Below are 72,089 nucleotides of genomic sequence, written 5' to 3'. Positions count from 1 at the left end.
CTCCTACTAAGTACTTTCTCACACTGGTCACTGAGCTCCACCTAACCTATATAAAATTACACAGTGTATCCAATCCATTGTCATTCATGATTTACCCTGTATTCCATTAATCATTGGTCAGTTTCTCTCCACAGGACCAGTGTTGACCAGGTATTATTTGAGTGGTGCACAGAGTGTGTGATGCTAATACTGGTGTATGTGTGTTTCTGGGGTTTTTACACACATCAGTCTTGCCACTAGGTTGGTCCACCACCCCAAAAAATCCAACCAGGAATGTCTCTGTGGTCAGAAGCCTACCATTGATAAAAGGCTAAAGAGTAGAGAATTAGTGCAACAATAGATGGACTGAAGCTTCTAACTGTACACCAGCATGATTAAGCAACCTGTTCCATTCATCACTATCTGAACTTTAGCAGGTCAGTCTACAAAAAGTGGACAGTTTGAAATTGTCAGCTATTATTTTCCCTATTGGTTGGCATTAGGGCTGATGGTAATAGGGTTGAGATCTGCAGCTTAAATCAGCCATATGGTGCCCATGTGGTCATGAACAAAGAATATTCTATCATAGTGCACAAATTAATGCTTCATCCATGCCTTCCTTTTAAGTTTGGCATTCAATGCAAGGCCTTTGCTATGACATTTAAAGCACTTAATGGCCTAGCTCACACATATTTTAATGATGTTGAAATGTTTAGCCTGTCCAGACTACTTTGCTGAGCTGAGGCAGGCTTACTGCAAACTAGGATCTCTCACTGCTCAGTTTGTGGAGGCTGATTTTCTTAATGGCACTTAAACTCTGAAATCGCAATTCATTTTAAAGTGCAGATTACAAACATACAGCCAGAACTGTAACTATTTGAGCAGTTACTGTTATTTTAGCTGTCTACCACAGCATAATGAAGATGAGGTTCTGGAACAGCATCTTTTGAACCTTTAAAAAAAAAAACATCGGCTCATATCAGAATGATGGGTTCAGAAGAGCACGGAGAAGGGAAAAAACTCTCTTCTTTCAAGCATTCTGGAGGTAGTGTTAAGATGTGGGCATGTATATCTGCCAATAGAACTGTTTTCCTTGTATTTGAAGATAATGACAAAGGTCAGCAGAATGAATTGTGAAGTATGTAGGGCCATCATATCTGCTTAGATTCAGCCAAATTCTTCAAAACTCTGGACAGCACTTCACAGTGCAGATGGACAATGAACCAATGCATACTGCAAACTTTCTTTAGGGCAAAAAAATGGACATTCTGCAGTTGTCACTTGACCTCAATCCAATCAAACTGAAGGCAAAACACCCCAAGAACAAGGATGAGATGAAGACAGTTGCAGTAAGGGGCTGGCACAGCATCACTAAGGAAGCGTCTGGTGATGTCTATGGGTTCCACATGTAGCGCCCTCTAGGGGTGGTTACACTAATAGTTTCTTTTTTTTTAAAAAAGGAACTAGAGAAAATTATGGACCAGATAGGTTCGAGAAGGAGCAGTAAAATTGAGAGACACAAGACCAAGTGTAAAAGAATTCTGTTGTATTAACAAATTTAACTCTGATTCCACAGTAGAAAATAATAAAAGGAATAATGTAGACAAAAATGCAAAATATCCAAGCAAAAGGTTTTCCCCCAAAATAACAGTAAATAAAACAACTAAAACAACCAGCAAAATACACAAAAAAAACAGTGACAGGTAAGTATCTTTTGGGTTTTCTTTTCTTTAGTATTCCTTATTCGGTATTAGTAATTATTATTTTATGTTTGATCTATTTTTTTCAGTCCTCAGATAAGTATCTTTATTTAGTATGTATCTATTTTAATAACTATCTTTTTCAGGTTTCATCAGGATTTAAGTGAGTATTTAGGTAAGTATAACAATAATAATAATATTGATAATAATAATAGGTGGATATTACTAGGGGTTGGAGAGTTCAAGTATTACTTAGTTTATCTTACCCGGACAATATTACCCTTCAGAATATAAATAACTACTAACAGTAAACAGAATAACCCAGTATGTCAGTTGTACCGAAATACAAAAGTATAGAATAAGCCCAAAACAAAAATAGCAAATCAATTAATATTAAATACAGTAGAAACGAGTGAAACCAACCATTAAACAACTTTTCAGTAACTCAAATGAAGAATTTAAAGATTAAAGGAGTATTTAAAGTGTCTCTGAGTTCAAATAACTGTTGCTGTAACAGCTACAGTTCTTGCGAGTTCTTGGGAGTGCAGTGGAATTCCCTTGCGGTAAAAGAAACAGTCCACGCGAATAAAATGAGGAATACTCAAGGTTTAAGGCTCATGAAGAGTTCCGTTGGACCATGGCTCGCCATCCCATCTTTGGCGCGACTGGGGTTCTGGTAACCACGCGGCAGATCTCTATCAGAATTTTTCATCCCCTCAAAAACTGGCCAACTCCAATCTGGGTGTTCAACACTCGCCAATCTGGCAACCGCGGCAGCAACTCGGCTATCGTGTGCGGCAGTCACGAAAGTTCCTCCTGCGATCCTCCCTTTGGGTGGTTTGGTGGCTAAACTAGTGTATTTAAAACTTTTAAGCTTTAATAAAGCTAGAAGCAGCGCCTTGCTAGTGATACTCACTCGCAAACTCTCAAATTTATAGTGTTTAGCTCCGTTTCTCAGCACCTAGCTGGAGAGATATCCTGCACGTTCAGCCACCAACCGGAGAATGAGATCCCCTAGCATAGGAAAGCTTAGAGCTCCGCCTATCTTGACTGCTAATTTGTTAAGATTTGGTGCAGTGGCTGGTCCCAGGGAATCCTATGAGGTAAGCTGTTAATTGGTTAATATTTTACGCAGTGGGCGGTCTTAGTACCCGCACTCAGTTTAAATACTATTAATGTTATATATTAATATTGAAATGCTAAACCTTATACATGTTCCCATTTTCTTTTATTATTAATAATTTATTAATTTATAATTTATAATTAAATGAATTTATAGACATGTAATTTCTGTTAATTTCTTACTAACACTGCTTCTATGTATTATTTAATAATACATTCTAATTAATAAGCTATTCTGAAACCTGGGTTACACCCTCCCGCTTTAAACTGTATGCACGTCCCTGTGCATGCAAAGGGCATGTCTAGCAGGTGAGCATGAATTTGTATAGGGGGCATCCATGAGGGATTCAGTAAGGGCAGTGCTTAAACCTTGGAATAGAGATTGCACTATGGAAACAAGGGGATTTCCTAGTTCAGGGTATGTTAGTCTTTTAGCCTTTTCTCTGTGCCTTGTTGAATGCCTTACTGGGATTTCAGCTTCACTGTCTTCAGATGGATAGTTGGACTGTTCTTGAATCTCTGCATTGTCTTCTACACTTTCTACAGACTCTAGTGTAGCCTGTTTGGCAGTTTGGTTGACTACAGGTTCTGCAGGTAGGTAGGTAGCATCTTGGGATCTTCCAGGTAAACTCTTCTTTACAGGTGATTCATCAGAGAAGATATCAGGAGTTGTCTCAGGTAAGCTTTCAGCAGGTTTCTCAGGTAAGTTCTCAGGAGTTTTCTCAGGTAAGCTTTCGGCAGGTTTCTCAGGCAAGTTCTCAGGAGTTTTCTCAGGTAAGTTCTCAGGAGTTTTCTCAGGAGTTTTCTTAGGTAAGCTTTCGGCAGGTTTCTCAGGTAAGTTCTCAGGAGTTTTCTCAGGTAAGTTCTCAGGAGTTTTCTCAGGAGTTTTCTTAGGTAAGCTATCATCAATCGGCTGACTGGGTACCAGTTCAGACTGGAGTTCAGGAGTAGGTAGGGTTACCAGATTCTTGCTTTCATGGAAGCGAATGATTTCCACTGGTTCAGACCTCAAGGGACCTGTGTAGTAGGGGACAGGATAGTCGTCCAGATCCGAACAGGGTTCTGAGTCACTCCTGTGCAAAACAGAGCGTGTTCTAGGCCTCTTTGCTTTAGCCTTAGGGGGGTCTTCATCAGGTATTGACAGAAAGTTGCAGGGGCGAAGTAAATCTCGATGTAGTGTACGTACTGGCCCTTCTTGATTTTCCGGCCTGACCTTGTACACAGGAAGTTCTCCAATACGCTCCACAACAACATAGACAGTGGACTCCCATCTGTCCGCCAATTTGTGCTTGCCCCTCAACTTTACATTTCTGACCAGTACTCGATCATTTTTTTCTAGGATAGATTCAGTTACCCTTCGGTCAAACCTGGTCTTGTTCTTTTCTGCCAGTTTAGCTGCATTTTCCATAGCCAACTTATAGCTTTCTTCTAGCTGGGTCTTTAAATGTTGTACATACTGAGAGTGGGATATCCCCTCTTGGTGATCTAAAGTAACATCAAAAGCGAGGTCAATTGGCAATCGAGGCTTCCTTCCAAACATGAGCTCATAGGGAGTAAATCCTGTGCTTTCATGCTTTGTGCAGTTATAGGCGTGCACTAAAGGTTTCACAAAGTCATGCCAATGTGACTTCTGTTCCTCTTTCAGAGTCCCAATCATACTCAGCAAAGTCCTATTGAAGCGTTCCACCGGGTTTCCCCTTGGATGATACGGTGTGGTACGAACTTTCCGTGTGCCGATTACTTCACAAAGCTCTTTGATTGTCTTCGATTCGAAGTCAGGGCCTTGATCACTGTGAAGTCTTTCTGGGATGCCATAATAAACTATAAAGTTCTCCCATAAGCATTTAGCAACGGTTCTAGCTTTCTGGTTGGGAGTGGGTACAGCTACTGCATACTTAGTGAAGAAATCAGTGATGACCAAGACATCTTTAGTGTTACTTCGATCAGGTTCAATTGAAAGGAAATCCATGCATACCAACTCTAAAGGTCTGGTGGCTCGAATGTTTACTAAGGGAGCTGCTCTCTCCAACGGTGCTTTGCGGAGGACACAGCGGCGACAGGTTCGGATCTTGTTTCCGATGTCAGTTGCCATTCTTGGCCAATAGAACCGTGACCTTACTAGATCAAGGGTGCGTTCTACACCTAAGTGGCCCATGTCATCGTGTAGACTTGTCATGACCATTTCTCTCCATTCTTCTGGAAGAACTAGCTGGTACTGTACCTCTCGTCCGTCTTGCCGTTTTCTGTACAATATTCCGTTTCTCAGTAGTAACCTGTTCCATTCTCTGCACATGAGATGCAATTGTGGAATCTCCTTCTTTGCAGAAGGAGAGGGCACCCCTCCCCCCTCTAGAGAGGAGATCACTTCCCGGATAACAGAATCAGATTTCTGTTTTTCACATACTTCTGCCTCAGACAACTTTGAAATGATTGGGAATCCTTTGAAATGTTCTCCTTGTACAAAACCATCGGGCAGGGAATCTGGATGTGACGCCAGAGATTCCACCAATGGAATACTGGAGCTTTCAGAGGCAGAGCCAGAGGGCTGACGCACAAGCCGGGCTTCACAAATAGCTTGCACTACTTCAGGGCCAACTCTGATGTCATGATAGAACTCAGGTAAGTGCTGCAATGTAAATTGGCGGATCCTGTCTTGCTCTTTTTGTGAGGTAGGATCATCAATACCAGTGTTATGAGGAAGACGTGAAAGAGCATCTGCATCAAGGTTGTGCTTTCCTGGGCGGTACTGGAGTTTGAACGAAAAGGTGGATAAAGCGGATAACCACCTATAACTCGTGGCATCTAGTTTTGCTGAGGTAAGGATATATGTTAGGGGATTGCTGTCAGTGATGACTGTAAAGGAATTACCATAAAGATAATCGCTGAACTTTTCAGTTACAGCCCATTTAAGGGCTAAAAATTCAAGTTTATGGGCAGGATAACGGGATTCGCTACAGGAAAGTCCTCGGCTGGCAAAAGCGATTGCTCTTATCTGACCATCCTGCTCTTGATAAAGTGCAGCTCCAAGACCTGTGGTGCTGGCATCAGTGTGCAAAATGTATGGGAGTTTAGGATTAGCATAGGCCAAGACAGGGGCTGAAGTGAGCTTGTTGATGATTGTGTCAAATGCTTCTTTGCAGCTTTCGGTCCAGCGGCTTCCAAATGGCTCTTTAGGCTTGTAATAAAGAGTATCCCTATTGCCCACCTTGCACTTCTTCCTGACAGGGCCATACCCAGCAGTTAGGTCATTCAAAGGCTTCACAATCTTTGAGAAGTCTTGTATAAATCTTCTATAGTATCCTGCAAATCCTAAAAATGAACGGAGCTCTTTAAGATTCTTTGGATTTGGCCAGTTTTTCAGGGCTTCAATTTTTTCTGGGTCAGTTTCAACACCATTCCTTGAGACTATATGTCCAAGATATCTGACGGACGTCTGGAAGAATTTGCATTTCTCTGGGGACAGCTTCAACCCGTATTCTTTCAATCGTTGGAGGACTATAAGTAGGCGATGTTCATGCTCTTCCAGTGTTGCAGAGAATACTATGAGATCATCCAGAAAGACAATGACTTCCTTTAGATTCAGGTCAGACATGCACTTTTCCATGAGTCTTTGGAATGTGCTAGGGGCATTTGTAATCCCCTGTGGGAGCCTATTAAATTCCCAGAATCCTAAAGGACACACAAAGGCAGTCTTGTGTTTGTCTGCTTCATTTAGTTCTATTTGGTAATAACCGGATTTTAGGTCAAGTACTGAGAACCACTGGGAGCCAGTAAGTACTGAGAATGTTTCTTCTAAGTTAGGTAAGGCATATGCATCCTTTACTGTTTGTAAGTTCAGCTTGCGGTAGTCAACACAAAGCCTAACGTCGCCATTCTTCTTTCGGACCACAACAATGGGTGATGAGAAGGAAGACTCTGACTCCCTAATCACCCCAGCTTCGAGCAATTCTTCCAAGTGCCGGCGCACAGCATTTATGTCCTGTGGGTGTATAGGGCGGGCTCTTTGTTTGAAAGGAGTCTCGTCACTCAGTCTAATGTGGTGCCTCACTTTGCTGGAATGACCAAAATCAAGGTCGTGCTGGGCAAACACCTCTGGAATTGCATTAAGTTTACAGGTTACCCTTTCCTTCCATTCTTCAGGAATAGGAGAGTCAGCGAAATCGAATTGCACTCCTGAATTTGGAACTGGTGACGGTGGATTTGGGACTGAACTTCCAGTGGAAGGAGCACTGGGAAGTACCTGCTGCACGGCATGCAGTTCAGCGATGACTCTCTTAGGTGTGAGAATTATGTCACGATTTGATTCATTTTTTAGCATTACTGGTAACTTAGTTTGGGGTTTGTTTGGTAAAGTGAGCAGACTGCTGGTCACTATAAGACCTCCAGGGAGGGATGTTGTGGGTTGCTGTAAAACGAATTGCTTCTCGGGGCCCCTTGTGGTCACAGAGCCGTCCAACACCAAGCTTTGATGTGCTGGGATGACTTGTGGTTCCTCACTGCAAAGCCTTACATCGCTCACCTTACTGTCTTCGGTCTGCTTGTGTCTGACTTCAAGGGTTTTCAGCACCATCTTGTATCCATGATGTTGTGATTGGTAATTTGCTGAACACTCTTCGCAATATTTCTCATAGAGAGCATCTAATGTGTTGGTGCCTATTAACAAGGGGGACTGAGCTGATCCACACTTGTCAGGAACCACTAGGGCTAAAGTAGGGACTTCAATAGAGGTGCCAAGGAAACTTTCAGGGAAGGTTATGTTCAGCTCAATGTAACCGGAATACGGCACAAGTTGTCCATTCGCAGCTTCTACCTCCAGTAGATCGTTAAGAGGTTTACACTCGGCATGAGGCAAGTAGGTCTCATAAAATGACTGAGGGATTGTGGTCACCTGGGAGCCTGTGTCCAAAAGACAATTGTAGCTCCGGCCATTGATAGTCACATTAGAGGTACATTTTGTTCCCACTAATCTACTTGGCAGCTGCTTATGGTATGTAGCACGGGCAGCTTTGCTGTCTACTAAACTCCTGTTAGGGTAGGGACGTCTCCTTTGTACAGTCTCTGTTTGTCCCTCAACAGAGACTGAGGTCAGTTTAAATGAAGTTTGGAGAAATGCTCAAGTTCCCAAGCTTGCTGCTTTTCCCTTAGTTGTTTCCTTTTAACAGCCACCAGGGATGGGTTTGGATCAGCATTGCATAAAGTAGCAATATGCCCATCTTCACCACAACAAAAGCAGTACCAGGGCCTTGGCTTTCCACAAAGTGGTTTAGAAGCACCAGCTTGAGTTTCATGTGACACAGCTTTGGCAACTCGTTTGGTCTTTTCCCCAGAGTGCTCCACTTTTGATTTTTGTGAATTTGAAGCTTGCAGACGAGTGATCTGGCTTTGAAGCTGAACAATTTGGGTTTTCAAATCAGAGGTATCCCCTGGTGAATCGGAAGTCCTTTGGGGCTTTAAGGCCTTGATTTGTCCTTGAAGTTCGCCCATTTGTTTCTTTAACCCTTTCACCATAGCTGTCAATGGGTCTTCTTTTACCTCTGCATCACAATTTTCAGCCTGAATGACATGAGAACTAACGCGATGCCTGACATTACCTAGGTGCTTCTTCATCCGTTGTTCTTTGGCTGTGTGCTTTTCTTCTTCAATGCGAAGTAGAAGTAGAAATTCTGAGAATGTTGGGGGTCTGTTTTTCTTTTGCTCTAACTGAAGATCAGCTATCAAGCCGTTGTCCCAACAACCTCGACAGAATTGACGCAGCAGATGCTTATCAGCCTCAGTAGCAGGTATTACTCCTTGTTTAGTGACTCTACTCATCACAGCATGCAGCCTCTGCAAGTACTCAGAGGGCCTCTCGCTAGCATCTTGTAAGGTGTTTAGAAACTTAGCAAAAAGTTCATCACCTTCCTCAACTGTAGCAAAAGCGGAATCCAGCAGGTCAAGGTAGGCTTTTGGAGTAGCCAAAGGGCCTAAGTGTTTTACCAGGTTGGCAGCTGGGGGCAGGAGACTGTCAAGGATCTTGCGAGATCTATGCAAATCTGACAGAGAGGGATCATTTAGCAAAAGCTCAACATTGTTGCACCAAGAGTCATAATCTACCTCACTATTGGGGTGTGGAGTCTTTCCTGAGAAGGTTCTAAGCCTTGCTGCTACATTTGTGTGTGATGCTGCTTCTTCACTTCTGACAATGTGCTCAACTACGACACGTTGCACTGCAGGTGGGTTTACGTCACCCAATGCGATGACGGGATCAGTTGTGGCGAACCTTCTGGAGTCAGTCATTGTGGGATTTCGGTAAGTCTGAGGTGGGCATGTCTGATTGATTACTGGAACATCACCCTCACATTCGGTCTCAACATCTTCCTTACCGGTGTGGTCTCTTGCTTCGTCGGCAAGAATAGACTCATGGCACAAGGAAAGATGTTCCTGCAGGAGCTCAGAGAATGACTTGTTGCTTTGAGCCGCAAGTTTTCGTAGTTCATCCAGGAAACAATGTGTGGCACGTCCGGCAGCTGGGGGCACATATACTCTTGCTAAGGCCTTCAAGTGATAAGCAACATCTTTACTTGGGCTGGGGTAAGTATATGGAAGCAGCGGTCTAAGCGTGTCCATTGCGGAGGAACACTTGAATTCCACTATTGCGTGTTTGTGGAATGTTGAAGTGGGCTCATCGATACGGAGAACCCTGCTAATAGGACCATACTGCTCTAGGTAGCTAGACAGATCTGAATCTGCTTCAGTTTCAGTTAGGCCGTTAACGAGGACTGAGTTAGCTACGTTAACTGTTTCACGCTCTACTATTTCCATATTGACAGTTTTGAATTTTATCTTGTATTTTGACAAAGCGCTCTAATTTAGCTTGTTGAAGTTAGTGTTTGCTTCCCAAACACCTGGCCTCTGTGTCTCGGCTTTCTCTGCTCCTGGCTGGCTCGCCAAGAATTTGTAGCGCCCTCTAGGGGTGGTTACACTAATAGTTTCTTTTTTTTTAAAAAAGGAACTAGAGAAAATTATGGACCAGATAGGTTCGAGAAGGAGCAGTAAAATTGAGAGACACAAGACCAAGTGTAAAAGAATTCTGTTGTATTAACAAATTTAACTCTGATTCCACAGTAGAAAATAATAAAAGGAATAATGTAGACAAAAATGCAAAATATCCAAGCAAAAGGTTTTCCCCCAAAATAACAGTAAATAAAACAACTAAAACAACCAGCAAAATACACAAAAAAAACAGTGACAGGTAAGTATCTTTTGGGTTTTCTTTTCTTTAGTATTCCTTATTCGGTATTAGTAGTTATTATTTTATGTTTGATCTATTTTTTTCAGTCCTCAGATAAGTATCTTTATTTAGTATGTATCTATTTTAATAACTATCTTTTTCAGGTTTCATCAGGATTTAAGTGAGTATTTAGGTAAGTATAACAATAATAATAATATTGATAATAATAATAGGTGGATATTACTAGGGGTTGGAGAGTTCAAGTATTACTTAGTTTATCTTACCCGGACAATATTACCCTTCAGAATATAAATAACTACTAACAGTAAACAGAATAACCCAGTATGTCAGTTGTACCGAAATACAAAAGTATAGAATAAGCCCAAAACAAAAATAGCAAATCAATTAATATTAAATACAGTAGAAACGAGTGAAACCAACCATTAAACAACTTTTCAGTAACTCAAATGAAGAATTTAAAGATTAAAGGAGTATTTAGAGTGTCTCTGAGTTCAAATAACTGTTGCTGTAACAGCTACAGTTCTTGCGAGTTCTTGGGAGTGCAGTGGAATTCCCTTGCGGTAAAAGAAACAGTCCACGCGAATAAAATGAGGAATACTCAAGGTTTAAGGCTCATGAAGAGTTCCGTTGGACCATGGCTCGCCATCCCATCTTTGGCGCGACTGGGGTTCTGGTAACCACGCGGCAGATCTCTATCAGAATTTTTCATCCCCTCAAAAACTGGCCAACTCCAATCTGGGTGTTCAACACTCGCCAATCTGGCAACCGCGGCAGCAACTCGGCTATCGTGTGCGGCAGTCACGAAAGTTCCTCCTGCGATCCTCCCTTTGGGTGGTTTGGTGGCTAAACTAGCGTATTTAAAACTTTTAAGCTTTAATAAAGCTAGAAGCAGCGCCTTGCTAGTGATACTCACTCGCAAACTCTCAAATTTATAGTGTTTAGCTCCGTTTCTCAGCACCTAGCTGGAGAGATATCCTGCACGTTCAGCCACCAACCGGAGAATGAGATCCCCTAGCATAGGAAAGCTTAGAGCTCCGCCTATCTTGACTGCTAATTTGTTAAGATTTGGTGCAGTGGCTGGTCCCAGGGAATCCTATGAGGTAAGCTGTTAATTGGTTAATATTTTACGCAGTGGGCGGTCTTAGTACCCGCACTCAGTTTAAATACTATTAATGTTATATATTAATATTGAAATGCTAAACCTTATACATGTTCCCATTTTCTTTTATTATTAATAATTTATTAATTTATAATTTATAATTAAATGAATTTATAGACATGTAATTTCTGTTAATTTCTTACTAACACTGCTTCTATGTATTATTTAATAATACATTCTAATTAATAAGCTATTCTGAAACCTGGGTTACACCCTCCCGCTTTAAACTGTATGCACGTCCCTGTGCATGCAAAGGGCATGTCTAGCAGGTGAGCATGAATTTGTATAGGGGGCATCCATGAGGGATTCAGTAAGGGCAGTGCTTAAACCTTGGAATAGAGATTGCACTATGGAAACAAGGGGATTTCCTAGTTCAGGGTATGTTAGTCTTTTAGCCTTTTCTCTGTGCCTTGTTGAATGCCTTACTGGGATTTCAGCTTCACTGTCTTCAGATGGATAGTTGGACTGTTCTTGAATCTCTGCATTGTCTTCTACACTTTCTACAGACTCTAGTGTAGCCTGTTTGGCAGTTTGGTTGACTACAGGTTCTGCAGGTAGGTAGGTAGCATCTTGGGATCTTCCAGGTAAACTCTTCTTTACAGGTGATTCATCAGAGAAGATATCAGGAGTTGTCTCAGGTAAGCTTTCAGCAGGTTTCTCAGGTAAGTTCTCAGGAGTTTTCTCAGGTAAGCTTTCGGCAGGTTTCTCAGGCAAGTTCTCAGGAGTTTTCTCAGGTAAGTTCTCAGGAGTTTTCTCAGGAGTTTTCTTAGGTAAGCTTTCGGCAGGTTTCTCAGGTAAGTTCTCAGGAGTTTTCTCAGGTAAGTTCTCAGGAGTTTTCTCAGGAGTTTTCTTAGGTAAGCTATCATCAATCGGCTGACTGGGTACCAGTTCAGACTGGAGTTCAGGAGTAGGTAGGGTTACCAGATTCTTGCTTTCATGGAAGCGAATGATTTCCACTGGTTCAGACCTCAAGGGACCTGTGTAGTAGGGGACAGGATAGTCGTCCAGATCCGAACAGGGTTCTGAGTCACTCCTGTGCAAAACAGAGCGTGTTCTAGGCCTCTTTGCTTTAGCCTTAGGGGGGTCTTCATCAGGTATTGACAGAAAGTTGCAGGGGCGAAGTAAATCTCGATGTAGTGTACGTACTGGCCCTTCTTGATTTTCCGGCCTGACCTTGTACACAGGAAGTTCTCCAATACGCTCCACAACAACATAGACAGTGGACTCCCATCTGTCCGCCAATTTGTGCTTGCCCCTCAACTTTACATTTCTGACCAGTACTCGATCATTTTTTTCTAGGATAGATTCAGTTACCCTTCGGTCAAACCTGGTCTTGTTCTTTTCTGCCAGTTTAGCTGCATTTTCCATAGCCAACTTATAGCTTTCTTCTAGCTGGGTCTTTAAATGTTGTACATACTGAGAGTGGGATATCCCCTCTTGGTGATCTAAAGTAACATCAAAAGCGAGGTCAATTGGCAATCGAGGCTTCCTTCCAAACATGAGCTCATAGGGAGTAAATCCTGTGCTTTCATGCTTTGTGCAGTTATAGGCGTGCACTAAAGGTTTCACAAAGTCATGCCAATGTGACTTCTGTTCCTCTTTCAGAGTCCCAATCATACTCAGCAAAGTCCTATTGAAGCGTTCCACCGGGTTTCCCCTTGGATGATACGGTGTGGTACGAACTTTCCGTGTGCCGATTACTTCACAAAGCTCTTTGATTGTCTTCGATTCGAAGTCAGGGCCTTGATCACTGTGAAGTCTTTCTGGGATGCCATAATAAACTATAAAGTTCTCCCATAAGCATTTAGCAACGGTTCTAGCTTTCTGGTTGGGAGTGGGTACAGCTACTGCATACTTAGTGAAGAAATCAGTGATGACCAAGACATCTTTAGTGTTACTTCGATCAGGTTCAATTGAAAGGAAATCCATGCATACCAACTCTAAAGGTCTGGTGGCTCGAATGTTTACTAAGGGAGCTGCTCTCTCCAACGGTGCTTTGCGGAGGACACAGCGGCGACAGGTTCGGATCTTGTTTCCGATGTCAGTTGCCATTCTTGGCCAATAGAACCGTGACCTTACTAGATCAAGGGTGCGTTCTACACCTAAGTGGCCCATGTCATCGTGTAGACTTGTCATGACCATTTCTCTCCATTCTTCTGGAAGAACTAGCTGGTACTGTACCTCTCGTCCGTCTTGCCGTTTTCTGTACAATATTCCGTTTCTCAGTAGTAACCTGTTCCATTCTCTGCACATGAGATGCAATTGTGGAATCTCCTTCTTTGCAGAAGGAGAGGGCACCCCTCCCCCCTCTAGAGAGGAGATCACTTCCCGGATAACAGAATCAGATTTCTGTTTTTCACATACTTCTGCCTCAGACAACTTTGAAATGATTGGGAATCCTTTGAAATGTTCTCCTTGTACAAAACCATCGGGCAGGGAATCTGGATGTGACGCCAGAGATTCCACCAATGGAATACTGGAGCTTTCAGAGGCAGAGCCAGAGGGCTGACGCACAAGCCGGGCTTCACAAATAGCTTGCACTACTTCAGGGCCAACTCTGATGTCATGATAGAACTCAGGTAAGTGCTGCAATGTAAATTGGCGGATCCTGTCTTGCTCTTTTTGTGAGGTAGGATCATCAATACCAGTGTTATGAGGAAGACGTGAAAGAGCATCTGCATCAAGGTTGTGCTTTCCTGGGCGGTACTGGAGTTTGAACGAAAAGGTGGATAAAGCGGATAACCACCTATAACTCGTGGCATCTAGTTTTGCTGAGGTAAGGATATATGTTAGGGGATTGCTGTCAGTGATGACTGTAAAGGAATTACCATAAAGATAATCGCTGAACTTTTCAGTTACAGCCCATTTAAGGGCTAAAAATTCAAGTTTATGGGCAGGATAACGGGATTCGCTACAGGAAAGTCCTCGGCTGGCAAAAGCGATTGCTCTTATCTGACCATCCTGCTCTTGATAAAGTGCAGCTCCAAGACCTGTGGTGCTGGCATCAGTGTGCAAAATGTATGGGAGTTTAGGATTAGCATAGGCCAAGACAGGGGCTGAAGTGAGCTTGTTGATGATTGTGTCAAATGCTTCTTTGCAGCTTTCGGTCCAGCGGCTTCCAAATGGCTCTTTAGGCTTGTAATAAAGAGTATCCCTATTGCCCACCTTGCACTTCTTCCTGACAGGGCCATACCCAGCAGTTAGGTCATTCAAAGGCTTCACAATCTTTGAGAAGTCTTGTATAAATCTTCTATAGTATCCTGCAAATCCTAAAAATGAACGGAGCTCTTTAAGATTCTTTGGATTTGGCCAGTTTTTCAGGGCTTCAATTTTTTCTGGGTCAGTTTCAACACCATTCCTTGAGACTATATGTCCAAGATATCTGACGGACGTCTGGAAGAATTTGCATTTCTCTGGGGACAGCTTCAACCCGTATTCTTTCAATCGTTGGAGGACTATAAGTAGGCGATGTTCATGCTCTTCCAGTGTTGCAGAGAATACTATGAGATCATCCAGAAAGACAATGACTTCCTTTAGATTCAGGTCAGACATGCACTTTTCCATGAGTCTTTGGAATGTGCTAGGGGCATTTGTAATCCCCTGTGGGAGCCTATTAAATTCCCAGAATCCTAAAGGACACACAAAGGCAGTCTTGTGTTTGTCTGCTTCATTTAGTTCTATTTGGTAATAACCGGATTTTAGGTCAAGTACTGAGAACCACTGGGAGCCAGTAAGTACTGAGAATGTTTCTTCTAAGTTAGGTAAGGCATATGCATCCTTTACTGTTTGTAAGTTCAGCTTGCGGTAGTCAACACAAAGCCTAACGTCGCCATTCTTCTTTCGGACCACAACAATGGGTGATGAGAAGGAAGACTCTGACTCCCTAATCACCCCAGCTTCGAGCAATTCTTCCAAGTGCCGGCGCACAGCATTTATGTCCTGTGGGTGTATAGGGCGGGCTCTTTGTTTGAAAGGAGTCTCGTCACTCAGTCTAATGTGGTGCCTCACTTTGCTGGAATGACCAAAATCAAGGTCGTGCTGGGCAAACACCTCTGGAATTGCATTAAGTTTACAGGTTACCCTTTCCTTCCATTCTTCAGGAATAGGAGAGTCAGCGAAATCGAATTGCACTCCTGAATTTGGAACTGGTGACGGTGGATTTGGGACTGAACTTCCAGTGGAAGGAGCACTGGGAAGTACCTGCTGCACGGCATGCAGTTCAGCGATGACTCTCTTAGGTGTGAGAATTATGTCACGATTTGATTCATTTTTTAGCATTACTGGTAACTTAGTTTGGGGTTTGTTTGGTAAAGTGAGCAGACTGCTGGTCACTATAAGACCTCCAGGGAGGGATGTTGTGGGTTGCTGTAAAACGAATTGCTTCTCGGGGCCCCTTGTGGTCACAGAGCCGTCCAACACCAAGCTTTGATGTGCTGGGATGACTTGTGGTTCCTCACTGCAAAGCCTTACATCGCTCACCTTACTGTCTTCGGTCTGCTTGTGTCTGACTTCAAGGGTTTTCAGCACCATCTTGTATCCATGATGTTGTGATTGGTAATTTGCTGAACACTCTTCGCAATATTTCTCATAGAGAGCATCTAATGTGTTGGTGCCTATTAACAAGGGGGACTGAGCTGATCCACACTTGTCAGGAACCACTAGGGCTAAAGTAGGGACTTCAATAGAGGTGCCAAGGAAACTTTCAGGGAAGGTTATGTTCAGCTCAATGTAACCGGAATACGGCACAAGTTGTCCATTCGCAGCTTCTACCTCCAGTAGATCGTTAAGAGGTTTACACTCGGCATGAGGCAAGTAGGTCTCATAAAATGACTGAGGGATTGTGGTCACCTGGGAGCCTGTGTCCAAAAGACAATTGTAGCTCCGGCCATTGATAGTCACATTAGAGGTACATTTTGTTCCCACTAATCTACTTGGCAGCTGCTTATGGTATGTAGCACGGGCAGCTTTGCTGTCTACTAAACTCCTGTTAGGGTAGGGACGTCTCCTTTGTACAGTCTCTGTTTGTCCCTCAACAGAGACTGAGGTCAGTTTAAATGAAGTTTGGAGAAATGCTCAAGTTCCCAAGCTTGCTGCTTTTCCCTTAGTTGTTTCCTTTTAACAGCCACCAGGGATGGGTTTGGATCAGCATTGCATAAAGTAGCAATATGCCCATCTTCACCACAACAAAAGCAGTACCAGGGCCTTGGCTTTCCACAAAGTGGTTTAGAAGCACCAGCTTGAGTTTCATGTGACACAGCTTTGGCAACTCGTTTGGTCTTTTCCCCAGAGTGCTCCACTTTTGATTTTTGTGAATTTGAAGCTTGCAGACGAGTGATCTGGCTTTGAAGCTGAACAATTTGGGTTTTCAAATCAGAGGTATCCCCTGGTGAATCGGAAGTCCTTTGGGGCTTTAAGGCCTTGATTTGTCCTTGAAGTTCGCCCATTTGTTTCTTTAACCCTTTCACCATAGCTGTCAATGGGTCTTCTTTTACCTCTGCATCACAATTTTCAGCCTGAATGACATGAGAACTAACGCGATGCCTGACATTACCTAGGTGCTTCTTCATCCGTTGTTCTTTGGCTGTGTGCTTTTCTTCTTCAATGCGAAGTAGAAGTAGAAATTCTGAGAATGTTGGGGGTCTGTTTTTCTTTTGCTCTAACTGAAGATCAGCTATCAAGCCGTTGTCCCAACAACCTCGACAGAATTGACGCAGCAGATGCTTATCAGCCTCAGTAGCAGGTATTACTCCTTGTTTAGTGACTCTACTCATCACAGCATGCAGCCTCTGCAAGTACTCAGAGGGCCTCTCGCTAGCATCTTGTAAGGTGTTTAGAAACTTAGCAAAAAGTTCATCACCTTCCTCAACTGTAGCAAAAGCGGAATCCAGCAGGTCAAGGTAGGCTTTTGGAGTAGCCAAAGGGCCTAAGTGTTTTACCAGGTTGGCAGCTGGGGGCAGGAGACTGTCAAGGATCTTGCGAGATCTATGCAAATCTGACAGAGAGGGATCATTTAGCAAAAGCTCAACATTGTTGCGCCAAGAGTCATAATCTACCTCACTATTGGGGTGTGGAGTCTTTCCTGAGAAGGTTCTAAGCCTTGCTGCTACATTTGTGTGTGATGCTGCTTCTTCACTTCTGACAATGTGCTCAACTACGACACGTTGCACTGCAGGTGGGTTTACGTCACCCAATGCGATGACGGGATCAGTTGTGGCGAACCTTCTGGAGTCAGTCATTGTGGGATTTCGGTAAGTCTGAGGTGGGCATGTCTGATTGATTACTGGAACATCACCCTCACATTCGGTCTCAACATCTTCCTTACCGGTGTGGTCTCTTGCTTCGTCGGCAAGAATAGACTCATGGCACAAGGAAAGATGTTCCTGCAGGAGCTCAGAGAATGACTTGTTGCTTTGAGCCGCAAGTTTTCGTAGTTCATCCAGGAAACAATGTGTGGCACGTCCGGCAGCTGGGGGCACATATACTCTTGCTAAGGCCTTCAAGTGATAAGCAACATCTTTACTTGGGCTGGGGTAAGTATATGGAAGCAGCGGTCTAAGCGTGTCCATTGCGGAGGAACACTTGAATTCCACTATTGCGTGTTTGTGGAATGTTGAAGTGGGCTCATCGATACGGAGAACCCTGCTAATAGGACCATACTGCTCTAGGTAGCTAGACAGATCTGAATCTGCTTCAGTTTCAGTTAGGCCGTTAACGAGGACTGAGTTAGCTACGTTAACTGTTTCACGCTCTACTATTTCCATATTGACAGTTTTGAATTTTATCTTGTATTTTGACAAAGCGCTCTAATTTAGCTTGTTGAAGTTAGTGTTTGCTTCCCAAACACCTGGCCTCTGTGTCTCGGCTTTCTCTGCTCCTGGCTGGCTCGCCAAGAATTTGTAGCGCCCTCTAGGGGTGGTTACACTAATAGTTTCTTTTTTTTTAAAAAAGGAACTAGAGAAAATTATGGACCAGATAGGTTCGAGAAGGAGCAGTAAAATTGAGAGACACAAGACCAAGTGTAAAAGAATTCTGTTGTATTAACAAATTTAACTCTGATTCCACAGTAGAAAATAATAAAAGGAATAATGTAGACAAAAATGCAAAATATCCAAGCAAAAGGTTTTCCCCCAAAATAACAGTAAATAAAACAACTAAAACAACCAGCAAAATACACAAAAAAAACAGTGACAGGTAAGTATCTTTTGGGTTTTCTTTTCTTTAGTATTCCTTATTCGGTATTAGTAGTTATTATTTTATGTTTGATCTATTTTTTTTTTCAGTCCTCGGATAAGTATCTTTATTTAGTATGTATCTATTTTAATAACTATCTTTTTCAGGTTTCATCAGGATTCAAGTGAGTATTTAGGTAAGTATAACAATAATAATAATATTGATAATAATAATAGGTGGATATTACTAGGGGTTGGAGAGTTCAAGTATTACTTAGTTTATCTTACCCGGACAATATTACCCTTCAGAATATAAATAACTACTAACAGTAAACAGAATAACCCAGTATGTCAGTTGTACCGAAATACAAAAGTATAAAATAAGCCCAAAATAAAAATAGCAAATCAATTAATATTAAATACAGTAGAAACAAGTGAAACCAACCATTAAACAACTTTTCAGTAGCTCAAATGAAGAATTTAAAGATTAAAGGAGTATTTAGAGTGTCTCTGAGTTCAAATAACTGTTGCTGTAACAGCTACAGTTCTTGCGAGTTCTTGGGAGTGCAGTGGAATTCCCTTGCGGTAAAAGAAAACAGTCCACGCGAATAAAATGAGGAATACTCAAGGTTTAAGGCTCATGAAGAGTTCCGTTGGACCATGGCTCGCCATCCCATCTTTGGCGCGACTGGGGTTCAACTCCAATCTGGGTGTTCAACACTCGCCAATCTGGCAACCGCGGCAGCAACTCGGCTATCGTGTGCGGCAGTCACGAAAGTTCCTCCTGCGATCCTCCCTTTGGGTGGTTTGGTGGCTAAACTAGCGTATTTAAAACTTTTAAGCTTTAATAAAGCTAGAAGCAGCGCCTTGCTAGTGATACTCACTCGCAAACTCTCAAATTTATAGTGTTTAGCTCCGTTTCTCAGCACCTAGCTGGAGAGATATCCTGCACGTTCAGCCACCAACCGGAGAATGAGATCCCCTAGCATAGGAAAGCTTAGAGCTCCGCCTATCTTGACTGCTAATTTGTTAAGATTTGGTGCAGTGGCTGGTCCCAGGGAATCCTATGAGGTAAGCTGTTAATTGGTTAATATTTTACGCAGTGGGCGGTCTTAGTACCCGCACTCAGTTTAAATACTATTAATGTTATATATTAATATTGAAATGCTAAACCTTATACATGTTCCCATTTTCTTTTATTATTAATAATTTATTAATTTATAATTTATAATTAAATGAATTTATAGACATGTAATTTCTGTTAATTTCTTACTAACACTGCTTCTATGTATTATTTAATAATACATTCTAATTAATAAGCTATTCTGAAACCTGGGTTACACACACTTTAACGGCAAAAGACTTGCAAATATATACTAAAAATGACTTTTCAATTTACAATTGTTAGCTGTCCAGTTACTTCTGAGCCCCTAAAATTGGGATGATATATTATTTTTTATATCAACAAAGGTTTATTAAAGCAACAGGGTTCCAGTTTTATGGACAGCCCTATCCACTATAAGGGAAAAAATGAAAATGGGCCAAAAATCTTTGTACAGCTTATATCACATCCTACCATGTTCATTATCAGATCAAACACTGTTGTTTCCTATGAGTCAACCTAATTTTGTGAATGCTAGATATTATAAATATACCAACATACTTACTGTATCAGGACTGACCTAGGGTCAGGGGATGCAAAGAATCCCAATTTTACAAATATACAAAATTTACTCAGTTATTACTGTTGAGTTCAACTTTTCAAGACAAGGAGACTTTAATGCACTTAAACAGCGCAGCTTTGATTTCGAAAAATTTTCAACAGTGGCATAAACGAACCTAAGGGGCAAAACAATGAGTGCATTTACATGCACTTAATAATCTGATAACTGTAGAAAATGAGATTTCTTCATTAATTCCATCAGTGTGTTTACATGCACTGGAATAATCAGGTGATGTGAAACTCGAGGTGTACACGAGTCAGGCAGTAATCGTTTTCTGCTTTGCAACCAGCCAATAAACTCAGAGAAAAAGAATAATGCTGTGACTTTTTTTTAACATTGAGTCACATTAGCTGAAAATATGAAAATACATCATATAGAAGATGAAGACTATCAACATCCTTCATTTTGTCAAGTATGTATTTGGTTTCAGCTCTGCGCCAAAAGTATTTTACTGAATCTTGCGGCAACACTGTTGGCTTATTTTTAGTACCACCATCTGTTTACACACATGCACAGACTGAGAAATCCAAAACAAACCAGAGTAACAGTTTACATGCACTCAGAAATATGATTACTGAGCTAAAATCCAGCTCTTCTTATTGGATTTCTTAGTTGGATTTCTAGACCTTATTCCAATCTAAGAAATCAGAATGTGCTGTTTACATGACCATGTGATTAATCAGATAACTGCAGAAATCTGATTATGATCAGATTATTGAGTGCCTGCAAACACACTCACTGATCCCTAAATGCATTTGTAAAGAAAAGGTTTCTCAGATTGGTAATGCTTTTACTATTTAAAATAAATGCGAGGGATGCAAATTGTTCTATTTCCATAGAATGATTGTAGTGGGTTTTTTTTTTTAATCCTTCAATCAATGCCTAATGCAGGTCAGTGTGACACTGGACAGCTCCTTGGTCAGTGGATTGCAGAGTTCAGCCATGCTGGACAATGCTTGCAGCCAGGACAGTTTCCAGCACAGTGATGAAACGGTGGACATCGGTGAAGGAGTTGTAGAGAGGAACGGGAGCTACACGAATCACGTTGGGCTCCCTCATATCACACTGCAACAGGCAACAGATAAGCAATTTCATTTCAGCATTTCAGTACAGATATAGTGTTAGTTTGGTTTAGTCTGATTCTAACTATACATTTTGTTTCAAATAACAGCTGATTACTGTCCTTCACGATAACTTACATGTCATTTCATGATGCCCGAATTGCTATGCAATCCTGACAGTCATGTATAATCACAAGAAACACTGTGCAAGTATTTGTTAATGTAAGTGTTTGCGACTGACAGTCAGACATAGATTTTGCAGTAAAAGCACTCACAGCGACTCCTCTCTTCTCCAGCTCCTTAAAGATGGCTCGGATGGGCAGGGAGAAGGAGAGCGACAGCTGGCAGCCTCTCTCAGCTGGGTTACTGGGAGTGATGATATGGACATAAGGCTTATGAGGCTCCGACTCATCCCTGCTGTAGTAGTGCTTGATAAGGTATTCCAGATAGCCAGTCAATAGGATGGACTTCTTCCTCAGATCCTTCATGGAGGTCTGGTTAAAGATCTAGTGAGGTAAAAGCGTGATGTATGAGAGGCCATTCAGTGTAAAATTCTAAATAACCTCTCACCTAACCTAACTAACCTACTGTAAAACCTCTCACACTCACCATCAAACCCTCTTACATTCACCATCAAACGCTATTACACTCAACATCAAACACTCTTAGACTCACCATCAAACGCTCTTACACTCACCATCAAACGCTCTTACACTCACCATCAAATGCTGTTACACTCACCATCAAACCCTCTTACACTCACCATCAAATGCTCTTACACTCACCATCAAACCCTCTTACATTCACCATCAAACCCTCTTACACTCACCATCAAACGCTGTTACACTCACCATCAAACCCTCTTACACTCACCATCAAATGCTCTTACACTCACCATCAAACCCTCTTACATTCACCATCAAACCCCCTTACACTCACCATCAAACCCTCTTACACTCACCATCAAACGCTGTTACACTCACCATCAAACCCTCTTACACTCGCCATCAAATGCTCTTACACTCACCATCAAACCCTCTTACATTCACCATCAAACCCTCTTACACTCACCATCAAACCCTCTTACACTCACCATCAAACCCTCTTACATTCATCATCAAACGCTCTTACTCTGACCATCAAACCATCTTACACTCACCATCCAATGCTCTTACACTCACCATCAAACCCTCTTACATTCACCATCAAACCCTCTTACACTCACCATCAAACGCTCTTACACTCACCATCAAATGCTCTTACACTCACCATCAAACCCTCTTACATTCACCATCAAACGCTCTTACACTCACCATCAAACCCTCTTACACTCACCATCAAATGCTCTTACACTCACCATCAAACCCTCTTACATTCACCATCAAACGCTATTACACTCAACATCAAACCCTCTTAGACTCACCATCAAACGCTCTTACACTCACCATCAAGCCCTCTTACACTAATCATCAAACGATCTTACACTCACCATCAAACGCTGTTACACTCAACTTCAAACCCTCTTAGACTCACCATCAAACACTCTTACACTCACCATCAAACCCTCTTACACTCACCATCACACCCTCTTACACTCACCATCAAACCCTCTTACACTCACCATCAAATGCTCTTACACTCACCATCAAACCCTCTTACATTCACCATCAAACGCTCTTACACTCACCATCAAACCCTCTTACACTCACCATCAAACCCTCTTACATTCACCATCAAACGCTCTTATACTGACCATCAAACCCTCTTACACTCACCATCAAACGCTGTTACACTCACCATCAAACCCTCTTACACTCACCATCAAATGCTCTTACACTCACCATCAAGCCCTCTTACATTCACCATCAAACCCTCTTACACTCACCATCAAACGCTCTTACACTCACCATCAAACGCTGTTACACTCACCATCAAACCCTCTTACACTCACCATCAAATGCTCTTACACTCACCATCAAACCCTCTTACATTCACCATCAAACCCTCTTACACTCACCATCAAACGCTGTTACACTCACCATCAAACCCTCTTACACTCACCATCAAATGCTCTTACACTCACCATCAAACCCTCTTACATTCACCATCAAACCCCCTTACACTCACCATCAAACCCTCTTACACTCACCATCAAACGCTGTTACACTCACCATCAAACCCTCTTACACTCGCCATCAAATGCTCTTACACTCACCATCAAACCCTCTTACATTCACCATCAAACCCTCTTACACTCACCATCAAACCCTCTTACACTCACCATCAAACCCTCTTACATTCATCATCAAACGCTCTTACTCTGACCATCAAACCATCTTACACTCACCATCCAATGCTCTTACACTCACCATCAAACCCTCTTACATTCACCATCAAACCCTCTTACACTCACCATCAAACGCTCTTACACTCACCATCAAATGCTCTTACACTCACCATCAAACCCTCTTACATTCACCATCAAACGCTATTACACTCACCATCAAACCCTCTTACACTCACCATCAAATGCTCTTACACTCACCATCAAACCCTCTTACATTCACCATCAAACGCTATTACACTCAACATCAAACCCTCTTAGACTCACCATCAAACGCTCTTACACTCACCATCAAGCCCTCTTACACTAATCATCAAACGATCTTACACTCACCATCAAACGCTGTTACACTCACCATCAAACCCTCTTAGACTCACCATCAAACACTCTTACACTCACCATCAAACCCTCTTACACTCACCATCACACCCTCTTACACTCACCATCAAACCCTCTTACACTCACCATCAAATGCTCTTACACTCACCATCAAACCCTCTTACACTCACCATCAAACGCTCTTACACTCACCATCAAACCCTCTTACACTCACCATCAAACCCTCTTACACTCACCATCAAACGCTCTTATACTGACCATCAAACCCTCTTACACTCACCATCAAACGCTGTTACACTCACCATCAAACCCTCTTACACTCACCATCAAATGCTCTTACACTCACCATCAAGCCCTCTTACATTCACCATCAAACCCTCTTACACTCACCATCAAACCCTCTTACACTCACCATCAAATGCTATTACACTCACCATCAAACCCTCTTACACTCACCATCAAATGCTCTTACACTCACCATCAAACCCTCTTACATTCACCATCAAACGCTCTTACACTCACCATCAAACCCTCTTAGACTCACCATCAAACGCTCTTACACTCACCATCAAGCCCTCTTACACTAATCATCAAACGATCTTACACTCACCATCAAACCCTCTTACACTCACCATCAAACCCTCTTACATTCACCATCAAATGCTCTTACACTCACCATCAAACCCTCTTACACTCACCATCAATCCCTCTTACACTCACCATCACACCCTCTTACACTCACCATCAAATGCTCTTACACTCACCATCAAACCCTCTTACATTCACCATCAAACCCTCTTACACTCACCATCAAATGCTCTTACACTCACCATCAAATGCTCTTACACTCACCATCAAACCCTCTTACATTCACCATCAAACCCTCTTACACTCACCATCAAACGCTGTTACACTCACCATCAAACCCTCTTACACTCACCATCAAATGCTCTTACACTCACCATCAAACCCTCTTACATTCACCATCAAACCCCCTTACACTCACCATCAAACCCTCTTACACTCACCATCAAACGCTGTTACACTCACCATCAAACCCTCTTACACTCGCCATCAAATGCTCTTACACTCACCATCAAACCCTCTTACATTCACCATCAAACCCTCTTACACTCACCATCAAACCCTCTTACACTCACCATCAAACCCTCTTACATTCATCATCAAACACTCTTACTCTGACCATCAAACCATCTTACACTCACCATCCAATGCTCTTACACTCACCATCAAACCCTCTTACATTCACCATCAAACCCTCTTACACTCACCATCAAACGCTCTTACACTCACCATCAAATGCTCTTACACTCACCATCAAACCCTCTTACATTCACCATCAAACGCTATTACACTCACCATCAAACCCTCTTACACTCACCATCAAATGCTCTTACACTCACCATCAAACCCTCTTACATTCACCATCAAACGCTATTACACTCAACATCAAACCCTCTTAGACTCACCATCAAACGCTCTTACACTCACCATCAAGCCCTCTTACACTAATCATCAAACGATCTTACACTCACCATCAAACGCTGTTACACTCAACTTCAAACCCTCTTAGACTCACCATCAAACACTCTTACACTCACCATCAAACCCTCTTACACTCACCATCAAACCCTCTTACACTCACCATCAAACCCTCTTACACTCACCATCAAATGCTCTTACACTCACCATCAAACCCTCTTACATTCACCATCAAACGCTCTTACACTCACCATCAAACCCTCTTACACTCACCATCAAACCCTCTTACATTCACCATCAAACGCTCTTATACTGACCATCAAACCCTCTTACACTCACCATCAAACGCTGTTACACTCACCATCAAACCCTCTTACACTCACCATCAAATGCTCTTACACTCACCATCAAGCCCTCTTACATTCACCATCAAACCCTCTTACACTCACCATCAAACCCTCTTACACTCACCATCAAATGCTATTACACTCACCATCAAACCCTCTTACACTCACCATCAAATGCTCTTACACTCACCATCAAACCCTCTTACATTCACCATCAAACGCTCTTACACTCACCATCAAACCCTCTTAGACTCACCATCAAACGCTCTTACACTCACCATCAAGCCCTCTTACACTAATCATCAAACGATCTTACACTCACCATCAAACCCTCTTACACTCACCATCAAACCCTCTTACATTCACCATCAAATGCTCTTACACTCACCATCAAACCCTCTTACACTCACCATCAATCCCTCTTACACTCACCATCACACCCTCTTACACTCACCATCAAATGCTCTTACACTCACCATCAAACGCTATTACACTCAACATCAAACCCTCTTAGACTCACCATCAAACACTCTTACACTCACCATCAAACCCTCTTACACTCACCATCAAACCCTCTTACACTCACCATCAAACCCTCTTACACTCAAGATCAAACCCTCTTAGACTCACCATCAAACGCTCTTACATTCACCATCAAACGCTCTTACACTCACCATCAAACCCTCTTACATTCACCATCAAATGCTCTTACACTCACCATCAAACCCTCTTACACTCACCATCAATCCCTCTTAGACTCACCATCAAACCCTCTTACACTCACCATCAAACCCTCTTAGACTCACCATCAAATGCTCTTACATTCACCATCAAACGCTCTTACACTCACCATCACACCCTCTTACACTCACCATCACACCCTCTTACATTCACCATCAAACCCTCTTACACTCACCATCAAACCCTCTTACACTCACCATCAATCCCTCTTAGACTCACCATCAAACCCTCTTAGACTCACCATCAAACCCTCTTAGACTCACCATCAAATGCTCTTACATTCACCATCAAACGCTCTTACACTCACCATCACACCCTCTTACACTCACCATCAAACCCTCTTACATTCACCATCAAACCCTCTTACACTCACCATCAAACGCTATTACACTCAACATCAAACCCTCTTAGACTCACCATCAAACCCTCTTACATTCACCATCAAACCCTCTTACATTCACCATCAAACGCTCTTACACTCACCATCAAGCCCTCTTACACTCACCATCAAACGCTATTACACTCAACATCAAACCCTCTTAGACTCACCATCACACCCTCTTACATTCACCATCAAACCCTCTTACACTCACCATCAAACGCTCTTACACTCACCATCAAGCCCTCTTACACTCACCATCAAACCCTCTTAGACTCACCATCAAACGCTCTTACACTCACCATCAAACCCTCTTACACTCATCATCACACCCTCTTACACTCACCATCACACCCTCTTACATTCACCATCAAACCCTCTTACATTCACCATCAAACCCTCTTACACTCACCATCAAACCCTCTCATACTCATAATTTGGATACATAATTTATGACCCTTTATTCTGTTGATGTCTGCTTTTTAATTTTATGCTTAATTTGTGAATCTGTGAAACAAAGCTTTTTCATGTTTTTTCCACTGACATTAACAGAATAAAAGACGAGAAAGGGTTTGATAGTGAGTGTGAGAGAGATTGATAGTGAGTGTGATAGAGTTTCATGGTGAGTGTGAGAGGGTTTGATGCTAGGTATGAGAGGTTTGATGGTGAGTGTGAGAGGGTTACTACTATGTAATATGTACTACTATGTTCTCGTCTTTTATTCTGATATTATCAGTGGAAAAATCACGAAATAGCTTCTTAGATTCACAAACATAAACATAAAATAAAAAAATAAAAAAAACAAACATCAATGGAATAAAGGGTCATAAATTACTTATCCAAATAAAAAAGATCTATTACCTTAACCTAAAGTAGATGTGCAGAGGACATGCTTGGTCATAGAAACTCAGAAATCACTGAAATAAGGCTTTTTTTGGGTTGTGCGGAATCCTGATCCCCCCCTTCACTTGCACTCGCCTTTCACAGGGGTTTGATGGCAAGTGTGAGAGGGTTTGATGACGAGTGTGAGAGGGTTATTACTATATACCATGTGCTTGTACATAGTACTATGGTGAATGTGAGAGGGTTTTATGGTGAGTGTGAGAGGGTTTGATGACGAGTGTGAGAGGGTTACTACTATATACCATGTGCTTGTACATAGTACTATGGTGAATGTGAGAGGGTTTGATGGTGAGTGTGAGAGGGTTTGACGACGAGTGTGAGAGGGTTTGATGGTGAGTGTGAGAGGGTTACTACTATATACCATGTGCTAGTACATAGTACTATGGTGAATGTGAGAGGGTTTGATGGTGAGTGTGAGAGGGTTTGATGACGAGTGTGAGAGGGTTTGATGACGAGTGTGAGAGGGTTACTACTATATACTATGTGCTAGTACATAGTACTATGGTGAGTGTGAGAGGGTTTGAAGATGAGCGTGGGAGGGTTTGATGGTGAGTGTCAGAGGTTTGGTAGTGAGCCTGAGATTATACAGCAATCCATAGGAATTTCATAGGAATGACATAGAAACCCCCTCATATACCATAGCAGTGGCCTAGCAACACCTTGGCAACCACCTCGGATACCATAGCAATGACCTAGCAACACCTTAGCAACAGCCTGGGATTCCATAGTAATAGCCTAGCAACACATTAGCAACCACTGGGGATATCATAGGAATGACCTAGCAATACCTTAGCAATCACCTCAGATATCGTAGCAGTGGCCAAGCAACGCCTTGGCGACCACCTTAGATACCATAACAATAGCCTAGCAACACCTGAGCAACAGAGTGGGGTTCCTTAGCAAAGGCCTGGCAACACTTTAGCAACCACCTCAGATACCATAGTAATGACCTAGCAACACCTTAGCAACAGCCTGGGATTCCATAGAAATGGACTAGCAGCACTTTAACAACCACCTGGGATTCCACTGGAATGACCTAGAAACACCTTAGCAACCACCTCAGATACTGTAATAATAATATGTAATAATAATAATGATGATAAAAACAAGAATAATAATAAGAAGAATTGTAACAAATACTACAGCTGTTAAAAAATCAATGTATTGTCCGTCTTATTAATCTTATTCATCTATGGTTCGGTAAATATATTGAGTAATGTGTAACAGAGGTTAACATGTATTATATAATTTCCTCACCTCAAGACTGGCCTGTAGGGGGCACACCAGTAAAACTGGTTGATTAGAAAGTCTGTATCCATTCACTCCAGGCTGCAGGTCCATCTCTGTAGAAACACAGGCCATCACAGCCCGCATCAGCAAGGCACTAAGCCGATTGAAGAATATTACTTTGTAATACCACATTTAACCACAAGAGGCCAGCACTACACAAGTTATGTTCTCTATTGCTATGGAGTCTCAACAGACACTGCCATGAAAACTCATTAAGAAGCTACTCTTGTTATTCAAACTCTATGAAATAAGATTTTGTCCAGTAAGCAGCAGAATGCAGAAACATGGAGGTGAACAGAGATGGCGTGTGCGTGTTGTTGTACCATTGGTCATTTGGAATCTAGTGCTCAGTTTGTGACCCCACCAACCCAACAGCCTGAAAGACAGATAGAGAGAGAGAGATTGAGCAATTTGACTCTTTTACACAATGTAGAGCCTTTCAACCATAAGCAGTCTATGAACCTGGCTGTGGTCATCACTCACGCGGGTTTGACCGTGTCCGCATGTTTCTCGTGTACAAACGCTCCAGCCAAACCACCAGCTCCAGAGTTCACATACTGACCACAACACAGAGAAATGACCATACTGAACAGGGATATTAAATGAACTGCAGGCAAAACAGCATTGAAAACAGTAATAAGACATAATCATACTGAAGACATTATGATCTATGCATGCTCCCACATAGGCATTCTTGTTAATGTTATGATGTGATGCAGGACAAGATTTACAGAATGTTGGAAGAAATCTCTTAATGAAAATAACATAATGAAAAATTATAGTACACAATTCACTGTTTAGTTAAAACAACGGCATGTAAATCAGGATCGATTTCAAATGATACGCAGTGTGTATGTATGTGAGCTGCATTGATTGGTAGTCTTATCATTTGTTTAATGTTCTGTATGGCTTGTCCAACCGCTACAGTTGACAGAGTGGGAGGAACATCCTAAGCGTAGCTAGTGTACTGACCTTATATGTGCACCAGCATGCAAAGTCTACTCCCCAGTCATGCAGTCGCAGTTCAGCATTACCCACTGCATGAGCACAATCAAATCCCACATAACAGCCCTAAACACACTCACACACACCCACCCACACACACACACACACACACATACACACACACATGTTAAGGAGTAGAAAACACAGAGGAAATAAAACACTTCTTCAAAATCTTGTTTCCTTTGGATTTTTTGTAGTATTAATGACACTGATGCCAGCTCAGCCACTAGAGGGAAACACTTAAAGGGGAAGTCCATGGATTTTTCAAAATCTCTGTACAATTAGCTGCTTGAGAGGTAAACGGTCATTCATAGTGAATGGGTGTAAATGATTCACTGTAGAGGAACTTTAACCACTCCGATTTCTTTACAGTGGTGATGAATGTGACCTGGAGTCATGATGTCTACAATGAAAATATAAGTTAAGTGATACTTTTTTAATCCCACAACCGGGGAAATTCCACCTCCGCATTTAACCCATCCGTGAAGTGAAACACCACATACACACACACACTAGTGAATACACACACACTAGGGGCCAGTGAGCACACTTGCCCGGAGCGGTGGGCAGCCCTATCCACGGCACCCAGGGAACAATTGGGGGTTAGGTGTCTTGCTCAAGGACACCTCAGTCATGGACTGTCGGTGCTGGGGATCGAAGCGGCAACCTTCTGGCCACAGGGCCAGCTCCCTAACCTCCAGCCCACTACTGCCCCCAGTAAGTAAAATAGCCATTTTATTTATTATCCAAAACAATCAGTGACCTGTAGTTTTATAAATCATGTTAATAATAGTGAAAAAGTGGTAAAACTGGAAAAAGAAACGTTTTCTTTGAGGATGTATGTACATTAAATTAGGACGTAAGTCATTAAACTCTTCAGATGTCTGGTTCCCATCACCACCACTGTGAACAATTCTGACTTGGTACATTTCTCTATAATGAAGCATCTCAGACCAAACCATTCTGAATGGCGCCTAGAATTTAACCATTTAATTGTGCAGAAATAAAAAAAAAAACCCAAATAACAGGTGGAGCTTCCCTGTCATTAACTTCATAATCATAGTTAAGATAGTATCTCACTATTAGATCAATTAGTATTAGCTACATTCAGTCAATTAGGAAAGTTACTCAGTTCCATTTCGATCCTTCACGTTTAGTTACTGGATCCTTTCTTAAGGTTTAGTTTCATTCTGATCTGTAGGTCCAGCTCCTGGCTTTCTGATCTTTCCTTCACTTCCGTCACTTTGGAGCTTTAGCTTTTTATTTTAGACCAAAACGATCCCAAAAAGAGAGAAAACAAACTTCCTGATGCCGACAGATGCTGTATGTGCTACGAAGTTCGTCTTCAGTTCTGTAAGGAGTTTTGTTTTTTACTCAGGTTGTTTCTTGGTCATGACCTTTACTTTAACTTCAATCATTACTGAGGTAACAACACTTAAACCCCACCCCCACCCCCCAGCTGCATATTTATTGTCTGACTTGTTAATCTCATTCATCTATGTTGAGTAAATACATGTGTATGGTCTAACCTGGGCCTGGCCTGCTTTGGTGATGGCCTCCATATTGAAGAGCTGCCCAGTATAGTACTGGACTCCGCTGAGCATCACTACAGCAATCGAGTGTCCTTCACGCTCTATTGTAGATACAATGTCCTCTGTCCTTAAGGTGTCCTCTCCCTAATGTGGGAGACCATAACATATCTCAGTGCAGCATAACAATGTAACACAGTGTAAGAGAGAGAGAGAGAGTGGGAAACATCTGTCGTTTTCATCCAGAAACCTGGTGCATTTACTTTAAATGTATACATTTATACATTTATTTATACTTTTTCTGCTATGACTATGGAAATATTGTCAGTTGTATAGTTATGAGAGTGAGAAACTGAAGTATGGTGTCACGATTGGCCCCTCCCAGTCCTGTCCATGTGCGTTTGTTTTGGTTTAGCCCCAATTGTCTCCACCTCCGCCCCGATTGTCTCCACCTGTTTCCCCTTGTGTTTGCTGGTCTTTGTGCTGGTCTTTGTTTGTTGTTTGGTGATTAGGATTTGTTTGTGTTTCTCGTCATGTCTAACTCTTTACAGTCTTTGTTGGTTCAATGACCCTGGACTATCTCGACGCTGATTTTGGATTTGCCCTTAATAAATCTCGCTTATCTCAGGACGTACGTCCACCTCCTCACTCCACGTTACATGTGGCCCCATAAACAGGGCCCTTTGAGTTCCAGTGGTTAAAAATAAAGGTATAAAAACTACATATGTTTTCTAAAATGAAACTGAAGAAGCCGGTGTTTGTAAGATGGTGAAGAGTTACCTCTCTGGGTTTAAGGAGGAGCATGCTTGTGCTGGGGTCAAACCCCCGTAGCCGTATCTGAGATTCCACAGCATACTGTAAAACACAAAGATGCACGTACTTATTATATTGAAGGGAACATTTTTCGTTAAGGGCTTCTTGGCAGCTGCAGATCCTTTAAGGCCCAATCCCATTTCACTTCTCGCACCTACCACTCAGCCCTTAGCCCTCTTTTTTCGCCCATTCAGGTCTAGGGTTAGGGTGTCCTGAGTTTTGTAGAGGGGTAGGACGAAGTGTTAGGGCTTCATGGCCCTCCAAACGGAGGTTTTTCAGAGGTTCACTCCAAACAGAGTATCATGGGGAGCGACCAAACTTAAAAACTGACAATAATGATTGTATCATCTTAGTTTAAAGCTGTTTCAGTGTATTGTGGTCCTTTTCTTCATAAGAAGCAGAAAAATCACCCGCGGTATGCTAATGTCTTGGTAACTAGCTATCTAATTTTTCCATTTCACCTTAAATAATCCTGCAGTACTCATGCTTGAGGCGCATGAGGAGAATGTAACTGATGCTCCGCTTAAGATGGAGCAGAACAATTCAAAGAAGAAGCTGGTGAAAATGTATTTTAGCTTCATATTACTGAAGAATTAGGGGTTAATGATAATAAATAATATCACCCCCCCCCACATGACATAAAGTCACAATAGACCAGCAGTGAGGAGCTGAACTTTACCCTCCTCTGCTGTCAATGCAGACTGGCAGGGTCGCCCACAGAGCAGCACTAGTAGCCTGTTAATGAAGTAATGCTCTTTATTTGAAAGTTGTCCCATTTCATATAGTGGAAGATTTCAACTCAGTTCCAAGGGGCAAAGTGACACTTGAAAACAAAGTCTAGGGGTATAAATAAGAAAATTTGGATTGGGCCTTAGGGCTGAGTTGTCATCTCACTCTGGAAAAATGGAGATAAACACCTGTGGATTTTTTCAGATCATGTTTCATATCGTTTTTATGTAAGTGGATTATTATTGATTGCGCATTGCTGAAAAATAAGAAAAAGAAAAATGTGTTTTCTGAATAAAATGCAGTGATTGCGCAGCTTACGCTTACTAAGATGTTGCTATGGCATCCCAAGTGGTTGCTAGGGTGTTGTTAAGTGGTTGCTATAGTGTCCCAGGTAGTTGCTAAATGTTCCTAGGGGGTTGCTATGGTGCCCCAGATGATTGTCTGAGTGCTGCTAGTGGAATAATATACTCAGTGGTCATATTGATAGAACGTTAATTAAACGAAGGCCAGTTTCTCACTTTTGCACAGTCCTGAAAATACATGGTGCATTTACACACTGTTCAATGAGGCCCGTGGTCCAGTGTCCTATGTAACATGTGGGTAGATTGTGTCCGACTTGTATCTGAAACTGGTACAGAAGTCTTAGCGCACTGGTCTCACAGTCTTTAACATGTTACTAAACCAGTCCCTGAAATACCAGCATAGGTTTTACTTTACAGCAAGCTTGCCAGCTGAGCTCTGGGCAGCATTTACCACCTAAAAAACAACCATATTTAACTAGGACATTTGGAGTGCTGGTAGTTGAGACAAAATGAGAGTTCACAATTCCACCTACATGGTCAGATGGAAAGGCTTTGTCCTCCAGAAGGATTTTGTGGCGTTTTGCGGTCGGCTGGTAAAAAGCAAGCTGTGGAAGAAAAAAAAAACAGATATTCATAAGTACATGCCTGACAGCATGTTTTACAGACTTACATCTGTAATCCAAGCAAATTTTTACCATCAGAAGATGTAGATTAACTGTCAGGCCATTCATCAAAGCAACTTCCTCTGCTTTAGCACCTTTACATACATACACACAGAGAGACACGTCTGTAAATCATAATGACACTGCATTGCTGTGGGCAGTAATACTGAGTAAAGACTTAAGGTCCACTGGCATTTCTACTGAATTTCCCTATAATTCATTAACATTTTGTTCAAGACCTTTTACGAAGAAGAGAAGACGTGATGCCAATGTACAATACCACAATGTCAGCTATTACCTACAAGTTTTGCCATGAGATCCTCTAGATTGTTCTCAGCCCAGGCCCAAGGTTGTGACCCCATTGTATGGCCATGGGCTCCTCTGTAAACAACCAAGCATTTCAGTTTTAGTTGAAAGGTCCAAGGACATGGTGATACTGGCTTGTGACCAATGTATGGATGAGACAAATTACTGACTTGTTTCTCTATAATAGTTACACAGTTAAAATAAATAATAAAAATTGCGTAAAAATGAATAATATATTTACAAAAGAGCCAAATGCAGAGTGCATAAAGACTGCTCACGTTTTGGCCCATTTCTCTATCTCCTCGTCAATGTATTTTTTCACATTTTTGGGCTGTAGTCCAAGAGAGTTACCCACAAAGTAAATGCACTCTTCCGAACCATTTACGAGTGACAGATCAGCTGTAGGAAAGAAAACAATGGAAAAAATGTTAAGTAATGTGTAAATATCAGAGAAGGCCCTTCATTTATTAGACTTCCATAAGTTATAAAAATGTTATATATTATAAAAAAGTTACTTATTTTTCAGCACAGAAAACATGTTCAGTTGGAAATCACACAGAAGCCTCAACAAGTAAACATATCATTTTTCCAGTATTTACTGTATCCAAAGTTTGACTTTTTTACAGCTCCCATTCTTTTCAGGAGACTCGTTTTCATTAAAAAAAAAAAATCTGTAGGGATGTTCTTCCACATCTCCACCTCAGTCTTAGATTATGAAAAGCAGACAGTGTAGTCAACTTCTAAGTAACTCCAAACACATTCAGTGATGTTCAGGTCTGGACGTCTATGGTGGTCAATCCATTGTTTTGGTGTTTCTTCTGTTTTGTCCATTTCCTACACTCATAGCAAAAAGGGTCCTATATAGTACTGAATTTTAGTTTCTTGTTTTTTTTTTTTATTTATAACAATAGTGAAACCATTTTTGGTGTTATATAGAACCATTTCTTTAAAGAGCCATATGCAACTTTTCTCGTTATACACTGTTAGAAATAAAGGTTCTGCGCTGGTAAATTTTTCCTTTATCAAGCTACAAACAATGTAAATGTACCATCAAAGGTACCACAGTGGTTTTATAGTCCAGTTGTGCACCTCAAATAAGTTTTTCCAGGTGAAAAGTACATATTAATACCTTTTCATAGCCGAATGTTTAAAAACAGAATAATAAAATAAAAGCTTGGACCTGAGATGGGGTGTGTGTGGAGTCAGTACAACTTAGAAAATATCATTTCAGTGAATTATGATACAATTATGTTCCCTGACTAAAGGTACTCAGATGTACCCTAGAGGGAACCACCTCAGTGACAAGAGAGGTCCTGCCCCAGTAACAGTGGGCCTTTATTTGAGAATGTGCATTATCAGGGAACACTAAGCTAGAAAATGGGTCAAATTCAAACGCAAAATTCAAAAAAGAAACTCCGCCTCTCTTCCGTGCAATTACATATTCTCATCTACTGCTCATTAGGTGGTAAAATGCCTTTGACCCGAATTGCCTTTTCATTTTTAAGGTCTTCTCGGCCTGTCAATCATCCCGTCTGGGTGGGGCCAACAGCTTGCCTTCTGGAAAAGTCTTTGTTTAATTTATATTTGAATTTTGTTGTTGTTGTTTCTTTTGATAAAGGAATTTAAATGCATTCTTAGAGAGTGACAATGCATATAAGATAAATAACATCTTAATTATCATTTTGACACTAAAAAAATCCAGTCAAGCATGAATATGCAGTTCTGGAAGTTTATTTTGATTTAATTAAAGCTGTTCATAAAGCATAGAAATCTTTATGGAAATGAAATGCAAATATACAAATCAATTGCCATTCTACATGTTACATTTTCATTATATTGTTTTTAACCATATGCCTCTATATATGGTTCTTTTAGTGCTCCTGGTTCTATATAGAACTGCTTTTATTAAAGAACCCTTAAATAACTCTTTAAGAGGGTCATTTTTTCAGATCTGAAAGAAAAGGGAGCTTAATCTCTCAAAGTTGAAAGCTTTAAGTGCTGGTTATCTGATGGGGACAGTTTTGGTGCCTATCAGGTCTTGTTTGGTTGTTAGAAGTCTCATTTTCTCTATGTTTGATTTTTTTATTTAAAAAATATAACAATTTATGAATTCTAGCAGTTTTGATTGTTGTATTATATTATATCCGATCCCCTCCTGAACCTCTCCTAACGTATTAACCATCTTGACAGAAACAATAAATGAATGATGGGTGGCCTCTGACTTTTGGAAAGTACTGTACCGCTTCCATGCTGTACACAATGCATCGTATTATAAAGTGTTAAGTGGTATTAAATGACTGCCTATCAGTACACTTACACGGTGGAAGCTCAGCCACCTTCGGGAACAGGAATTCCTGACGCAGATGTCTCAGCTTGTCATGCTGGTCAAAATATTCAGCCACTTCACGTGATGTAGGGCTGCAGTCCAGGTGTTCAGCCACCTTCTCAATAACGTCTTGTGGTGAGCCGACAGCCAGAAGATCCATGTCTAGACTGAAAAAGATTTTGAGTAATCAGAAAATGAACGTTTGCTAGCAAAGAAGGTAGTGGGAACTGTAGTTGTGCTTGATTAGTGTCCTGCTAATAATCTCATTGAAACATTAGTTGGCATTTGAAAGTCATTGAGCAATCCACAAAGCAGGTTTAGAGGAATAGAGAGTCTTAGCAAAGCAGCCTTACAAAAATAGGAGTAGCACGTAGATAAAGTTTGAAGATGAAGGCCATTCGCAGTGCAGTAAGTACTTTAAAATGCACTAGAACACAACCACTTTAACACCATGATGTCATTTTGCATCAGCATTAAACACTGCATGCTCATCTTGTATTGGCACTGTAATTAGCCATGTATTCCTCTCTAGAAGGTACTCCAACCTTTCGTCATATTACTTACCAAAGAGAGTATGATCACCATGCTTTAGGCTAGAAGTTGTTCTCAGTCTGGGACGGTGCTCGAGTCAGGATCAGTTCCAAACTAAAAAGACTTGATTACACCCCTTTGAAAGAGACCTTTCACCTCATGAGTAAACAGTTAAGTTAAGCTAATGATTGCCAGACAGATTCATTTAGAAAGACACACTGAAGTTGCTTGCAATCATTTTAATTACAGTTAATGCCTGTATTTTCCTTCTTTTATCATAAGCTGTAAAAACACTGCAATTTCTACACTAGCAAGCAAGGCAATGTGGTATTTTAAGTGTGATTTACAGTTTTATACAGCATCACATGTTGTGTTCTGGAAACACATTTGTAGCACAGAAATATATGACTGTATCAAACAACTTGTAATAAAACTACAGTAATATAAGTGCACCAATATTAAAATAATATATCAAAATATACTGTACAATCAGCTTCACAGTAAAACTAGGCATTAAAAGTACTTTTTGAAAGCCACAAAGGATCTTTGTCTTTACTGGAAATTTAATTTTGTTTTCCATTATTTAAATTTTGAATTACAATTTGAAGCGTAAACTTACCGAGTGATAACATTAGTTAACACTGGCTTTACTGGCTTGTTAGCAAACACTAGTTAGCTGTTTAATATTATGCCAGCTTAACTGGCACAGTCTGTATCGTTAAATAACAGAAAAAAAATACATATTCAAGTCCATGCACTTTTTCCATTTTTTCTTCTTCTTTGCACTTTTTTAAAGTATTATCTTTCTTTGTGAGTGTGCACCGCTGCTACAATAATGCTAATTTCAGCCAGCTATGAGCTTTTGTTTGTATTGGATTTGCATTGTCATATTAGTGCCATGCTAACGATGGTGTAAATTCACTTTCCCACAGTGACTTTAATATTGAAACACTGATTTTGGAGCTTGTAAGGCATGCATGTAACATTTTCACTTTGCACATTTCAGTTTTTAGCGAATCATTCAGAAGATGATTCAACGCAAAGTCTCACTGTACTATTCAAGGAGCTTGTTAGCCTGTTAGCTTTTGAACTAGCTACTTTTAGTTTTAAAAAGCTGAAATAAAACTATTGAATCTTTTCTTTTGATCTATGACTCTTTAAAAAGTATTAGAAATGCAGTTTCACAATAACAACTACTGTTTTAAGTCTTTGATGTCGTAATCTGTGTGTGCTTATGTAATATTCAGAACAGCTTGCTAATTACATTAATATATTACTGTCGGTATATAGACTTTTAAATATAGTTATGTACCGCATTTAAAAATAGAATACCACGCTGGGCTGAACGAACATTACTGTATGGATGAGGTAAATGTTACTTACAGTTAACATAGTAATTACAGTAACTAACAGTAAATTACTGTGAATTTACAGAGTGAATTTTCACAATGCAGTCAGGAAGTACACTGAAAAAAACTCTTGGGTATTGGTTACTGGGTACATGAAGCTTACGAATGTAGAATTACAATAATTTTTCATAGGGATTCCAAAAGCAGCTCTACTTACGGAGTAAGTATAAACATTATGAAGCCTAACTCCAGTCAATCTTAATACTAGAATGAATAAATCTAGGATTAGGATGATACTAGGATTTCATGTAGCTCCTATGCTAACACCATGATCCACATTTCCCTTACTTTCAGCCATAAAGAGGTGGGAAGAAGTGTTGGCTTATTGGCAACCAACATCATGACGTTCAGCATGTTCTGTCACTGCTGAACAAACAAAAGAGGTGGGAAGAAGTGTTGGCTTATTGGCAACCAACATCATCACATTCAGCATGTTCTGTCACTGCTGAACAAACAAGCGAGCAGTTTGTAGTTTTCATGCACATCTATTTCAGACAGTGATATGCAAACAGCAGCTTATAAATGATATCAATAATGTAACAGATTTCCATTGTAGTAATGTGCTTACATGAGTCAATGTAATACAACCCAGGAATGTATTAGCTCCCCCAATAGTATTATAATTTTGTTATTTCTAATAAAAATACCTTATTGGGTATTCGTTATAGTTGCGCTTGACCTCCGGTGACTGTATCTCAAGTACCGTATTGAATTCTGTGACAAGTGGCATAGTACATAAATACATACATACATACATACATACGTGCAAATCTCGCTGTGTAAAGTGTTTGAGTAGTTGCCCAGCAATACTACATATTAAAATGCATCTGACACACGAATATTTTCAAGTTTTTGCACACTCCCACTCCTCCATGTGCTTTTCTGTTTACTTTTTATTGTCCCTTGTTTTTTTGTCTCTGCCCTTGATTGTTTCCACCTGTGTCTTGTGAACCCTCATTAGCCCTCTTGTATTTAAGCCCTGTGTTTCCCTTAATCTAGTGCTGGTCTTTGTTGGAAACGTTTGATGTTCTGATTGTTTGTTGGTGTCGTTTGATTCAGTGTTTCTTTGGTCATGTCTGAACCCCAATCTCTCCGTGTTGGCTTTTTGAACCTGGACTGTCATGACCACGACCCTGGATTTGTCCTTAATAAAAGTCTCTTATCCCCACCATTAGATAATGTATCTCCTACTGCTTTACAAGAGGTGCCTGCATGAATCAAACTAACCACAACAACACTTGTTTTAAAAAAAAAAATACTATACAGTCTTTTTACACAGCCTACCTCATACCTCATCATAGGTCCTCTCCAGGGGTACAAGATTTGAAGAAGCTGTAAGAATTCTCCTGTTTCGAGGCTCGAGTTGAAGTCTGTCCTCTTTGAGCTGACGGTGTTTTGTGAATGTGAGCAGCATAGAATGTTAAGCTAATTGACCCTTTCTGAGCAAAAACTGACCACACTCATTGAATAAACTAATGTATAGAGAAGGTTCTGAAAAAAGCAGTGCTGCTGTCAAGCGCAGGAAGCTTGGCAGTTTTCTCTAATGAGGGACTTGATCATGTGACTCAGTCACAATCATGTGGTTTATGAACAAACATACTGTTATCATTCAGCTGGAATCTATTGTTTCTGGGCAAATTTCACACATGTAGAAGAAATAAGATGAGGGTTAAAATGACTTAAACCATTACACATTGCCATTGATTCACATGTTCAAGGTGGTCAGCGTGTAGTGTGATGTAATATGTGTAGCAGACAAATGTCCCAAAAGCTTAAAAATGACAAAACAAGCAGCATTAGATTAAATATTACACAGTACACAGGTCAGAAAGTCATCTTTGAAAAAGAAGTCACAGACCTAGACTTATTGAATGAAAATATTTGGATCTTACTTGATGTTTAGATGCTAAGCCAGGCTGTGAGAAATTCCAAACAAATTATGTTCTGAGGTTATCCAAAATGTTATAAGCAATAAATAAATAAATAAATAAAAGTGCAAACATCAGTTAAAGTGTTTCTACTTTAAATTCTTGTCAACTTTTTAGCAATGAGTAGATCAAGTCCACTCAAACATGAGCTTCAAAGGAAAGGAAGAGACTTTTAAATGCTAACATTTTGTATAATGGCTTTGACAGGGTCTCAAACTTGCTTCCATTTGAATAATGACCTATAAACAACACAGAATTTTGAGCGTTTCTTGTGCACATTTCTTTTTTTCTTAAATACAAAAAAAAAAGTTTTTTTCGAATTGTGAAGAGGCAGGGAGATTAAAATCAGTCTGAAGGTCTTGGCGTGAAGACAGAAAGATATCCTGAGAGGACTGAAAAAGAATCCATAAATCATTTGCCGCAGTTAAAAAAACTAAACAAACAAAAAAAAAACATTGTGTTACAGCGTTTATAATCCAATTATACGTTATGCTGGCAAGGCAAGACAGAGACACTTGCTGAAGTGGAACTGCACAAGGTTTATTTACAGAGATATTTACAACTATATACACAATATAAACCACCAAAGGGGTTTTAAGCACAAAAAACACATCCCAGGGCAGTCCAGGGTCATTAACCGGAAAAGGTAAAACGGAGGAACAAAGTCCAGGCAGAGGTCAAAAGCAGAATACCGGGGAGAACAAGGCAAAAATCCAAAGGAGAGGTCAAAAACACGGGAGATCAGGCGGTAAACACACAGAGGAACACTTTGTACGCACGAAAGGGCAATACTCGGCCCTTTCGGTACACCGGAGCACAGGGGATCTGAATTACCACTCGGGGGAGACGTCTCGGCGGTGAGGAGCGTACGCCTTGACGTCATCGCCATTGTAGTCCACAGAGTCATGGGAATTGTAGTCTTTCGGCTCCGAAGCGCTCCCAGGCACAGCGGGAGCGGCAAGAGAGGCAGACGGAGCCGTGGCAGGCGTGACATTATATATGAGCTGAAAATGATTCCATGTGTTGAATACACATTTGGCAGCTGTTCATGGCAGTTCCATAGGTGACAATGCAAATGGGGCCATGATTAGTTGAAGTTCAAGAGGCTTTATTGTCATTTCAGCTTTTTACAGATACACAGTGAACAAAACAAAATTCCACCAGGTTGACGGTGCACCACAGGAACAGGCTAAGACAATACAATATAGACAACGCACAGAATACAGTACAATAAATACAATAAACAGAACACAGGCAGTACACGGCATTGAGAATTTGTAGAGTTGTTCAAAGCAGGATGTGACAGGATATGACAGATTAGCAGGTTAGCAGATAGCCTAGCATATACACTATATTGCCAAAAGTATTGGCTCATCTCCCTTCACATTCATATGAACTTGAGTGACATCGTATTCTTAATCCATAGGATTTAATATGATGTCGGCCCACCCTTTGCAGCTATAACAGCTTCAACTCTTCTGGGAAGGCTTTCCACAAAGGTTAGGAGTGCGTTTATGGGAATTTTTGACCATTCCTCCAGAAGCGCATTTGTGAGGTCAGATGTTGGACAAGAAGGCTTGACTCGCAGTCTCGGCTCTAATTCATCCCAAAGGTGTTCTGTCGAGTTGCGGTCAGGACTCTGTGCAGGCCAGTCAAGTTCTTCCACACCAAACTCGCTCATCCATGTCTTTATGGACCTTGCTTTATACACTGGTGCGCTGTCATGTTGGAACAGGAAGGGGCCATCCCAAAACTGTTCAAACAAAGTTGGGAGCATAAAATTGTCCAAAATCTCTCGGTCTGCTGAAGCATTAAGAGTTTCTTTCACTGGAACTAAGGGCCGAACTCCTGAGAAACAACACCACACCATAATCCCCCCTCCACCAAACTTTACACTTGGCACAATGCAGTCAGACAAGTACTGTTCTCCTGGCAGTCGCTAAACCCAGACTCGTCCATCAGATTGCCAGATGGAGAAGCGTGATTCGTCACTGCAGAGTCCAGCGGCAGCACTTTATGCTGCTGCATTTAACGCTTTACATTGCGCTTGGTGATGTAAGGCTTGGATGCAGCTACTTGGCCTTGGAAACCCATTCATTTTATATTGCCTACCACTTCGTAGCTGAGTTGCTGTCGTTCCCAATCACTTCCACTTTGTTATAATACCACTGACAGTTATCTGTGAAATATTTAGTAGTGAGGAAATTTCATGACTGGACCACACTGGTACCATTTCATGGTCTTCTTCTTCTTTCGGCTGCTCCCTTTAGGGGTCACCACAGCGGATCATCTGCCTCCATCTTACCCTATCCACTGCCTCCTCTACATTTACACCAACCATCTCCATGTCCACCTTCACTATATCCATAAACCTTCTCTGAGGTCTACCTCTTCTCCTTCTACCCGGCAGCTCCATCTCCAACATTCTTTGCCCAATATATCCACTATTCCTCCTCAACACATGTCCAAACCATCTCAACCTGGCCTCTCTGGCTTTATCTCCAAACTGCTCCACCTTCACTGTCCTTCTGATCTGCTCATTTCTAATCTTGTCCATCCTTGTCACTCCCAACGAAAATCTCAGCATCTTCATCTCTGCCACTTCCAGCTCAGCCTCCTGTCTTTTAGACAGAGCCACAGTCTCCTGGTACCATTTCATGGTGCTACGCTGGAATTCACTGAGCTCCTGAGAGCGACCCATTCTTTTACAAATGTTTGTAGAAGTGTTTGATTTTATACTAATGTGGCCATGGAAGTGATTGGAACACCTGAATTCAAATATTTGGATGGGAGAGTGAATACCTTTGGAAATATAGTGAATGAAGGGAGGCAGGCCTAACATCAGAGAGGAAAACACATAAGAAAGAGTCTTAAATTAATTAATGAGGTGATGGAGTTTAAATGGAGTGATTCTGCATATTGGAGATGAGAAGCCTCAGAGCCAAGCTCCTCAATGAATGGGAATGGGAAAAAATGGCAGGAAAAGGTAGACAAAGGGGATGCTGAAAACAGGATGCTCAAACGAGGCTGAGATAAAAAAGTAAAATAAAAGATAATCAGAAAACAAAAGACAAGATCATTTTTAGGTTTCACTGGTTTGTTCAAACACCTTTTGTTTGGCTTGAAGCAGTTTCTTGTTTAAGGCTTTTCTTTTTTTTTCCTTTTACTGAGCGACACTGAGTACTGTACTGGTCACCTCTCTACAATGGTATGACGAAGGGCTATTGGTTTGCCACAGCCTTGAGTAGAGGACCCCACAGGCGTTCCAGATTGGGCCTAATCAGCCTGTGGGCTCCTGGGAATTAGTCTTCTAAGTACTGATCATCTATATCTGTTATATGTCAAATTACCTGCTTAGTTTAGTTTATAAACCCGGGCTTTAGCTTAGCCAAATCATGAGGTACTGTTTCTCCTGCAGAACTACTGAGCATTTCCATTGTACTATTGGTTGCCCTTTTGGTTTATGGGACTCTTTTCTTGATTTCTCATTAGTGTCTTTTGTCTCTGCCCTACTGGTTATGATTGCTCTGTTTTGCCTTATTGCTATTTTGGATTTGACCCACGCCTTTAGCATGACTACGATTCTTGCTTGTTTATTAAAGCCTCATCTCTTGGATTTTACCACGAGCGTCTGACTGGGTCTGTTATGTTACACAAACAATGATTTAAAAGCAAGCAACACATAAGATTCATGAAAATACTTAAATACTAAGTATTTATATTGTTGCATTGTGAGGAAATTCATCTTTTCATTCTAGTATTTACATTGCTGATGCCCCATGTGAGGAAACATGGTGAACACATAAACAATATCATTAGTTCTACTGATCTTCACGTCTTATAAGTGCATGGAAACTATTACTTTCTTATAACTGAGCAGTATTTCTGTTTTGGGAGTTTCGGTCTACTTCTTTGGGACAGCATCTGTCTGTGTTATAGCCCCTTCTACCGTCTGTGTATAGTGATCACATTTTATACTTTATTTGTATTGTGTAGATCAAAGTGATATCATTATCATAAGCAAATGGTCTACTAATACATTTGGAAATCTGAATGTTTATGATGTCTTCTATCCAACAGCAAATGTCCATAAAGTTACTGATTCACTGACTCTCCCATTGGCTTGATGGTAAGCTGGCCACACCCTAAATTTCAGATATATAGGAAAGTTAGATCACAAATGAGTTTTTGCAGAAATCTCCACCACAACAGAGACAAGATGGTGAGTAACCTGTCCTACAGTTATTTCTGACTCTCTGTTTTATCATTTTCTCCAGTATTATTAAGTGGTCACCTGTCAATGTTCACATCTTATATCTTATTTTCTGGTGGAGTTTGTAGTAAAATTGGTAGATTCAGCTAGAACCTAAAACCATACATTGGTTTAAGTTTATAATACGATATATGTGTATGCATAACTGTTTAAATGCGTAAACAATGCTAATGTCAAGAAGATTTCTAGCTTTGTTGATGAATATTAAGAACCAACATCTCCAAAGTCTTTAAAATTCATAGTAAATGAACATCCCAGGCCACAAAATTGCCAGTTTATCTAGTGATGTACCAAATCTACATTAAAACTAACCAAACGAATGTGCTCATCATATTAAATAGCTCAACAGGTAACAGGTAAGGTTAAGCTACAGGTGTATCTCTCAGGATGAGCCAGACTGACAATGGTCAGGGTGTTAGGGCCAGGTTCAATGTTTCTCAGGTCTGATGGTGGTTTGTGTTTAATAAGGAAGCACATGTTCTGTTCTATCTGGCTTACTGTCTTTATGCGCTAGTTGGACGTCAGTTCTTCACCTAGCACCTAAGCAATATTCAAATGACATTCAATCAATATTTGCACAGTGTTCACCTCAGTCTTACTGGCACCTAGCTTGATGCTATAAACCTTTGCAGTTGATCATTAACATTGGGCTTGGCAGGATAGAGGTGAAATAGTCTACGTTTTAACCAATGTCAACTCAGCTCATCTCTCAGCAATGTCAAGAATTCCATGACAAAGTTTCAGCCTCCTGTAAAAAGTGATGAAATTTATGGTCTGACAAATAACCTCATTCTCCACTGTCTGTTCGTTGAGCAATGTAAATGTACCTTCAAAGGTACAACAATGGTTTTAAGGTCCAACTGAGTGTCTAAAATTGTTTTTCCTTAGGAGAAAGGTGTGTTTTTGTACCCTGTCATAAAATAATTTTTAAAACAATGTGGAGACAAGACAGGAGTTAATACAGCTTGAAAAATATAATTACAAATTAATTTGGTACCAATGTGAAGCTTTAGTTCATGGTAAATACATTGAGAAATGTATCACCACAATATCAGATGTGTGTGTGTGTGTGTGTGTGTGTGTGTGTATATATATATATATATATATATATATATATATATATATATATATATATATATATATATATATATGTGTGTGACGGTTTTGCACAAAGGTTCTACTCACTCACACACCTCATTTACAAAAAGAACCATCTGTTTTTAGGAGCCAAAAGTTATTTTAAAGCATCAAACAGCCAACTTAAATAGGCAAATTTATTTCAGTTGTTCAGCAGATTTGATTTATTAATTTTTGCTTATTTGCTGAGTTTAACACATTGCATAAAAGATACAAGGTACCATAACTTTTGCACAGGCCCCATTTTATGTTCATTTTTTTTCCTAATGTGTTGAAATCAGCAACTAAGCAATAATTGTGTTTGAAAGTGTGTAGAAGCGTGTTCTCTGTAGAGGTTGTTTTCACTTACAAAACATTGAATATGACGAGGGGTGCCCAAACTTTTGAATTTCTCTGTATATTAAAGTTAATATTTTTTTCACTCTTTAAAGAAGACTAGATATTTTATCCCAACAGATTTGTATCTCCTCATGTCATGTTGGGTTTTCTTATGTGAAAATTTAAAGACATGATTATTATGTGATGATATGAACTACACAGTGTTGAATTACAGTAAATTATGATTTACAGCACTGATGCTACACATGATATAATTTCTTGTCTTTCCAAATGAACAGGTTTTCACCATTAAGGACTTGAACTTTGAGGCCGGCCAGGAGCTGACAGTTGCTGGCAAAGTCAATTCTAGCTGCAGTCAGTAAGTATTCACAACTACAGCAGGCCTGGTATTAAACTCTTACACTATGCCATTTAAAAGCCTAAGAAAGTGCTTCAGCAAAATGTGCAAAACACGTTTTAGTAGTAGCAAGTTGTATTTGAGAATTTCTGCATGCTTCGGTCTTTGAGAGTGGTTTGAGAGAATTGATTCATTGTAGAAAACCTTGTGATGATCATAGCAACCATGGGTTATAATGTCTCCAACACAAATATAGCCATTCTATTTACCATCCAAAACCCAGTGACCTTACATATATATCCACAGGAAAGAATGTACTTTAAAATTCATTTCAGGCCAGAATCACATCACAAAACTTTCCTGAAACTGTGCCTGATTTATCAAGGAACCTATAAATTCCATGTAATAACTTTCAGTGATGTAGCTTTCAAAGCAACAGTCACTCTGGACATTCGGTTCCTATCACCACCATTTTTAAACGTTCTGATTCAGCAAGTTTCCTCAGAATGATACATTTCACATTAAATCACTCTGAATGACTTTACATGTTAACAATTTTATTACACAGTAGTTTGGAAAAAAAAAATAGCTATAATTTCCATTTAAAGGTGCTGTAAAAATAAATGGACAGGCTGACAATAATACCACCTGAAAATGGTAGTAAACCATCAGATTAGCTGAGATTTTTGGAATAGATCATCTGTGGACCCCTTCTGACAATTTGGAATATTGCCATTAGGAGCTATGTAAATATACTTAAATCACCAATTGCTATATTACATTTCACTGTAACTGTACAATCATATAACACATGCTAGCTCTGCCACAATGGAAGTGTTTTCTAGTAGGACTGTTATCAAAGAGTTCCATCTAAAATGCTTTATAGACCACTTTTTTTCAGATACACATCATTGGGATTGGGCCTTAAGCATACAACAAACATCAAGGCTACATGATTAATCCCACCTTTATTAGAGAAATAAAAATGTGCTTCTCTTATGCAAGAGCTGTTCTTTACAAATACCTGGGATATTAAAAATTCTCACAGATAGACATACAACATTTTGGATTTGAACTCTTCAGTTACACATTAGCCATCTTTCATTTGATATGCAGTGCCTGCCCCAATTAGCAGTACAGCATGGACTCTATTCAAATGCTCCTTTGTAATATTCACTCAGTAAATCTCTGTGCACTACTCCTCCATTCTAAATAATACGCACATCTGTCTGTCTGTTCCCAGCTTCTCCATCAACATAGGCCATGATTTTAACTCCTTAGCACTGCACTTTAATCCCCGCTTTAAGCACCAGAAGGACAAGAAAGTCATCGTGATTAATTCTACTCAGGGAGGCAGTTGGGGAAGTGAACAAAAAGAAAGCAACTTCCCTTTCCAGCATGACGGGGAGTTCAAGGTGACACCACATCATTCATGTATCTTTCCTTCCTTCATGATTTAATTGAAGGGTCCCTTCTTCTCTATTTTGGAAAGTCTTCATGCATCTTTCATGCCATTTTTGGAAACTCTTTCCATTTTTCCATTTTTTCTGTCCATTTTTGGAAACTCTTCATGCAACGTTAAAGAATTTTCTTTGATTATTTTACACACTTGCAGACACACATGAACATGAACACAGTTTTCAGACAAATTAACTCGTTTGCTTTTTTAGTTAGCAGGCTGCTACAAGCCAAATGTGGTATGTTACAGGAGTTAGGACCATGCAAACAGCAGCCCAAACTGCTTTGAGATGTGATCACAAACAGACTTGCCTATGTGTTTTCTGACACTGTATATTCTTACAAATGGACAAACATGGACCAAATTCAAGCTTAATGATGCCTACTACTAATAGTTTTAGATTAGCAAGTATGGGGAAACCAGAGAGGGTTCTATACTATAAAATATTTGCTGAAGGTAATGGTTCTGTCTTGAACCATGAGTTGTATTTAAAACTACAGGGAGATTCACTAGAAAGAGGCCCCGATTATTCTGTAATAGCTCTCTCTAGGACGAAGCAATCTGAACCAAACAGTGTACAATGTGCTCCTCAGTACATGAAGCTTTGAAAAAGCCGGAACGCCCCTGCGTCAGAGCAATGAGGTAGGCGCCAGACAGCCATCACAATGTTGACTACTATCAATTACACACACGTCAAGGACTGTAGCATATTTATTTGGTTCAGATTGCTTCATCCAAACGGGAGTTACATCAGAATATTTCGAGTGAATCTCCCTGTATTTTGTGCTTAATTGATTCTTTGGATGAAACAATTAGTTTTCAGATTGGTCGAGAACGTGTTGTATATGGTTTGATATAGAACCTATTTGAAAATGTTTCACCCTGCGATGGACTGGTGACCTGTCCAGAGTGTATCCTGCCTTCCACCCGATGACTGCTGGTATAGGTTCCAGCTCCCTCCAAGACCCAGAAGGATAAGTGGCTTAGAATGTGTATGTGTGTGTGTGTGTGTGTGTGTGTGTGTGTGTGTGTGTGTGTGTGTGTAAATGGCTCTATATAGCACCAAAAAGAGTTCTGCTATTGTTGCGATGTGAAGAACCCATTTTGCTGCTACTTAGAACCCTTTTTCAAAAGGTCCTATATAGAACCATGTACAACACATTCTTGATGAATCTGAAGAAGAATTGAAACACTCATAGGGTTGGGGTTACTGGACTTGAATCATACTACAAGGTAAACATACAATCTGATGTGTACAGGTCTACAATCTACTTTAACACTACCATACAATCTGCAAATAGTGCATAATGTTTTACACTGCATCAATTTTTCAGCCATCCATATACGACATATTACAACTGTTGGCAGCAGTCATCCCTGTCTCAAGAACTGGAGATAACCCAGGGGTGTTTAGGGCTATAGCCACTGGTCTTTATCTGTAGCCATGGGTCTCTTTTTCTGCCAAATTATTTGATCTGAGTATGAATTATAGGCTCATACCACCATTGAACCTTTTGTAAATGTATGCCTGCCTAAGCTGCCAGACTTAGTGATTGTTGAGACCCTTTTTCTTAATGACTTTTCTACTAAAATACAAGGAGCAACAAATCTTACAAGGAAAGCAAGAAATATAAATACACTGTATACTGTGAGTAAGTACTCTGTATTCATCACACCAGCAGAAAGGCACATACAGAGCATTAAACTGCAAGGTAGGTCATCATTAGCCACTGGGTTCACCCTGATGGTGACCAACTCCCAACACAAATGCCCACATAATAACCCCACCCCCCAACACAGAATAACACAACAAGCATATACACCGATCAAGCATCCTTGTTTCTATGCTCATTGTCCATTTTATCAGCTCCACTTACTGCATAGCTGCACTTTGTAGTTCTACTATTACAGACTGTAGTCCATCTGTTTCCCTGCATACTTTATTACCCCCCTTTTACCCTGCTCTTCAGTGGTAAGGACCCCATGGACCCTCACAGAGCAGGTACTAAATGAATGATCATTCTCAGCACTGCAGTTATACTGATGTGGTGGTGGTGTGTTAGTGCTTGTTGTGCAGGTACGAGTGGCTCAGACTCAGCAGTGCTGCTGGAGTTTTTCAACACTGTGTCCACTCACTGTCCACTCTATTAGACACTCCTACTTTGCCAGTCCAACTCGTAGATGTAAAGTCAGAGACGATAGCTCATCTGCTGCTACACAGTTTGTATTGGTCATCCTCTAGTTCTTCAACATTGGTCACAGGAAGCATCCAACACTGTTGACTGGATATTTTTGGTTGGTGGACTATTCTTAGTCCAGCAGTGAGACAGAGGTGTTTAAAAACTCAGACCAGCACAACACACACTAACACACCACCACCACATCAGTGTCACTGCAGGGCTAAGAATGACCCACCACCCAAAGAGTACCTGCTCTGTGAGGGTCCATGGGGATCCTGACCACTGAAGAACAGGGTTAAAGGGGGTAACAAAGTATCAGAGAAACAGATGGACTACAGTCTGTAACTGTAGAACTACAAAGTGCAGCTATAGAGTAAGTGGAGCTGATAAAATGGACAATGAGCATAGAAAAAAGGAGGTGGTCATAATGTTATGCCTGATCAGTGTATTCACACCATAAATTAACAATAACTAACATTAAATGACAAAGTCCCTTAACGGGATGGCGTGTGTATACCATGAGCCTTTGTGTGTCCATAGTGTCCATCTCCATAGTGACGCCTCTAGGAGATAAGGCCAGTAAGTTGTGGATCACTACAATATCAAAGTTTAAAAGACATAGCACAAACAAGTTATTGAGTTACTGAGTTATTGAGTTATGACAGTTTCTGAATATTTTTATAGATAGCCTAACGATAGGCCAATGTGTCATAAAACAAGCAAATCTACCTGAGATTACTTAACAACTTAATACAGTTCAAAACAATTCTGTAATGGTTCAGACACACACAATGCAATAAACTGTCAGTCTTGTGGATCAACTACACTCAGGATTAGGAGAAAATAGTCTAAATTCACCAAAATATTCCTTTAAGACAAGACTTTCTCGTTAATACTGACGTCTTGACTTTCTGTAACCAGAAATCAACGCCATTCTACAGAGGTATTTGCAGTAGCACAAAACATTGTCTTATAGGGTGACAGTGCAGACTTTTTCAGATACTAACATGTGCACCTGCCTCATAAATCACATTTAACTATTTGCTATATGTGTCATTTGTCAAGATTCTATTCATGAATTGCTGTCTGGTAAACTGGCTCCAGTGAATCAGTCATGTGTATAGAAAGTCCTTGGGCAGCGTCATTAGACATGTTAATCTTTACAGTGGACTATTGACTATAGAGGGTGTTTCTGTGTGTCTAGGTCTGTAGCCTGGTCTTAGTTATCTCAAATGTTCTTAGCAAACCTCAGAAAGACAGTATGACCTTTATAGTGAATGCATTTCTGTTGCAACCTTTGGCCTGTTTCTAACTACACAAGCGTGGGCTATGAGATGATAATTACTTTTATGACTCTCAACCATGTTACTGCTCTGTGCCCTCTGGTTGTGGTTAATATTTTGCAAAGATGCAGAGAAGCAGAAAATGCCAACTTCTACGACTGAACTTTGGAGGTGAAAAAAAAAACAATCCCCACAGATTTTTTTTGAAAAATGGAAAAGAATGGAAGCTTCTTTTGGGAATGTAGATGCTGTTGTGATTGTACACTTTTTCACAGTATCTCTCTCTCTCGCTGCTCTCTCTCTTCTCTAACAGGTGGTGTTCAGCTTCAACAACGATCAGTTTTACATTAGACTCCCTGATGGCACCATGGTAGGCTTTCCTAACCGCTTCGGTGATGACCGGTTCGACCACCTGCACGTGGACGGCGATGTCAAGATTCACAGCATTAAAATACTGTAATAATAATAATAATAATTACAATAGTATGAAAATACAACAGTCCTTAGTGATATCGATTCCAAATGAACTTGTCTTATGCATGGCTTGAAATGCAGCTGAATCATCTGACTACAGTATGTTCTCCCTTTGTGTGTGTGGTGTGACTATTTATTCCACTCGTGTTTAATAGAGGACACCAAATAAAGACTTCCTTGAAAAAAAATATGACACAAAAGATTTCATTGTACGATTCTTTGTTGTTTAACCTAATGTAGCTTTATACCTGCCATTGAATTCTAACCATTCTGAGTAAGTGTACTTAAGGTGTGATTTAAGACCATTCAAAATGCTGAAATAAAGTAAATATATATATTGCAATTTTACCTTACATATTTGAACAATTCACAATATCAAAATAATCCTTTTAGGCTTACATTAGTGGATGCAAAGCTTGAATTTGTATCAGTCCTTAATATGACATCCTTAAGAGCCTGCAATAACAAATATTAAACGCTAGATGGAGACAGCTTCGTATCTTTACTGAAAATATAAAGATGCATGCAAAGGTTTGGGTACCTTGGGTCATGTTTTGTTGACTGACAATAAATGAACACATCCTTACAGAGAACAAACTTCTGCACATTGTAAGGCAACTTATTGTTACTTTGCTGAATTAATACAGTATGTTGAGGGAAAAAACTAAGAACTATAAAAAATTAGTGGATAGATACTAACATTTGCAGACATATTCAACATTTTCGTGTCATGTAGAGTACATGTTATCAGCTTATTTTCTCTGAGAAAACTATGGAATTTGACCAAACACAGTGAATACACCTTTACTGATGTTTTGAGTAACATATTCCTGTTATATTACATAAAAGTAAACATATTCAGAAAACATTTTGACTGCTATCTTAATACTGCATATCAGGGAAAAGCTGTTATCACTTTGACTCAATTCACCCTCCTCTCTGTTACTTGTTGGCAGTTGTGTTCACACATTTCTTCTGTCAATATGTTTTATGAAAAAATGGTTGAGGTATTATTGGGTTTTCAGTTTGATCATCCCATAAAGGAGAGTTAAACATTTAACTCAGGATATTGATTTATCTGTGTACTCAGGCTTTAGCAGGAACTTCAAGCTGTTTGTTGAGTTTCTCTTTAAAATCTGTCTAAAGTGTGTGCGCTTTGAAAGGTTCAATAATATTTGCATTTTGTTTGTGTGTTTTTTTTGCAAATATTCTTAAATATTCTGCAGATATTCTTAAATAACTGTGTTCTGAACACTGCCTTTTTAAAATGTGACATGGAACACAGATACTTCATCTCTGTAATTTGAATATGTAATAAACCAAACCCTGAACCTATAGCAGTGGTTCTTAATCCTGGTTCTGGGTTTAGTCCACTGCCTTGTATATTTTAGTGTCCCCTGCATCCACCACTGATGTAACGAACCAATGAACAAGCTTCCTGAGCTGAAGTAGAGTGTGGAGATCTCCAGGACCAGGAGGAAGAAGAATCTCTGGCCCAATGTCCACTGATTAAGCTTTAATTCAATTGGTGAATCCTTGCATTAATGTCAATTAACACAAAAGGAACCTTGTTTCACAAAGGCAAGATTTCGCAGAACTTTGTGATCAGTAGTTCCACTGATTAACTACATTTATTTCCTTTTTCTTCTTAAAAAAAAGGGAAGAATAAAACAAAACCACTGAGGAGGACAAAGCAGTTGCATAAAATTCAGCGAATCACTAAATGACACGGAGATTATTAATTCTTCTGCTGTCTGTCTGCCATCTGTATCAACACTTCCCCAACCCATGCCTCAATGTGACTGGATTTACTCACTCTCTCTGCGCTCCCATTGGACAGAGGATGAGTAGTTCACACCTCCAGAATTCTCTCATCATTATAAAGGATAGTTGGAAGTTCAGGATTTTTCTGCTGGGACCTTCCACCACATCAACGACAAGATGGTGAGTGCTACAACATGCTCCTCTCTCTTATCATTTATGGATTTATAGGATGCAAAGTCAGTGCTTTACATCTCTCATATCTTTCATTAGAATAGAACAGAGGCGGCAGAGTAGCCTATGATAATGACCACACACTTTAAGTCACTGTACGGGTTTAACAGGCTTGCCTAGCCCAAGGTATTTGCGCTGTTTGGTCAACATCAGATTTAGACGCTATCTTAGTTCCACTACTGAACCCAGATGTGTTCATGCTACTGGCTTCTTATCTACTAACAACACCACATGGTACTTCATAATAAATATCATCTCATATTTTGCATTTTAAGTTAAAACACAGCAAGGAGCAAAAGGCTGACAGTAAGAAAGGAATCATTTTAGATAGTTGACATTCCTTCTGCAAGTCAAAGAAATATCTCAGATAGGACTATGACCCGGTCAGCAAGAGTCCAGGATGTGACCCAGCAAAAGAGAAAAGAGTTACACCAACTGACACACATGGATCAAATCTAGCTAGCTGACCCATTTTACAAGCAATTTGTAAACGTCAGAAATGATGTGCCAGATGTGATTGAAAAATAAATGAATAAATACACGTAGCAGTTCCGCAAAGTTAAAGTGTTTATCAGCTCAGTGCTGAAACAGCGTGTCCTCCTGCTCTCTGTTAATGCCACCTGCTGGGATGCAGTAATCCACGTTGATCATTAACACTGGGCTTGGCAGGATGCAGATAACCTCATTTCCTTTACTACCACTGACATAAAGCCTCAAGCTCAATAAACCTCAATAAACCACTCCAGAACTTTCCAATGATACATTCATGGATGTGAAATATGCTGCTCCATGATGCAAAAAGGATCATAGGCATACATATATATATATATATATATATATATATAGTATCGGTGTGATCTCAGTGCATTACACATTTTCACTTACAGTAATAAGCAATAAGCTGTGATAAAAATACAGTAATCTTCTCAGAAGCAGTAATTTACTGTAAACATATATATGAGAAAACTGACTCTATAAATGTTTTGTTTGTTTGTTTGTTTGTTTGTTTGTTGAAATTTAAATAAACATACAATTTTCTACTGTATACCTTCATGTGCAAAGGTTTGCACATCCTATATGGCAATTTTCTGTAAATTTGATTCCACAATTTCTATTTATTTGCTGCATTGAACATATTGTGAATTTCAGAAAATAAAAAGTAATTGTGTATTCAAATGTTCAGGAATGTGTGCTCTATAGACAATATGTATTTTCACAAAGAAAATCAACAGAAAGTATTTTCCCTAGGGGTGTCTAAACTTTTGCGTACAACTGTGTGCGCTGAATAAGTTGCAGTGTAAAACTTTAGAAAGTCTTTGAAACACCAAAACCTTAATCATTACAAAAAAAGGAACACAAACAAACAAACAAACAAAACAGTTGCTTTCATATGCTATAATGCTTTGTGGTAGATCTGAAAATCAGCCGCAATTATTTGCTATGTAATTACCAAGAATGTCTTGGGATGAATTGATTTCATGGATACGGAATTTTGCTGTAAAACATCTGTGTTAAACATCATGCAATCCTGGCAATAATTAACAGTGTAGGTTTGATTTACTCATCAGAGGCTTTTGCACAATCTTATGGAGTCATGATCTAACACTGTCATGATCTAATGTGGGTGCAGACTGTCATGAAGGCAAAAGATGGACATACCAAATACTGAAATTCTATAATTTGTGTAAATATTTTAGATATTCTCCATTTCACTCAAAGTGGTAAGCTGATTATATAGTTTGTAATAGAAAAACATGTATTGAATCAAGAAATATTACAATAGTGTGCTCATTTATGAAGTAATGATGTTGGATGTAAAGAGAACCTTATAATAAGTTTTCACAATCATACAATGAGCCCTGTTAAATATTTTCTAACAGGTCTATTATATAAGATGTTCCCTATTGTCAGCATAATTTATGCTGAGTTGTTACAGTAAATTACCTACCACAAAAAATGACTTTACTGCACCTCAAACAATGACAGAATCTTACTGTGTAAATGATTCTTGCTTGACTGTGGGTTGTGTTTGCTAATGTTTCTAAAATGTTGCACGTTTTGTTTCCAATCACGCAGGTCTTCACTGTTAAAGACATGACTTTCAAGGCTGGCCAGGAGCTGACCATCTCTGGCAAAGTCAAATCAGGTTGTGAACTGTAAGTGCACACAATAAGACTGAAGGTAGTCTAAAGGAAGTCTAAAGACAAATTTCAAGTAAAATTCGCCTAAACCTTAAAAATATTTGATGACAAGGAGTTACAAAGGTAGATGATGATGGAGATCACGTTACGATGATCAAAAGGCTGACAGGCTGCACTGATGACATCATAACAGCTTATAAATGACTGGCTGCACTGATGTCATTAGAATGGCCTGTAAGTAAAGGGCTATGTTAATGACATCAGAATGGCCCATGAATGACAGGTTGCATGGATGACATCACAATGGCCCATAAGCAACAGGCTGCACTAATGACATCATGACAGCGAATAAGTAACAGGCTGCACTGATGGTATCATAACAGCCCATAAGTACAAGTTGGTATGACGACATCACAGTGGCCCATAGGCAGCAGGTTGCATTAATGACATCACAGTAGCCCAAAAGTGACAGGCTGTGCTAATGTCATCACAGTGGCCTGAATGTGCCAGGCTGCACTAATGACATCTCAGTGGCCCAAAAGTGACAGACTGCACTAATGACATCACAGTGGCCTGAATGTGACAGGCTGCACTAATGACATCACAGTGGCCAGAAAGTGACAGGCTGTGCTAATGACATCTCAGTGGCCAGAAAGTGACAGGCTGCGCTAATAATATCTCAGTGGCCAGAAAGTGACAGACTGCATTAATGACATCACAGTGGCCAGAAAGTGACAGGCTGCGCTAATAATATCTCAGTGGCCAGAAAGTGACAGACTGCATTAATGACATCACAGTGGCCAGAAAGTGACAGGCTGTGCTAATGACATCACAGTGGCCAGAAAGTGACAGGCTGCGCTAATGACATCTCAGTGGCCAGAAAGTGACAGACTGCATTAATGACATCACAGTGGCCAGAAAGTGACAGGCTGTGCTAATGACATCACAGTGGCCAGAAAGTGACAGGCTGTGCTAATGACATCACAGTGGCCAGAAAGTGACAGGCTGCGCTAATAATATCTCAGTGGCCAGAAAGTGACAGACTGCATTAATGACATCACAGTGGCCAGAAAGTGACAGGCTGCGCTAATGACATCTCAGTGGCCAGAAAGTGACAGGCTGCGCTAATGACATCACAGTGGCCTGAATGTGACAGGCTGCACTAATGACATCACAGTGGCCAATGAATTTGCACATTTGCAGAAAGATGTGTGTTCTCTGTACTTATTTTCCCTTTTTAACAAAACATGTAATGATACTGATATAGTCATAGTAACATTACAATTGTGATTATAATAATGAATAAATAAGAAAATGTGTCTCCTTTTCCTCTGTAGATTTTCGATTAACCTTGGTCATGACTCTGACACCGTAGTGCTGCACTTCAACCCCCGTTTCTGCTACGGTAGCGACAACAACGTCATCGTGTGTAACTCCAACGTTGGTGGCTGGGGTGAAGAGCAGAAGGAATACAGCTTCCCCTTCCAACAAGGTGGAGAGTTCAAGGTGATAAAATATGTCTTATCTGAAGTAGAAATAAGCTTTAATAAAAGAAAATCCCACAGTAATAAGCTAGAATAAAAAAAATTCCCACTAAAAATTTTACATTTAAAAATAATAATAATTTCAGTAGTAGAAAATATATGTTACTTGTTATATGAAGAGAAGGTTAAATGAATACACACAGTTCAGGAGCTGGGACACGGCCTTTCTTATGTTATCTCCATGTACTTTAGTTTATGATTTATTTGAAGAGAGCGTTACTTTGGGGTGTTCTTTCAAAGACAAATATGTTCTGTTTAGGAGTCACATATGAAGTCACATACTGGCCTTCAGTGGGCCACATGCTTTATTGGCTCCATATCAGCCTGCCATTGTTGCTATAAGCCTTTACGACTGCTCATAAATCACGTATGTAATGTGTAAGTTCATGTGATCATGGCCAAACTATACAATCGGTTAAGTTAAATTAGTCAAAACCGTGTAACCTCAGTCATTCAATAGCAACACATTATAGAGATACTTTTCAGTGAAAATGAAAACATCCCCTACAGCAAAAACAACTTGAATATGGTGCGTTCTGCAAATTTTATTACACAATTTCTATTTGTTTACTGTGTTTAACATATTAAAAACTTTAATTTTGAGAATCGGGAAGAGACAGGAAGACGCTATGCTGTAGTAACGCAGACTTCAACGCGAACCTCGGCAATATTGAGCAAGGCAGCAAGTCAGTAATCTATAAACCACATGGATTAGTTTTCTTAGCCAACACAGTTATAAAACAACTTTAAAAGCTATAAAATTTATATTAATAAACTACTCACTACCGGAAGTACACTGGAGGACGGTGAAGAAGATCTGGACAGTCTGCAAGCTTACATCGACGAGTGTTTCGACCGAGTCGTAATGGGAAAACCAACCAACACTCCGTCCAGCAACAAAGGAGCTCCATCCACCAAGAGGAGTCGCCCAGAAGATTCACCAGGGGCTTCTTCTCAGTCCAGCGAAGTGGCGGACATTTTGGAGTCCATCGATAAGAAGCTGTCCAGTTTCGACGCTCGCCTCTCCATTTTGGAAATTCTTCACAAGGAGTTTCAGGCTCTCCGGGAGTCGGTAGAGTTCAGCCAACAGCAGGTGGAAGCACTCGCTGTGGAGAACGCCGCTCTCAGAGAGTCGGTGAATTCCCTCACCAAGGGAATGACCCGGCTCTCGGAGGAGAATAAAAAAATCAGGGAAACCGTCACCGAGCTCCAGGCCCGCAGCATGAGGGATAACCTCGTGTTTTCGGGTCTACCGGAGAAATCGGAGGAAAACCCGGAAACGACAGTGAAAGAGTTCTTGCAATCCTACCTGAAGCTCCCGGAAGACACTGTTAAAACCATCAACTTCGATCGTGTTCACCGTATAGGAGCTAAGCGACCCGGGGCACACAGACCCAGACCAATCATAGCCAAATTCGAACGTTTCAAGCAGAAAGAGCTGGTGAAGAGCCGCGGACGGGAGCTGAGAGGAACGGACTTCAGCGTCAACGATCAGTTTCCTAAAGAGATCCTGGAGCGACGCAAAATCCTGTTCCCTCTCCGGAAAAAACATATTCAAGAAGGTTCACGAGCTATCATTGCGGTGGACAAACTCTATATAAACGGACAGCTCTATCGCGACCAGGAAACCACGCCATGGCTATACTGATCAGGTGACCTGTGTATACAAACGCCTTTTTTCTCTATCTTCTTTGTTTTGTTTTTTTTTTTCTTTTTTTACATGTCTATATATAACAATTAATGCCGGTTTAGACAGCATAGTGGACTTTATGTTAAGTAATTATTATTTTTATTTTTATTTATTTATTTATTTTTTTTTTCTTTCTCTTTTTTTTTTTTTTTTTCTTTCTCTTCCCCTCATTCTTTTGCTATATTTGTCACTTTGGAGCACCCTTTCCTTTTCTTTTCTTTCTGCATCCAACATGTTTGCTACACAACACACACAATGCTATACAGGACACATAACATGCAATGTACACTCACACACACATCCACACACACACACACATCTTCAGTGAGCACGCAACACTTTCTCGATTAATTTCAATATGAGCACACTGAGGTTTGTTTCATGGAATGTGCGTGGAGTTGGTTCAAGGGAGAAGAAGGTGAAAATTATTAACCGATTAAACGACTTGCAGGCTGACATTGTGTTCCTACAGGAGACACATGTGTCCAGAACATCTGCACACACACTCTCCTCTTCACAGTTTCCTCATATGTACTCAGCCTGTTACAACTCTAAACAAAGAGGTGTAGCTATATTAATTAACAAAAGGATAAACTTCTCTATTAGAAACACGATGTCAGACCCCGAAGGCAGATTTATAATACTTAATCTATCTATTCAGAATATAGATTTATGTATTGCCAGTATATATGGACCAAATGTTGATGATCCCTCCTTCTTTCATACCTTCTTCACCTCACTTGCTGATCACTCTGATACCACAATTGTAATAGGAGGGGACTTCAACCTGGTACTTAATGCAGAGATTGACAGGCTTAGTACAGCAGTGAGTCAAAGAAACTGGCAGTCTGCAGACATTCTTAAACAATACATGAAGGATTTTGGTCTTTGCGATGCTTGGCGCTCACATCACCCCACTCTGAGAGATTATAGTTTTTTCTCACAAGTACATCACTCCCACTCCCGCTTGGATTACTTTTTAGTCAGTAGCTCCATGATGACGGAAATCACAGACACTCAGATACATCCGATCACTATTAGTGATCACGCACCTGTATCTGTGTCTCTGACACAGAAACGAGTTACACCACCAACTAGGAACTGGAGATTTAATACATCATTACTTAAAGAACAAGATTTCATTAATTATTTTAAACGAGAGTGGGCTATATACTTAGAACAAAATAATCTGCCGGAAATATCGCCATGTGTTCTATGGGAAGCAGGAAAGGCAGTAATGCGGGGTAAAATAATTTCTTACTGCGCACATAAGAAAAATAAAGAAAAAACACTTATATTAGAATTGGAACAGAAAATTAAATCTTTAGAAAATGCCTATGCTGCATCACCACAAGAAAATATAATTAACAGCCTGAGGAAACTTAAATTGGAATTAAATGAAATACTTGATAAGAAGACACAATTTATGTTGCAGAGGTTGCGTCTGGAAAACTTTGAACATGGAAATAAATCTGGAAAATTCCTGGCCAATCAGTTAAAACTGAATAAAGAAAAAACAGCTATTCACTCTATTAAAGACTCGGTCGGTAATATTACTCATGACCCACAACAAATAAATAACTCCTTTAAAGACTTTTATGAAGCCTTATACTCATCACAGATTAATCCATCTGATGCTGAAATTGAAGAATTTCTTAATGATATAAATCTACCTAAATTAAATGAGGATCAGATTACAACTCTTGATTCACCGTTTTCATCATCTGAATTCTATAAGGCAATACAGCACCTTCCAAATAATAAAGCCCCAGGCCCAGACGGGTTCCCAGCAGAATTCTATAAAGAATTCTGGCCTGTGTTAGAACCTACTTTTTTCAGAATGGTGACTCAAATCAAGAATAACCACACAATCTCCCCAAACATGAACTCTGCCAACATTAGCCTGCTTCTTAAACCAGGCAAAGACCCAACACTTCCATCTAGCTATCGCCCAATCTCTCTTATTAATGTAGACCTTAAAATTATTTGCAAAGTTCTCGCAAGAAGATTAGAAAAAATCACTCCATATATTATACATTCGGACCAAACAGGTTTTATCAAGGGCCGGCACTCAGCCGATAACACACGCCGACTAATAAATATAATAGATTACTGTTCCATTAACAAATTAGAAAAAATAGTAGTCTCTTTAGATGCAGAGAAAGCATTCGACAGGGTAAATTGGAAATTTTTGTTAGCAGTTCTACATAAATTTGGATTTGGCCCATCCTTTATAAACTGGATCGAAACATTATACAGCTCTCCAAATGCACGGGTTAGGACAAATGATCTTATTTCACAAAGCTTCAGTCTGCAGAGGGGAACTAGACAAGGTTGCCCACTCTCTCCCTCAATGTTTATCATCTTCATTGAGCCACTAGCAGCAAAAATCAGACAGAATGTAAACATCAAAGGAATCCAAACAGAAAATACAGACCATAAAATAAGCCTTTATGCTGATGATGTATTACTTTTCCTCGGGAACTCACAAACCGCTCTTCTAAAGACAATCACACTTATAGATAAGTTCTCATCTGTATCAGATTACTCCATTAATTGGAGTAAATCAACAGTTTTGCCTCTGAATTGTAAATTTCAGAACATCATACCTACATCACTACAGTCGGGCAACATTAGATATCTAGGTATAAATTTTTCTCCCAGGCTGTTAGATCTGGTACGACTGAACCATATTCCTTTACTAAAAACAATAGAGGACGATCTCACACGTTGGAACTCTCTACCTATATCTCTCATGGGGAGAGTTGCCACAATAAAAATGATGATTCTGCCTAAAGTAAATTATCTGTTCTTAATGATCCCTAATAAACCTTCTATTGCTTGGTTTAAGTCGCTAGACTCAAATATATCTAAATTTTTATGGAAAAGTAAAACATCTAGAATAAGCTTGAAGACTTTACAAAAGCTAAAATGCAGCGGTGGTCTAGAACTACCAAATTTTTATCACTATTTTTTAGCCAATAGACTACAGTATGTTTCAAGGTGGATGAAATCAAACCGTTCAGACAGCCCATGGCTGGATCTGGAACAAACACTCTGTGGGAAATTGAAAATATCTGACTTACCTCTCATTAGCTCCAGCATTAAACATTACAATTGCTTTAAAAGCCTTACAATAAGCACCACCCTGATAGCCTGGTGGGAATTCTTAAAGATGGCTAAGTCTTCACTAATCCCTTGTAAATTAACACCCATTTGGAACAATCCCGATATATGTCGGAAAAAGACAGTACTGAATTTTTCAGAATGGCAAGAAAAAGGAATAAATAATTTAGAACATGTTATTCATGATGGGACCTTTATTTCATTTGAAGATCTTATTTTAAAATATGAAATTAGCAGTAGCAAATTTCTGGAATATCACCAATTGAGGTCCATCATACAGGCAAGATTTAATCTAAGTAATCTAAATCTAGAAATCCCTGTGTGGATAACAGACTTTCTAAACCTCTATACCCCTAAACTGTTATCAAAAATATACAAATTATTATTAAAATTAATGATTCAATATCCCTTCCAATTACAAAATGGGAGAGAGATCTTTCCATCATCCCGGATGAAAATTTCTGGACACAGATATGTCTAAATACTTTTAAAATGACTAAAAATCCAAATTTACAACTTATACAATACAAAACTCTCCATAGAATACATTATACAGGGCACAGAATGTTCCAAATGGGCCTCAGAGAAACAAATATATGCACTAACTGCACAGGTAATTATATTGAAAATTATATGCATGCTATATGGTCTTGCATGCCAGTTCAGAGATTTTGGCAGACAATATGTGAAGACTTATCCACATGGTTCCATTGTGATATCCAAGCCTCACCAAAACTGTGCATTTTAGGTGATATAAGTGAATTAAACATAGAAACGAATATATCACCTATAGTTCTTACTGCCTTATGCATCGCCAAGAAAACTATCCTCATGAAGTGGAAATCAAAAAATGATTTATGTATAACTCACTACAGAAACCTACTTCTAGACCACATTAGTCTGGAAAGAATGTCTGCTACCACTAAAAATCAATTGACTACATTTGAATCCCTCTGGTCCCCACTGATCAGCTCCATCACGTGATGGGGGTAACCGGCTGTAGTCTTGTCTTGTGGTGTACCCAGCAGGTGGCTGGGGGTGGGCTGGGGGATTTGGATGTCTGATGGCTCTTGGACTGGAGATGGGGGCTGACGCTCTGCGGTTTCTGTGTGCGGGCCCTGTTGTTGATGGTGGGGGGCCTGGATGTGTGCGCTCACGGTCTTGGGGTGGGGACCTGGGGACCCGTGGGGGTGGGTGCTGGCCCCGTCCGGGGGGCTGGCCTCCTCTGTGTGGGCCGGGGTGTGGGATCTGGGGCCTTGGCGCCTGGGGTCGCCCGTCCCCCGTTTGGGCTCCTCCCTGCGCTGGAGGGGTCTGTGCCCCCCTGGGCGCACCGCCGGGTGATGGGGGTCTGGGGCGCGCCAGGGTGTCTGTCTGGCATTCCAGGATTCTTGATGCCTCCCGGGAGGAGGGGTGGGGCACTCAAGTAGGGGGACAACCACATAGGGCTGGTTGGTTCTGGACCCAGGACCACTGTGTTTGCGTATATATGGGTGTGTGTGAAGTTTGTGCGGGTGAGTGTGTTTGTGTTGGTATGTATGTGTGTGTGTTTGTATTGTAATTGTGAGTATGTGTATTGTAACCGTGAGTATGTGTATGTGTGATAATTGTTGTCTCTTGTGTGCGTGTGGGTGTGTATGTTTTGTGCTGTGTCAGCTGTGTGGGCGGGCGCCGGCCTGGAGCGCGGTGGTGTCCTGGGGGCTTGGCCGCTTCGGGCCCTGGGCCGGCCTTCCCTGCGCCGCGGCCGGGTGTAGGAAACCGGGGTGCCTAGTGAGCTAGCGCCAGCTGGCTCTCTTCCTCCGAGGGGTAGTTCTCTGCCTCTCGGTCTTTCTTATCCTGACCCTTCCCCTCCTCCCACTCAGTCAAACATCACACTACACATGGGGGTTCTGGGGGAGGGGGGCCCATGCTACAGTGAGTAGGGCCACCTACCTGGCTCTGCTCGCTGTGATGCGTGATGTCCCACTCCTCCCCTTTTTTCCCCCCTTACAATGACACATTTCATGACACAGTACAGTACACACAGGGCTTTGGGGGGCAGGTGTCACTCAGTGGATGGTGGGTGGCGCTGCTGATGTGACCTCACTTATCTGCTCACTGCTACCTGCCCCTCAATTTTATTTACACATTAGACATTGAGGGCCTTGGGGGGCAGCGTGGCAGTGTGCTGTTATTCAGTACTACATTGCCTCTGTCCCTCCAATTTTAATTGCACTGTAGCTCACACACATTCTTTTCATTTCACACACATATTGAGTGTGTGGGGGGGGGGGTGGGCAGGTCCTCTCACACCGGTTTGGTGCACCCTGCCTGGTGGGGAGACCGGCCGGTCATTCGGGGCCGGGGTGGCTGCCTCCCTGGGTTACCGCTGACCCGTGCTGGTGTCCGCCCGCCGATACTGTGAGTCCATGTATGTTCCGTGTGTATGCATGAGTGGGTGACTGGTGTGTGCGAGTGTGGGTGTGTGTGGGTGCATGTGAACATGTGTGTGTGGACAGCTGGGCCTGGGTCTATGACTTGCTGAGCCTGGACATCTGTGGTACATGGTGGTGGGCAGGAGTTACCCCTCCCCACCGCTCCCCGCTGCTTGCCGACTCCGCCCCACACCCGGGGTATGGGTGCCCTGTGGGTCCCTGGGTGCATGACTGGACATCGTGGCGTGGTCCCTGCCCTGCTCCCTTGGCGGTTGTGTCCTGAGGGTGGTTTGGGCCTTTCTGGCATGGGGGGGGGGGTCCTGCCGGGGGTCGGCCGGTCTCGGGCGCCTGGGCCCTCGGGGGCCGCATGCTCGGCTCATGCTGGGGATGTTGGCCTGCCGGGGGGGGTGGGCTGCTCATTGCCTCTGGCTCTCCGGTCACTTGCCCTTTGTCTGTGGGCGCTCTGTCTGGGGCCTCCATTCTTCGTCCTCTGGGGCGTGCACGCGGTGGCCGTCGGAGCGTGTGGCCTCAGGTCTCCTGAGTTCCTAATGGGCTGTGGATGGTCCGGGTCCCCCGGGTCCTTCCCTATCTGTCTCTGGACCACGGGGGCATGGTTGCGGCTTCTTGCCCTCATTGCTGAGCACATTCCATGACACATGACACGTGAACGCATATACACACATATACACATTGCTGCAAACAGTAGAATTGTGTGTGGTGGGTGGGTGTATATGTATAGAGGCATATGTATAGATATGTAAACATGTGTATGTATGTAGCAGCAAATAGTAGAATTATGTCTGGGTGTATATATGTATATGTATATGTGAATATGTATATGTATGTATATCTGTATAATTGTTTTTTTCCCCTCCCCTTTTTTTTTTTTTTTTTTTTTTTTTTTTTTTTTAACTTACTTATTTATCTATTTATTTTTATTTAGTTGTCTGTTTATTTACTTATTTTATTTGTTTTTTCTCTCTTTTTTATTATTATTATTATTTTTTTTTTTCTATTTATTTATTTACTTACTTAATTATCATTATTATGATTTATTATTATTATTATTATTATTATTTTTTTTTTTTTCTCTCTCCTCCCTTCTTCTCTTTCTTTCCTGTCCTCTTTTTTATTGCCTGTCAGGCCTGGCCAAACAAATAAAATAAAAACTTTAACAAGAATAGGCTTTAGTAACCTATAGAGCTTTTTCTTGTGAAAACAAATATGTTTGGTACATCAGTACATTCGGATTACCATTCCGATTGCAAAAATGGCCAGATATGACAGGTTAAAAAAAAAAAAAAAAAAAAAAAAAAAAAAAAAAAAAAAAAAAAAAAAAAAAACATATTAAAAAGGAAAAAAAAAACATAAAATAGAAAATATGCCATGACTTTTGCACTATCCACATTTTATATCTTCTTTTATCTTCTTTCTTCAGATATATTGAATTGACATGTTAAATTTCACTTGTCATTTAATGGACACCCAAACCTTTGCATATGACTGCATATACACTAACGTTCACAAGTTTGAAATCGTTGTTTTTAATCATATAAAACTAATCATGTCTTATAAAAGTATAACACAATGAATTAAGCTATGATAAAATAAATATCCAGAATTGATCATATTTCAAAAAGGTGGTCAAATCTCAAGGAAGAAAACAATAAAATAATCAAAATGGATACTTACATTAAATTATTTGTCGTTTAATAAATTGTCATTCACAAAATGATTGAGAAATGTAATAAAATGTGTAAAATGTGTTTTGGTGACTACATTGTAAAATTTGAATCCAAATTGTAAAAGCAATTATTGTGTACAAAGTAACTATAAAAAGTAAAAGTAACTAAAAAGTAATATTAATCTGGCAAGTTATTCCAAACTTTGAATGCTACTGTATTTTATATTTTTGTCTATATTGACATAATGATCTATATGTTTCATAGTCTTTGCCAAAAGCAGACCCATAACTGCCTGCTAGTGTCTCTTTAAGACTTCATAAGAGCTTAAAAATAATCACTTATGGTATGTAAGTGTATTATTTTGTCGCAAAAACATAGATTTAATTTTTCATTTCAAAATGTAATGTCATTTTTCTAATCAGAAGATACGAGAATCAGAAATATGTAGAAATTGAATTACAAATATGAGCTCACCCTGCTCATATAGGTATACACCAATAATAGAGCGACAATGGCTAATTTCAGCCTGCAATGACTTAAATCAAACACTAGATGGAGACATCTTTATACCTCCAGTTAACCCCAATGTCTGACATATCTGATTAGGCAGGACTATGGCACTCAGAGGTCTACTACAGCAGTGTTTCTCAACCCTGGCCCTGGAGGCCCACGTCTTAGACTTCTTAGACTTTATAAAGTTTTCCCTGCTCCCAACACACTTATTCCAACGAATCAGCTCATTAACAGCCCATTACTGAGTCAAAGCGGCTGTGTTGATGCAGGGAAAGTACTAAAATGTGCTGGGCAGTGGGCCTCCTGGACCAGGGTTGAGAAACTCTGTAGTATAGAACTAAGAGGGCCATGATAAACACAGGGTGTTGCATTTAGATCCTCTGTGTGAAAATTGCACTGTATGGCCAAAAATATGTGGACACTGATCATCACAACTATATGAGTTTGTTGGACATGCCATTCCAAAACCATGGGCATTAATACAGAGTTGACCCCAAAACCACCCAAACCACCCAAACTACCCAAACCTCCCAACCCCACCCCTGCAGCTACAACAGCCTCTGCTCTTCTGCATAGGCTTTCCACAAGACTTTGGGGTGTGTCTGGGAATTTGTGCCCATTCAGTCAAAAGCGCATTTGTAAGGTCAGGGACTGATGTCAGACAGGAAGGTCTGGCAGGCGATCGACATTCTAATTCAACTTAAAGGTGTTCAGTGGGGTTGAGGTCAGGCCTGCATACCAAATGGTGGTAATAGATTTCGACTGGATCCTACAACTTTTTCTGATGAGTACTACTGCTTCTTCTTTCATTTATGATTTATTGATTTATAGAATGTCAACATAGTCAATGCAAATGCAATAGAGCAATGATAATAGGACAAAGATGATTAAAGTAAGGACTAGATGTGTGTGCGTGAGAAGACACAGCACAATATGTAATGTACGCAATATACACGCATGCATTCTGCATTATAGTTTCACACTTTCAACTCCACGTTCTCAGATTACAAAAAAAAAAAACACCCCGGTGTAACTTTTGGGGGGAAAGAATATTTATCTGTTTATATTAGATTATACCGGGGCGGCACGGTGGCGTGGTGGGTAGCGCTGTCGCCTCACAGTGAGGAGGGCCTGGGTTCGATTCCCCGGCCGGGTGACCGGGGTCCTCTCTGTGTGGAGTTTGCATGTTCTCCCCGTGTCTGCGTGGGTTTCCTCCGGGTTCTCCGGTTTCCTCCCACAGTCCAAAGACATGCAGTCAGGCCAATTGGACGTGCTAAATTACCCCTAGGTGTGAGTGTGTGAGTGACTGTCTGTGTTTGTCTGTCTGCCCTGCGATGGACTGGCGACCTGTCCAGGGTGTATCCTGCCTTCCGCCCGAAGACTGCTGGGATAGGCTCCAGCTTCCCCCCGCGACCCTGACGGAGAAGCGGCTTAGAAAATGGATGGATGGATGGATGGATTAGATTATACCCATCATAACGCTGAGGCAAACTTCATTAGCATGTCATCAGTTTTGGATGATACTACATCCTAATGAGGCCTTATCTTCATGCACCCTTTTCTTCCTGTCACCTAAGACCTCATAAAACAGACGTTTATAAGGTGCTGTGCACATGACGGCATTAAGCTGAGAGCTTACTTTCATTAACAGCCACCAAAGAGCACCGAAAAAGCAGTGAAGCAGTAGAAGGGCAGCATGTCTCTGACCTAGTTGTGGTTAACACGTATAGCAGACAGGGTGTTGGCTGTGAAAGGCAGTGATCCTAAATGTGCCCAGTACCAGAGATCAAATGAAACAGAGTATTTATAAGATATGAAAATACATTATATCATTTTTGCACCTGCTCTTCCTCCAACAGGTCTACGTCATTGGGCAGTTTCATATCAACGCTCCAAAAGCACCGTGTTGAATTACTGCAGACGTAAAAGCTTCAAGCACACTGAAGTGAAGGGTGAAGCCAGGGTTCGAGCATAAGATAACATAAGATGACCCATAGTAATCTCACTCAGACACGCTGATGCCCAGTCAAAACAATGAGCCAGACCAAGTAAAATACACCTCCAGAAGTTTGTAGACATTTTCTGAAACCTTGAAAGGTTTTAATAACAAGCTTGTCCCCTTGTGCTGCAGTAACAGCCTCTACCCTTCTGGGGAGGCTTTACACTGGATGTTGGAACATTACCGTGAGGAATTGATTGCATTCAGCCATAAGAGCATGAGTGAGGTCAGGTAATGATACTGGCATAAAGGCATAGGATGAAGCTCCATCACTTCAGAGGAAGCGGTTCTGCTCCACAGCCTAAAGCTGGAGGGCTTTGTGCTCCTCTTGCTGATGCTTAGCATTGGGCATGGAGAATTTAGGCTCATGGTTGGGGCTGCTACAGAGCATCCTGTACTATTCACAGTGCTTTACTAGATTAGAAAGGGGTGCCTGGATATGTCTGGATGTTAACTTGAATAAAATGTGAATTTGTTGACAAAATGAATGCCCTCACAGGTGGTGACCATCGAGGTGACCATCTTTGTTTCTACATTTTCCTCAACTGTAAATTCACCTAGTTCAAATTGGTAATGTAACTGCACCGAGCAATTTGAGTATGCCTCAAACTTCTGATAAAAAACGTGTGGTCAGCAAAAGACATGAAGACACAGAAAAACTGCTGGTGGCAGTCATGCCATGAATATGTCTGGATATAAGTGGACTTGGGATAAACTGCAAAGTCTATGGTATTTCTATGGTAGTCAAAAAAAGTAGTAAAATGTTGCAAATAAAATATCTGGACCAAACAAAACTGCAATTTGACTCATTAGAAAAGTTCTACTGTATGTTTTGTGTTCTTTGAAAGCGCTATTGATATACCTTGCTAGCTGACCCTACTACCTTTCATTTATACACTGAGTTGCCACCTATACTTGTTGTCCATTATGTGGACTCATGGTCTTTTCCTGGTCCATACGGTACAAATCCATTGATGGAGGACAAGATGATGGCAAACTAAAATTATTCATGGAAATAAGATCTAGTTTCTATATAAGTCTGTCACATAGTTTCTTACTGTACATCTACACAGTGTAGTAATGAGCTATTTCTGTCTAATAATGCTTTTCCACCATATGGGATTATTTTGAAGCACAATGTGATCACTAATCTGAACCCAGAACCATCTGTACCTGCTTTAGATTCTCCTTTCCTTCAACAGAACAATGGAACTAGGCAAGGCTCTCTGTAGGTTGTGTGGTGGTCACATGGTTTCTTAACCATATCTCTGATTTACCATTAACTCTGCATTTAGTGTTATTTGTGTATGGTGTGTGGTTCTAGTGTCTATAAACGGTAGTCATCCAACTCTGATGATGTCAAGTGATGATTCTGTGATGACTGAGTTTGTCCAGTCAGTGGTCTGCACTATATATACTTCTGGCTTAGCAAGCTTGTTAGCCTGGCAAGGAAGGTAACACAATTTACCAGGATTCTTTTTCAGCTTTATTTGCCTTGGTTTTCATTACCTCTGAAGTGATAATGATCTTCTGTTATGCAGAGGTGGGGCTGGCGGATGGGAGTATGCCTCAAACTGCTGAGAAACCTTGTGGTCAGCAAAAGACATGAAGACACAGTTAGCAGCCATGCTATAAGCCAACAAACATGTTTTTGTTATGAAAGATGGACTCACTTTATGGCCTTGTGGACCTTGCATGCACATGCAGTTGACTACAGGCACACCATTTGGGACAGATCTTTAATATGGATTTCAATGGTCAAGAGAAACGGTCATTCTCAGTGTTGCCTCTAGACATTAATGTCTGTATCTGCTCTCTTTCTAACAGGTGACCATCAGCTTCAACAATGAACAGTTTTACATCAAACTCCCCAACGGCACAATGATGAGCTTTCCTAACCGTAGCGGTGATGACAGCTTCAAGCATATTGACGTGCAGGGAGATGTAAAGGTCCAAGGCATCAAGCTGAAATGAAGAGGCTCGCAGACACCTTCATCCACACCTATAGGCTTAAATCACCACTATCTTAGTGCATGGAAGCTGAAGTTCACTGCAAGAGCCCTCCCATCTGATGTGTTCAAGAATGTTTTGTTCTAGAACTGAACGGCGCTTGATGTCTGAATGGAAACCACCACAGTTTGCTAATAAAATAAAATAAAGGAATGTAAATCCTCAATACAAGCTCGAATGAATTACGTTCTTTCGTTTTTCTGTGTGCGTGTTCTAGCTATAGTAATGACATCTATCGGAGTTTAACATATTGGAAAGAAATAAAACATAAAAAAATCAAATGTGCCATAAGTTTGACACAAGGCATATTTTATTTTATTTTTTTCCCAGTATGTTAAATTCAGAGGAGAACCCTCAGGGTAATGATTGCTAGGAACTAAAAGTTTCAAGTCTGTCATTTTTAGCTATTTTTTATTCAATAGATTGAAGTTTGTATATAAACTACACAGATATTACAGTATTGCTCTTGTTTCATTGTAACATCTAGGATGAAAACAAAAGACTTCTTGAAATGCAAAATCAAAAATTGCCCAGGATCAGAACTGTTGGCCAGGTTAGCTTGGTGAGCTCTCCCTTTGGTTAGGACATCAAGAGCTGAACAGAGGGCCAAACACATTAGATCAGCCCTTAGTGTGCTGTTAGAATGGGTAAACAGCACCAGCAGCTCTTTACCAGAGCTCAATACTGAGTCACTGTAAAAGTGCTACATGGTAAAATATATTCTAATCACCAGCTTCTCATAAAACATGGAATGTCTTAAGAAGACGTCACATTCGGGTCTATTTAAGGTGGAACGGAAAGTTTGAATAAGAAGCTGAGAGTTCAAGTGAATTTCCATTAGCATTAACAAACTACTAGAATCCTATAGAGACGCTATCAGAAGTTAGCATTATCGTTACAGCAGCTCATGTTTTGAGCAAGTTTTTGGTGTTTATGGCCCAAATTAAAGGCCTAGCTGTAAC

At 40.6% G+C, this 72,089-nt stretch overlaps 3 protein-coding genes across 6 annotated transcripts; 2 read left to right on the top strand and 1 right to left on the bottom strand.

Annotated features, from left to right (window-relative positions):
* Positions 1–20,872: 20,872 nt before the first annotated feature.
* Positions 20,873–40,127, bottom strand: kynu (kynureninase). Of its 4 annotated transcripts, none has more exons than XM_017702142.2 (14): positions 39,895–40,122; positions 36,655–36,830; positions 34,616–34,736; positions 34,330–34,412; positions 34,065–34,126; positions 33,903–33,974; positions 32,306–32,380; positions 31,526–31,672; positions 29,964–30,062; positions 29,475–29,548; positions 29,315–29,367; positions 28,959–29,044; positions 21,421–21,651; positions 20,873–21,149 (listed from the first exon to the last, which is right to left on the bottom strand). In XM_017702142.2, exons 1-14 carry the CDS (start codon positions 39,900–39,902, stop codon positions 21,021–21,023), a joined length of 1,416 nt encoding a protein of 471 aa, XP_017557631.1. In that variant the 5' UTR covers positions 39,903–40,122; the 3' UTR covers positions 20,873–21,020. The 4 variants fall into 4 exon arrangements, with proteins under 4 accessions (XP_017557631.1, XP_017557632.1, XP_017557634.1 ...); XM_017702143.2 differs by lacking the exon at positions 39,895–40,122 and adding an exon at positions 37,228–37,321; XM_017702146.2 differs by lacking the exons at positions 20,873–21,149; positions 28,959–29,044 and having other exon boundaries at positions 21,508–21,651; positions 39,895–40,127.
* Positions 40,128–44,693: 4,566 nt separating this feature from the next.
* LOC108430002 (beta-galactoside-binding lectin-like) lies at positions 44,694–52,215 on the top strand. The gene is made up of 4 exons (XM_017702125.2): positions 44,694–44,753; positions 46,559–46,638; positions 47,861–48,032; positions 51,853–52,215. Exons 1-4 carry the CDS (start codon positions 44,712–44,714, stop codon positions 51,997–51,999), a joined length of 441 nt encoding a protein of 146 aa, XP_017557614.2. The 5' UTR covers positions 44,694–44,711; the 3' UTR covers positions 52,000–52,215.
* A 1,668-nt stretch (positions 52,216–53,883) lies between these two features.
* LOC108430001 (congerin-2-like) lies at positions 53,884–71,298 on the top strand. The gene is made up of 4 exons (XM_017702124.2): positions 53,884–53,957; positions 56,085–56,164; positions 57,487–57,655; positions 70,945–71,298. The coding sequence occupies exons 1-4, from the start codon at positions 53,955–53,957 to the stop codon at positions 71,089–71,091; spliced, it is 399 nt and encodes a 132-aa protein (XP_017557613.1). The 5' UTR covers positions 53,884–53,954; the 3' UTR covers positions 71,092–71,298.
* Positions 71,299–72,089: the final 791 nt, after the last annotated feature.

Source organism: Pygocentrus nattereri, chromosome 30 (assembly GCF_015220715.1).
Source record: "Pygocentrus nattereri isolate fPygNat1 chromosome 30, fPygNat1.pri, whole genome shotgun sequence".
NCBI lineage: Eukaryota > Metazoa > Chordata > Actinopteri > Characiformes > Serrasalmidae > Pygocentrus > Pygocentrus nattereri.
This window is presented reverse-complemented; position numbering and strand designations above follow the sequence as displayed.

Coding starts and splice junctions, on each gene's coding strand:
- LOC108430001 (XM_017702124.2), top strand. Junction 56,165..57,486: donor GTCAAATCAGGTTGTGAACT/GTAAGTGCACAC, acceptor TTTCCTCTGTAG/ATTTTCGATTAACCTTGGTC. Junction 57,656..70,944: donor AACAAGGTGGAGAGTTCAAG/GTGATAAAATAT, acceptor TCTTTCTAACAG/GTGACCATCAGCTTCAACAA.
- LOC108430002 (XM_017702125.2), top strand. CDS start 44,712: ATGAGTTTTTGCAGAAATCTCCACCACAACAGAGACAAGATG. Junction 46,639..47,860: donor GTCAATTCTAGCTGCAGTCA/GTAAGTATTCAC, acceptor GTCTGTTCCCAG/CTTCTCCATCAACATAGGCC. Junction 48,033..51,852: donor AGCATGACGGGGAGTTCAAG/GTGACACCACAT, acceptor CTTCTCTAACAG/GTGGTGTTCAGCTTCAACAA.
- kynu (XM_017702142.2), bottom strand. Junction 34,737..36,654: donor GGTGGCTGAGCTTCCACCGT/GTAAGTGTACTG, acceptor TCTTTCCTACAG/CTGATCTGTCACTCGTAAAT. Junction 29,045..29,314: donor TAGATTCCAAATGACCAATG/GTACAACAACAC, acceptor GTGTTTCTACAG/AGATGGACCTGCAGCCTGGA.